General features: G+C 35.1%; 5 protein-coding genes across 12 annotated transcripts in view; 3 read left to right on the top strand and 2 right to left on the bottom strand.

Annotated features, from left to right (window-relative positions):
* Positions 1-486: 486 nt before the first annotated feature.
* Positions 487-11,902, bottom strand: LOC146951355 (RAD3-like DNA-binding helicase protein). 2 transcript variants are annotated; one of them, XM_085747320.1, is made up of 24 exons: positions 11,580-11,902; positions 10,567-10,823; positions 10,059-10,213; positions 9,585-9,666; positions 9,338-9,485; positions 8,957-9,113; positions 8,420-8,703; positions 8,232-8,277; positions 7,463-7,604; positions 7,217-7,371; positions 6,419-6,510; positions 6,250-6,345; positions 6,087-6,155; positions 5,650-5,736; positions 5,390-5,449; positions 5,186-5,301; positions 4,602-4,659; positions 4,426-4,531; positions 3,171-3,244; positions 2,720-3,077; positions 2,485-2,639; positions 2,001-2,146; positions 1,166-1,274; positions 487-913 (listed from the first exon to the last, which is right to left on the bottom strand). In XM_085747320.1, exons 1-23 carry the CDS (start codon positions 11,679-11,681, stop codon positions 1,205-1,207), a joined length of 3,015 nt encoding a protein of 1,004 aa, XP_085603446.1. In that variant the 5' UTR covers positions 11,682-11,902; the 3' UTR covers positions 487-913; positions 1,166-1,204. The 2 variants fall into 2 exon arrangements, with proteins under 2 accessions (XP_085603446.1, XP_085603447.1); XM_085747321.1 differs by having other exon boundaries at positions 719-930; positions 1,215-1,274.
* Positions 11,903-14,150: 2,248 nt separating this feature from the next.
* On the top strand, positions 14,151-19,908 carry LOC146951356 (heat shock 70 kDa protein 15-like). Its single transcript, XM_085747323.1, has 10 exons — positions 14,151-14,338; positions 15,297-16,497; positions 17,213-17,434; positions 17,514-17,609; positions 17,751-17,978; positions 18,305-18,499; positions 18,579-18,725; positions 18,961-19,110; positions 19,194-19,324; positions 19,440-19,908. Exons 2-10 carry the CDS (start codon positions 15,328-15,330, stop codon positions 19,675-19,677), a joined length of 2,577 nt encoding a protein of 858 aa, XP_085603449.1. The 5' UTR covers positions 14,151-14,338; positions 15,297-15,327; the 3' UTR covers positions 19,678-19,908.
* Positions 19,909-23,226: 3,318 nt separating this feature from the next.
* Positions 23,227-26,169, top strand: LOC146951357 (Pentatricopeptide repeat (PPR-like) superfamily protein). The gene is made up of 2 exons (XM_085747324.1): positions 23,227-23,459; positions 24,007-26,169. Exons 1-2 carry the CDS (start codon positions 23,270-23,272, stop codon positions 25,848-25,850), a joined length of 2,034 nt encoding a protein of 677 aa, XP_085603450.1. The 5' UTR covers positions 23,227-23,269; the 3' UTR covers positions 25,851-26,169.
* A 3,035-nt stretch (positions 26,170-29,204) lies between these two features.
* LOC146951358 (uncharacterized) lies at positions 29,205-31,375 on the bottom strand. Its single transcript, XM_085747319.1, has 2 exons — positions 31,252-31,375; positions 29,205-31,150 (listed from the first exon to the last, which is right to left on the bottom strand). The coding sequence occupies exon 2, from the start codon at positions 30,906-30,908 to the stop codon at positions 29,376-29,378; it is 1,533 nt and encodes a 510-aa protein (XP_085603445.1). The 5' UTR covers positions 30,909-31,150; positions 31,252-31,375; the 3' UTR covers positions 29,205-29,375.
* A 19,055-nt stretch (positions 31,376-50,430) lies between these two features.
* The window catches only part of LOC146951359 (FCS-Like Zinc finger 10-like), a 2,816-nt gene continuing 2,359 nt past the window's right edge, over positions 50,431-50,887 (top strand). For 4 of the 7 annotated variants that reach the window (XM_085747328.1, XM_085747332.1, XM_085747326.1 and 1 more), the window contains exon 1: positions 50,431-50,615. The gene's annotated coding sequence lies outside the window, so the exon portion shown is untranslated. Of the gene's footprint in view, positions 50,620-50,887 lie in introns of all 7 variants that reach the window. The other 3 variants (XM_085747329.1, XM_085747327.1, XM_085747331.1) reach the window with 1 other exon arrangement.

The following is a 50,887-nucleotide window of genomic DNA, read 5'->3' on the forward strand; positions in this document are numbered from 1 at the left end:
AATCATTTAATTTAATTACAAGTAAAATACCAACCAACGATTAAATCGGAAAATTCAAAACATATCGTAAGTAGTTAATGGTGTAAGTCTTAACACTACCTAAATATTACGCTGGTATAATATAGAATGGGAGTGAGAGGAAAAAGAATGGCGATAGCTCATAACTTCTGTAGAAATACTGTGTGATAAGCTTCACTTATGCATATGAAGAAAAAGATAGAAGCTATTAAGTTTGTTTGGTATTCCAAAGTACAGTTCATTTTAATTAGTATTGATTGATTATATGTTCATTAAAAACTAACATTAATTTATAATTCAGACTTTCGCATTTTTTATTTTGTTTATTCATCCCTCTAGTTTATTACAGTAGGATATATGCAACTTGGTCATGATAAACAAAAAACGATATGAAGTCTAGTGAAATTGACAGCGAGAGTTGGTACTTGTTATGACACTCCAACGTTCAAGTCACTATTGAAAAATACATTTTCAACATATTGTTTGCATTCCATGTGTTGATGGACTATGTTTCTGATAGATTACAAAGTAAAAACATTTTTTTTTAGGGGACAAAGTAAAACTCAAAACTTATAACATTATTTTATCTATACAATACAATTTTCGCTAGCTGCATATACAATAAAATACAGATAAATGATCTAGATGGATTATTGAACAAAATCGGTTGCCACGGGATACATTTTATATCTCAGCATTTTGCTTAAAAATGGATATAAATGACCAAGGAGCAAGTTTCTGTTCCATAATGATTCGACGCCGGCCAAAGAAATTCCCAGGTCATTCTCTTGATGTATATCGAGTCATTCTGAAGTATACAGTGCTGATTCACTCAAGTCGCAAGGTCAATATTAATTCTCCAGATGACGCTTTCCAACATATGCTTTGGGTGGCACTGCAAAAAAGTATACCGGTTGCAATAAGGTGCCCAAATAATTATTTTTTTGGATTAAATCCCTCAGCCAGACACTATGAGATCATTTTATCTATCAAATAAAAGAGAACACCAAACTCTAATTAACATTGCTTCATCTGTTCCCACATTCCTAGACTTGTTACAACTTGTGTGATGTACTAATATTTAAATATTCATTCCTGTCCACAACACATTATCAACCATAAACTAGGAGAGATGCTAAGACCGCACCTGAGCTTTAGCTGAAAAAGTATCAAGAGCAGGACACTTTCAATCAACCTTTCCTTCAACATATTGTTCATACAAAGAATGATATTTTGCTGGGATGTAATCCTTGAACCTGTTGAGCATAAGATGGCTAAGGTCAAGATGATTTGACATCAGAAATTTCAATTCGATCAAATGCCTGAAATGTATTTCATCTTTTAATCATGCACAAAAGTGACAAGTTGAGTGGAAATCTCAATGGAGGGCAAAGACCCGCTAGACACTTTACAGTTAGCGTATATAATGCCTTTACACATGCAATAATAGTAGCTATAATGAGTTTGCCCATGCAATACAATTATACTGGGCAAGAACGAGATAAGAATAGTAACTAATCTTGAGGACAAATCCAGAATTATCAATAATAACGCACTGCCTATTGATGTACGGAAACAGGGACACCGCTTCATAACCAGAAAGGAACTTAGTTTATTACAACATGCTCGTCTATCCACTTTTCTGTTGCACTTGTAGGTAGAAAAAGAATTATATATTTTTCATTATAAGATTAAAATAAGTTTCTATTGTTTATTTGTTTATTTTTATTTTTTTGAAGGGTTCTATTGTTGTTTATTGTTTATCTTATTGTTGTGGATTGTTCCTATTTCAATGGGATTTAACTAATTTTTTAATTGATAATTTAAATTTAAATAATATTATAATTGATAATTTAAATTTAAATAATATTATAAAAATGGTAAAATGATAAAAGTAATTTAAACGAAGGGGTAAAATTGGAAAGAAAAAATCCCGCGCAAAAGGGTGTATTCCTTTTACATATTGTTATAGATTCACATACCTTTTTAGGAGAGGTAGCCTCTCGGGTCCAGAAAACAATCTAGAAATGCTTAGTAAAACTTCGCTAATCTTCAATGTTTTGGTCTTGAGCGCTTTCATGTAACCCACAAAGTCTATATATTCTGCAGCACTGAGTTTATCTCGGACCTACAGAGCATGATTAAAACAAAGCATCCTCACTCTAAAGTTCTCATCAATGTATTTTCTAAGAAAGGAACTGTCATTTCTGTATAACGATCAGCAAATGAAAAGGAACTAGAAATTTCCAGTTAAACTTGTGTAATCATTTCAAGAACCAATGTCAAAACTCAAAATTAAGACCCTATCTAATCATGTCCTTACAGTTCATGTTCATGTATTTCATAAGATTCTCTAGCAGATTGCCTTCGGTCGTTAATTTATTTTGGTTCCAGTTATTGGCAGTTAATGCATTTCCTACATGTCGTGCAATATGCAGAACTATTTATCACATAAAAGGATTTTACCTGAGCAAGGAATGCTGATCCTTGGGTTCCATCAGAAGTAGGTGCTGAATCAGCAGGAAGATTGTCTTTTTGTCTAAGAAACTCAAGATTTCTACTTTGAGAGGTCACGTTATCTTTACATTGCAGATCTACATCACCTTGAGCATTTTGACTAGCTATATGACAAATCTAATTATTTATCAAGATTGAATTTATTACACTGAAATAAGAGCTGTGTAATTTATGAAAATTCTACCTGACGATGATTGCTCATTAGAATTTCCAATATGTTGCTTTAGGTCATACTCTCCTGCTATAAATCTACGCTTCTTGGTGATACAAGGTGCTATCAGCATATTCTTTGATTTTTCACCCAGTTGAGAACTACCAGCCAAATCAAACCCGCCATGTTCTTGCGACAGCACAGTCCTCCTTTTATGCAAAACTACCTCGCGTGTATCACTTGAACTTTCACTACCTACAAACATCCTATGGTCGGAAGACAAAGATGAGCGATTGGCAGGCAGAACTCCCTGCATGAATGAAGTGTGGCCCTTTTTTGTATCAAACGAAGATGAAGCTTTCAAAGTGCAGTTTGGATCCACTGGTGTAGGCTGCATGTACAATCATTAACAAACTTGAGTACCAAACAAAAGCATCATATGCTTAAAAAAATGTGTCTTTACAGTATACAATCAAGTAGTTACCAGAGGTGACAGAAGTTTTTCCATGTGAAATTTGTCCATAAAGTGCTCTGATGATGGAATTTCTCCCAGATTCCCTGAATGAGGAATGATAATCTAGTTCAATCATATTGCTATATTAGTAGAAAAAAGAAAACAATTATAAACCAAGAGAATCTACTCTTTGCAATTAGCCAGATTTGCATTGATTGAAGACTGCAGAAATGGAACATGAAATACAGTCCAGTTTAGAATTATTATAGGAATTTTTTTACAACTAAAAAAGTTAAGTTAGAGATATGATTGCAATTTTAGACTTTTTCAAAGTTAGAATGTGGTTTTTCTTTTCGGACTATATCCTAAGTTCCCTTTTATTTTTTTCCTGATTGGTGCTTGAATCCAGTTCTTGTATTTCAATGTGTTCTCGGGTGCTGAACCTTTATTGTAATGGGTCGGGGTACCGCTGTACTCCCTTCTTTACTGTTACTCTGTTAATAAAAAAAGTCTAAAAAGGTACATGTTCAAACAAAACACAAACAGTTTATGTTAGTACTTGATAAAACCAGTATGCACCATAAAAACACTGAGAAAATACAATAGTTTTAGGGAATGAGTTAATGATAGGACCCAGAAGAATAAATGGGAATAGGGTTAGAGTTGGTTAGACAGTTAGATCTCTGTTTAGTTAGTGTTGTTGGAGCATATGATTTGTATTGTATGCTGTATATACTTTCTAGTTTCTATACCTTGTAACATACTATACTGTATAGAAGTATAGTAGAGTATAAAAGTATGGTAGCACATGTCCAGTGTCAATTTGTTGCTGTTGCAGTTATACAACTTTCAGTTAGAGTTTGTACCTAACTGAATGTGGTATAAATACATGATTATAACTCTACACACTTTTCTCTCTGAAATACTCTCTCGTATCAACTTCTTTCAGTAAGTTAAATTAGAATCCATCAAGCAGATGGGTAGTTGAGTACAAGAGTTTAAATAGCAGGAGCAAGATAGAAAGTTGTATGAAAGAAAAACAGTTTATTTAAGTCAAATTTGTTCATCTTATTTTCCTCCTTATCCTTCCCTAGTGGAAGGAATTAACCAGGATTTAATAACAATACCCACCCTCTGAAATAACAACGCCCAGCCCGATTTACTACAAATTCAAATGCCTATTCAAGAAACATATTCACAATATTTTAGTGTGACAGTAAAACTAGGGAGAGGCCAGATTTTACAGAACTGAAGCCAACAAAATATAGTTCTAGCAAACACTGACCACCATTTTCAGCTTCTAATAATGACAGCTTTGTAGCACCTCGAGTTCGTCCATCTCGAAAAAATCGAGTCAGAGTAAAAACAACTTCTCCAAATCTTGAGTAACACTGCAAGATCAGAAATCAGTTAGTGCAAAAAATGTTAATCAAAAAGACAAATAACATAACAAACTAGCACCTTGATGTGAGGCTGTATCCATTTTGAGACTTGGGATTGGCGATGAGGTTGTGTAAACCTGTAAATTACTCCAAGACCTTAATAATCCCACGGCATAAGTTGGCAAACCAAAGGCCAAAATAATAATTGCTAAGGTCATAGAATAACAGACTTTTAATTTAATAAGCAATAATTCTAAATAGCATTTTGACATTTTTAGTCAAAAAAAAGTAGCATTTTGACATGTGTATCGGTTGACTTCTGTATTTGCTGATGTTTTTACTGAGATACTTATTTCAGAATATTCAGATAAAAGGAAAGGTTAGTGGTTCATATCAAATATCATGACACTGACTTTCGATATAGAGATGGCGGAAGAGAACATCAGAAAACATCTATTTGTTAGAACCAAAATAAGCCATCGGCTTATCATTTATTTTCAAGATAAAAAACAGCTGGATCAATATCCTTTCCTTTTAAAATGTACCACTTAAAAGACTAAAAAAAGAGAGCGGAGAGCTGCTCATAAAAGTTTCTTACTCTGTCAGCAGTACCAAGCTATATATTTTGGAGAAATTTAGAGCAAAAGATCCAAAAGTTAAAACCTTTCATCGCAGAAAATAATTGCTCCATAGTCATGGCGATGGCGAATTACACGTCCAACAGCTTGATTCACAGCTCTGGAGGCTTGTTGGTTATACCACTCATCTCCAGTTAAAACCTGATTAAGTTCCAGAATCCAGATAAATAAGTACATGTATTGCATAGAGCAGGTGGACAACATTTATGTCAAATGAAAAAATTCTAACCTTGAACGACCCTCCTTGTGCCCCAGATTGTTGATCCAAGTACTCACGTTTTAAACGAACCTGTTAGTGAACGAACCCAATGGCTGAATTTTAATAACATATAGCGCATGTGTATACAAACATATGTAAGTGACATAACTACCAGTAATTGGACTATTTAGTATCAGAATGCTTAATGAATGCAACAACATACAAATTTGCAAGCCAAAACTAAGAATGGTAAGAGATTTTAATAAGAGAATGGAAAAAGATTAGCAAACCTTAGGATCAGTGACTGTGGCATAAGGCAAACCAGTAACTACCACAGCTCTACCTGCATGATCTGCAAAATCTAATCCTTCGCTAACCTGTTAAATAATCATTCACACTAACAAACTTTAGGTTCGGATGCATCAAAGTGAAGCGGTTAGCTATAGGTTTGCATTGCAATACAATTTCTTGGATGATGTTTCATTCATGAACATTTTCCCTGTTAAACATATGATGATTGGTTAATTTATATGATACACATGTTTTTGTATCCTAATTTTCTCCCATATATTGCCGCATCCCTCCCTTCAGCCCTAGTTTTAAGGTTGTGTCATACTAGTAGAGGTACAACTACATACATTAGTATATGTATAACACGTTATAATTTAATAATATGAATGCGTATTAGAACACATGTCATTTCTCGACAGACGGGATCGAGGCATACCTTCCCACGACAAACAGCAAAGAAGACAGCTCCAGATGCAGTGGTATCGTTCAGTTTAGTTAAGTAGTCCTGTCAAAGAAATATACAGATCCATAACGCTATTTTATGCATCCAATGATATTTATGGAAAAATGCTGCTTACTAAGCCACAGAATAATCATACCTTAATTGATGAGGTAAACATTGAAGATTCCCTAGGTTCTATTACAGGTTTTTTGTTTTTGCAAATCCTCTCCCATATTGATGAATTATCATTACTCTGAAAATAAAAAAGCACGAGAAAGGTTAAATTAACCAAGAGCATACAAATTTAACTTTTGATTAGGGCTTACCAAGCTTTTCCAGCACCCAATGCTTTGCTCCAAAAGGTAATAAGATGGGAAGAATACAAGAAGTCCATCCGGAACAATTCGAGTCAAATTTACTGTTAAAAAAGGTGAAATTATAGCAATCAATAACAATCCCATCTGAATCATGAATGTAATTTACATAATATTAACTTCTTGTAATTTGCATTAGTTTTCCTCACTTGCGTTTCAGCATACTATTCAGAAAGTTATTTTTCCTCTCAGGGCTATAAAAGCAAAGCTACACTCATTTGCCTTAAACAACCACATCTGATGTCTTTCTCTCCAAATAAATAGCTAGATAAGGACATAAATTATCAAATTTTCTGACAAGTGACAACTTAAACTCTACTCACTTTACAACCAGTTACACAAATCCATATCTAAACATGAAATATATATCCCATATCTTTCTAGGAATGATTCACAGTTTCACATACTACTGAAAACTAGCAAAGTTCCAATGTTACAATAACATGCAAAATACTACTGGAAACTAGCAAAGTTCCAATGTTACAATAATATGCAAAACTTATGTATGTTAAACTGTCAATCTAAAGCACTCCAAAATCTGAAAAGGCCAAGAAAGCTAGAATATAGATCCAGGATCAAGCCACATCAAGAATGCAATGTTCCAGACCAGACACAAACAAGATTTCAACTATCAAACATAGTGCAACTCCAACATTTTTAACTAGATATGCAATTTTCAGCGTGTTTAGACAGTGCACAAACAAGGCTACATTGTAACATATCCGGTATAGCCATGAGATTGACACATACCGATTGCATTTCCAAGCTCCTGCTTGTACTCCATCGTATCACGAGTGCGGTAAGAGGAGTTAAAAGTACGCCCTAAAGGACCAACAGGTACAACTCCAGCCCATATCTGATTTGGGCCTATTACATGTGGATTTTCCAACCGAATGGGGAAGTCTCTGACACAACCAGAATCAACTCAGTTAGTTAATGACACAAATATCTAATATATTATTAGATGAAAAACAATACACAAGAAAAGGAACTTACAATTTCAGTTCCTCGGCAAAAGAGTCTAAAGGAGATAATGTGCCTGATGTCAATATAATTGATCTAACCCCATCCTTGGCAAATTCTTCCAAAGCTATTCCTGGATTAAAGCACCACCAGCTGAGTGTCCTTGACACCTTGCCTGCAACATTGAAATAAAGAGACATAATAACTGAGAAGGGAAGGGAAATGGATATCTACAGTTACAAAATACTGTATAGGTTCACTGCAAACACTTTAGATAGTCTGTAGAATGAAAGAAATATTTTTCATTTATGAGATGAAATTTCTACATGAAAACTTCCTCCTCAAGGTATGTATTACTTTTACTACACAACCAAACAGTCGCATGTTAAACTTGTAAATCCTTATTCCAATATAGCTGCATGTAAACATCAAACGACACATGACTCAAAGGCCCAAGAGCTTTACCGTGCTTAGGATATAGGAATAAACTCAAGAAAATATAGTCCAAAGTTATCAGAATCAACCTCTTTTTTGTCATGAAAATATCAATTTTCCGGATATATAAAAGCTTAAAATAAATTTAGTCTAACAAAGAAATAAAGCAAAATCGATCAATAATAGGGATAAAAATCATAAACAATAAGCCGAACAAGTGCCACAGAAATGATCAATCATGCCCCAACATATAAGATAAAAGTTTTAAATTTAACTTTCAAACTAAAAGTAAATGTGTGAAAATTGACATAACAACAAAGTTAACAACAAGAGTGTGTATAGTGCATCCAAATAAGTCCAAAACTACCTATAGAACCATTGGCAGCCCAAGCCTCAGCCTCCTTCACATGAACCTGTTTTTTGCAGGGAAATAAAATTTTGAAATAAGATACTATAGAACAAGTAAAGCAGCAAAACTATACAGACAAGAATTGCTGTGAAGCAATAAGACACAAAAACAATCCACTGAAGTGTAAATAAGAGTTCAAAACTTACACGATAGTATTTAGCATGAGACGTTCTTCCATCCCTGAAAATGATGTCAAGAATATCCTTCATAGTTTCCAATCTGCAGATGTTGCTAGTTGATTTCTCCTGACTATCTTCTTCGAGGAGAGTTGAAGCATCAGTGACGATACTCTTAAGCTTGGGAGCAGTCTTGTGTGTGATATTAAGATCAGCCAGCAGTTCAAAAATATAAGGCCCAGGTTTGGTGAACCCCAACTCCTTGGATTCAATATGCACCTCAGCAATACGCTTTTCAAGTTTTAGAAGAAGCGCTGCAATAAATAAAAAATCATCATGTGCCTGATAGCAGGAAATATACTGTACAAGTAAAAAAAAAACAGAGAATGTCTTTTGTATACAGTTGGCTGCCTTGCCAGAAAATCCAGTAAACATTTGAAAACTAAATAAGCTTTTTACTTTAGATAACTTTCCTAAATAATGTTAACAGAGTAAGTAAAAGCGTACATCATGATATTGTCACAGAGAATTGGACCTTATACTAGCATATTATAAGATTTAGCTCACCTTTAAGGATAGCAAAATCATCTGGATTTTGTGACTTGTCATTTGATTTATTTCTTCTTTCTATTAAAAGGTCAACACAACTTTGAGCCTCAGAAATGCAAGCTGTTAGAAGCCAAGAAGGCAGGTCAAAGGAGGCTGCGTCAGCACATATGCTTTCCTGCAGAAGGTAACTGTCATTTAGTGATAACAAGCAAATTTTAATGTCATGAATAAGTATCAATAAGACAACAACACATTGCTAGAGTAGTCAAAAGGACAATGTTAAATAAATAATTGCCAGGTTGACACTGTAAAGAACAATGTTTTATGCATTAAATCTCGTTTGTCAGTAATTTATTAGTAAATCTCGTTTGTCGGTAATTTATTAGTAAATCTTCGTACCAGGTTGTGAGCTTCGTCAAATATGAGTATACTATTGCTCCAAGAAATTTGCAGAGCCTTTCTTTTCCCTCGATCAATAAGATAGTTGTATGGAGCGAATATTATATCAACAGCCTTGTGGAGCTCCTTTGCTAAATGATAAGGACACCTGAAATAAGCAGACACGGTTTGAAGCAGAAGTCTGAGTAATCAACCATTTCACTTGATAAAAAAACAAAAAGGATACAGCGCAGTTGAGAAAACATACGGCCCGGATGTTTTGCCAATATTGACCAAATCCTCGATATCCATAGGCTCTTCTCCAAGATTGGGATTTTGCTTCAAATAGTCTACATAGAATTATGGTAATATTCTCAAATTAGTATGTGTCGTATATGATAACATGCCAAAACTTAAAAATCAAAATGCAATTTTCTTTTTAACTCGGTATCCGGCCCAAGGACCAACTAATCTGAGGGGTCCAATCCCATCGTACACTTGCATGGGGCTCGTTTAAAACCAAAGCAAAGTTTTGTATGAACTAACCCACCGAAATTGACATCAGGGAGAATCAAACATGAGACCTTGAGAGGAGCACACTCCAAGGTCCCAAACCAACACCACTAGGCCAACCCAAGTGGGTTTCAAAATGCAATAATTTGACTGAAGATTTTCACAGTTAATTCATAAATGATTCCAGTAACCTATATTGTATGCAAAGGATAAGGTTTTACAAACTTACCAAGAACTTGATTGAAATGATTACATCGACGCTTTTGCTTCGCACGCCTTCGACAGGCAAATCGACAAGCATTTGTTTGTGTTCTTCCACGAAGTAACTTCACTTCATCGTGAATGCAAAATTGTTCACGAGAACCCAGAACGGTCATTTTAGGTCTGCGTACTAATGAAAACCAGGTGAGCTTAGGCCCGAAACACTTATATCACCATAAAACTGTAAACTACAAAAGTCAGCTCAATTTGGACAAGTCTAGTGAACATTAAATATCAGCCAAGACCAGTGGAAAGTGCCATAATCACTAAGCTGAAGAAAGTAGATACTCGAAAGAAAGTGCCAGTGAATGGTCTCGATTTACATTTTTTAGGTGAGTTAACGGCAATCAACATGACAGACACTATCAATTACTATCAACGCTCACAACATCCAAAAAAATGGTATAGCATCGAAACTATAGATAAGTCATTTTTAAACTTTAGTAGTAAAAGGATCTTTGTGAATATAATTTGACCTGTAAGATGTCCGTTTCAACTCTTGAATTACTTGACGTATCTGACTGTGGGTGCGTGAAGCATATACAATAGTAGGAAACTTTGAGGCCCCAGGCTCTGACTGTGACGATGAAACCTCAGTTTTACCGTTATCACCGGTTTTTATGCTCATACCAGTTGAGAAACTGCCCAAACTCTTCCGCCAGGCTAAAGTAGCACATAGAAGACATAGTGTTTTACCAGTTCCTGTGGGACTCTCCAACAGTGCATTAGATTCCTGCCATACCGAAACACAAAAATACACAACATCAAGAAATATCCATAGCACAGTATGCTAAGAAGGCATTTGGAATAACTAATTTAGGCTTATGTGTTTGTTAGGATTGTCTTATTTGAGCTTATCTCCTGATATAAACACTTGTGAGACTATTTGATAGAGTTTATAAAAAAGCTTATTACATGTTCATAACCTGTTTGCAACTTATTTCCATAAGCTCTTTAGAATAGCTTATGAAAACAGATTATGGTTTATACGAAAAAAATTTGACTTTACTTTATCGTTTGTTAATAGAAATAGCTTATTCATAAACACTTATGCTATAAGTGGCAAATAAAGTTGTTTCTCTGAACAAGACCTATGCCAGTGTTGGATACACTTCTAAAAATAACTGATATCATGTCCGTAATCTATTTTCAATTTATTTCGATAAGTTACTCACTCCTCGTAATAGCTTATAGTTAACTATGAAGCACAGACACTCCTCGTTATCGGACGAGTGTGGATGTCTGACACCGGCGTATATGATTAATTGAATTATATCATTTTCACAAATTATCATCAGTGTAGTCGACGTGTCTGGGTCTAAGTTCGCACTTCATAGATCAGCAAACACAAACATTCTAGAATGACTTGATGAATAAGTTCTTAATTAAGCTATTTACCCTAAAACATCAATCGATTATTAATCTTGTCAATAAAAAAAATTAATCGATTATTAATAAAAATAGCTTAAATAAAAAAGCACGGTGGTACCTCTTGAAGCGATTGCACGACTTTGTCCATGTAAACAAGCTGGGAATCATAGGCTTCATAAGGAAAATCAACGTCGATTCCTCTGATCTTGTACGTCGGCATTTTCTTGATTCGCGATTGAAACCGAACACAGAAATGGATCAATGCTTTTCTCCCAGAGTTTGCATTTGTGTGAACTTTGATTGAAAAAGAAAAATGTATTGAACCCTAATCTTTGCACTGGCTAGTTAGTGGCTAGTGATAGAGGGATATATAATTTTCCCGCCAACGCGCCCGAGTTCAGTCAAACGTCGTCGTAGTTAACATCCCGTTCATTTTGATTTAATTTCTTTTTTGGATGAAGGAAGATAAAAATAGTTGGGTTTTCTTTTTAATGAAAATGTAAAAAACCAAGGAGAATTATTCATATACTTAAAATCAAAATAAGGATCCTCGTGAGCTTAGCTCAGTTGGTTTGGACAATGCATAAAATATGCAAGGTTCGGGGTTCAAACTCCGGCCACTACCAAAAAAAAAAAATAAGGGCTGGTAATGCAGGTTGGTCAGTCTTGTTTAGGTCTTCTCCATTTTTAAATCAAAATGTTAATTTGTCTTTTGGTGGATTAGCGAGTTGGTGGGTCGTCCGTCAAATAAGAGACTTAGGGAAACAGTTGAAGCTCCTCGTTCATAGACTGCAAAGCCTTCACGTGTTCAAGAGCCTAATAATGAGATGACACGTATGCCATCTCCATCGCCACGCACACTCACCGCTGATATCACAACACCAACCACCGCCAAACGACGTTGATATGGTAGTTTGTGGTGGTCCTTCCGATGTGTCACTCTTGCCGATTTTTTGTAAGCATGTTGCAGACGACATTGGGTGGGAAATGTATGTATAAACTTTATCTTTTCTTTACTATTAATATTAATTTTATTTATATATTTCTATTTATGTTTAATTAATTTTTTTTCAAGAATGCAAGAAACCGCTCAAATGCATCAACAATTGAAATATGATAATTGATCTTAATAAATCGTAAAGGAATAAAAAATGTAATAATTAAAGATATTTTTGTGGATGTGCTTGTAGTATTTAAGATAATATCATTTCAGATATTTTAAATGGGTTTATAACCCTTTTTTTTCGAGTGTGGGCTATAAACCATTTTGAGGGCATACACCTCTTTGTAACCGACCTCAACTTTACCTAGGTCAAACCATTCCCTTCTTAGATCGAACAAGGGTGGATGACGTTATCTTCTCCTCATAAGACAATCAATCAGTCATCACGAGGCACACCCATTAAAAGTCATATGCTTGTTATTAAGATGGATCTGATGCTGCCATTAGTCGTGTTTTCCCCATTTTCCAAAGCACGTGCTTGGGCATTATGTAAATGTTGATGACATCTTCATACATTCATCTTCATACATTCTACCTTGGCCATGTGAGAGCAAACTATTTTTCAAATGGACTAAGCATTTAAGGATTACTTGTTACATATCATACGAGAAGAAATGTGAGGGGCAATCTTGGAGACCAACTAGCAAGTCGACCGTGGTTACATTTCTCAGTTTTATCTCTCTTATCCCATGTTGATACCTCTTGCCGAGGGGGATCCATCGAGGATGGCAGATCAAGAGGTTCTTATAGAGCGTGACAATGCAAATGACACTCGGGGTGCTCTACAAGTAGGTAAGAGGGTTAGAAACACAACATTGGATGTAGTGCATAACAACCAGGAATACATATAGCACTCTATACGACAATCTCTAGCATATGGTCATAGAAACAACGTCTGCTACCCAGTACCAGTCGAGGCTTAGATAAAGGAGTTACAGAGAATATGTAGAGCGAGCAACTTAATAGTTAGAGTTTTATTTTCATATTGTTTTTTTAGGGGGAAAACGTTTCACGTTGAACACATACATTTTATCAAAATGATTTTTATGCTTTGTTAGTTTATCAGATAAGGTTTATTAAAATGATTTAATTTTGATGTTTTACCAAACTATTTTGTCATGTCATCAACTAAATTGAACACAAAAACATGCTTTGCTATGTAATTGAATTGTTGTACCATATTGTTTTGTTTTATGTGACCATGTTAATTAGACATTTTCAACTCTTTCAAAATGCGTTCAGGTCCATCAAAGTTATCTATCGATTCTTGACCAAAAAAAGTTATCTACCGATTAGACTAGTTCATAAGTCCTAATTGGACTAGTACGTAACTTTTAACGCTCATGTCTAAGAGTTGATGCCATTTTTTCTATTTTTACGACAATCAAAATTTATCTACCTATGAGAACGTGTCGTAACCTCTGGCCGACATTTTGGAATTTTTGAGGGGTCTATGAGAATTAAAGGGGCCCAAAAAGCAATTTCCTATTATTCTCAAAAAAGACCAAATAAGCCCAACTAGCAGTAGCAGCCTTTTCTTTACTTTTTCGAAAACAGAGATTCATTTAGTAGTAGATGTTTCTAGAAGCAATTCGGATTCTCCAGACATCTCTGGGACCAAAGAAGCACGTCGACAACTCGTTCAAACTGGTTATAAATCAATAAATTCCAAGATCGTATAAAAAGAAAGTGAAAAATAAACCATAAATAAAACAAACCCCGAAATTCCATTCCAGTCCCCAAACTACTCAAAAGTTTCTCCTTCTCATAAGTTCCGTTAGCGTTTCGTAAGCTCTCGCTGTTCCATTTTTCTTCAGATTGTTCCAGAAACCCTTCAAAACCCTCTCTTCCTCTTCTCGATCGCGCTTCGTTAGGTATAATAAACTCTTCTTCTTCCTCTTTTCATTTCCGTTCCGTCTCTGTTCAATTTCATGCGTTTAGTGATAGATCTATGCATTATCGGTGTTGTACAGTATTCAATTTAGAATTCCTCCATATTCTTGTGTTGTATTTGTGTAGTTTTTTGCACTCTATCATTGATGCTTGATTTTGTTTGAAAATCTGTGTAATTATGTTGATTTAGTGTTGAGATGTTTCTGGAAGTGAATTCTATGCTGTTGTTATTAAGTTGTTAGGTTCAATATATTTTAATTACTGTGTAGCTGGTGTTTATGGCATTGTAAGTAGATGACGTTGATTCTTGTTTGGCTGTTATATGTATGGTTGCACGGACTCTTTTCATTAAAGACGTGTTTTGTGTTCGACAAATGTTAGTGTCTGATATATGTGATTACGTGTATGCTTGGTTTTAATTTTGAAGGGTCAAAATTGATCTAGAGTTTGTAGAATTGACTCTATTTGAATGATTGAAAGGAGAATTTTGCTTGTATAATTGATTCTACTTGAAACTAGAATTTGTAGCTTTTGGCTTCTACTCTTATTTTTTTAGCCCTGAATAATGTTAAATCCACTTTTGCATAAATACATTCTCAAACATAAAGCAGTTCAAATTTAACTCACTTTTATTCATAATCAACTTAGCAAAGTCAATTTATGTCATTTGATAATCAAACACAAACTACATTGAAGAATGTCATTATCTCAAATTACTATCTGTGTCAAAGTGACATTGTCCATGCTTCATGGGCTGTTATTGTCGTTTCTTTTTAATCTGTTCTCTGTTGATTATTATGGTGTAATTTGATCTATGTAGCCGATCTCACTTAGTGGGATAAGGCTTGGTTGTTGTATTCTTTGCTTTACCATGAATTGGACTTTGTGATTTACATGTGAAATTGTTGTGATGTTTGTTTCTTTTTTTTTTTCTTCTAGATATTGATTTTGTGTTGGAGATCAACCAAAGATGAGTGTGGTCGGTTTTGATTTCGGTAATGAGAGCTGCATTGTTGCCGTTGCAAGGCAGAGAGGGATTGATGTTGTGCTCAACGATGAGTCCAAGCGTGAAACTCCAGCAATTGTGTGTTTTGGTGACAAACAACGGTTTATTGGGACTGCTGGGGCTGCTTCAACTATGATGAATCCGAAAAATTCAATCTCGCAGATAAAGAGATTGATTGGTAAAAAATTTGCTGATCCGGAACTGCAGAGGGATTTGAAGTCATTGCCTTTTAATGTCACTGAAGGACCTGATGGATATCCATTGATTCATGCACGATATCTGGGCGAATCTAGAGAATTCACAGCTACTCAAGTCTTTGGGATGATGTTGTCGAATCTTAAAGAAATAGCTCAGAAAAATCTGAATGCGGCTGTTGTTGATTGCTGCATTGGAATTCCAGTCTACTTTACCGATCTTCAGAGGAGATCTGTATTGGATGCAGCCACTATTGCAGGTTTGCACCCGCTTCACTTGATTCACGAGACAACAGCAACTGCCTTGGCTTATGGAATTTATAAGACTGATCTTCCGGAAAATGAATGGCTGAATGTTGCCTTCGTTGATGTTGGGCATGCTAGCATGCAAGTTTGCATTGCCGGATTTAAAAAGGGGCAGCTGCAAGTACTGTCCCATTCGTACGATAGGTCCCTGGGTGGTAGGGATTTTGACGAGGCTCTTTTCCATCATTTTGCTGCCAAATTTAAGGAGGAATATAAGATTGATGTTTACCAGAATGCCAGGGCTTGTCTGAGGTTGAGGGCTGCTTGTGAGAAGCTGAAGAAGGTCCTCAGTGCAAATCCAGAGGCACCTCTGAACATCGAGTGCTTAATGGATGAGAAGGATGTGAGGGGATTCATCAAGCGTGATGATTTTGAGCAACTATCTCTTCCAATCTTGGAGCGTGTGAAGGGACCTTTGGAGAAGGCACTTGCAGAAGCAGGTCTTACGGTTGAGAATATCCACATGGTTGAGGTGGTTGGTTCCGGTTCTCGTGTACCAGCTATCAACAAAATATTGACAGAGTTCTTCAAAAAGGAACCTAGGCGGACTATGAATGCTAGCGAGTGTGTTGCCAGGGGTGCTGCATTGCAGTGTGCAATTCTCAGTCCAACCTTTAAAGTACGAGAGTTCCAGGTAAATTTTCTATGCTGTACTCTCAACCAGTATGTTCTGTATTTTTGGCATATGTTTTGTATTTTTTTTTTTTTTTTTGCGGGGGGGGGGGGGGGGGGTTGTTAGTGTTATATGGCATATGTTAGAGAAATCAAAAGTAGTAGATTTACATGAAAATCAATACTCCCTCCGTTTTAAAATGAGTGTCGTTTTAGCCAAAAAAAATTGTTTCAAAATGAATGTCGCTTTCAATTTTCAATGCAATAATAACTTTTTCTTTTCAATTGTACCCTTCAATTAATACTATATACACATAATTCCGTAGTATTATTTTTTCTTTAATGAAAAACAAACCAATAGTTGATTAGGATAATTTGGTAAAATAACATATCTCTTTCTTTTAATTAATGCATTTCTTAATATGTGTGTAAAAACCTTAAACGACATTCATTTTGAAACGGCGGGAGTAATATTTTGACTTTCAAAAAGTCAAATTCATCTCTTTTCACCATTTTCCAATGCAATATTTCTATTTGTATCTTCTTAACCAATGTCATAAGGACACTCTTTAGCATTTCCCTTGTTATATTTACAAATTGACCATTTTTTGCAGAGAATTGTTATGCATTCTATTATAAATAAATTGTCCATTTTTTGCGGAGAGTTGCATGCGTTCTAATGAGTATAATGTATTGCTTAATGTACTAACAACATTTGTTTACTTCATTATGAGAAGGTCAACGAAAGCTTCCCCTTTTCAGTTTCTCTTTCGTGGAAATCTTCTGGTTCAGATGCACCAGACAGCGAATCAGACAATAAGCAAAGTACCATTGTTTTCCCAAAGGGAAATCCCATACCTAGTTCCAAGGTATTGACATTCTTCAGAACAGGAACCTTTTCTGTTGATGTACAATGTCATGATCTCAGTGAAACGCCTACGAAAATCAGCACATATACTGTAAGTCAGTTTTCATGTTCTTGTACGTTTTACAATATTTTTCCCTATTGGCAGTCTTTTGACTCTTGCATTTGTGCAGATTGGCCCTTTCCAAACTAAAAACGGTGACAAGGGAAAGGTTAAAGCAAAAGTTCGTTTGAATCTTCATGGAATTGTGTCTGTTGAGTCGGCAACAGTAAGTTTTTGTATGCTTAGGGACTGTTATGTTTTTTTTTTTTTTATTCTTCCTTCTTTTCTAATTACGCCCATGTGAAATCATTGTGGTAAACTCCAGAGCGTTTGTTATTGAATTGTTCTTTTTTTTTTTTTTGTTAAGCTCTTTGAAGAGGAAGAAACTGAGGTTCCAGTTACCAAAGAATCTGCTGAAGAAAATGCTAAGATGGAAACTGACGAAGCTCCTGCTGATGCTGCTGCACCACCTCCTAGCTCCAATGACAACGATGTTAATATGCAAGATGCTAAGGTAACTGCTGATACCCCTGGGGCTGAAAATGGCATGCCTGAGGCAGGAGATAAGCCTGTGCAAATGGATACAGATACCAAGGTACATTCCAAGGAAAACATTTTTGTGTGCTCAAATAATTTGTTTTCATCCACTTCAATGTGTGCTCAAATAGTTTGTTTTTGACTTGTGTTGTTGCTTTCTTGTATGATTTAATTTTCTTATTTCTATTGTGGAAGGAGAGAGCTTGTTTGGTTTCAAGTTTTCAGACAAACTTATATTTGGTTTTTTTCTTGTTAATTTTATAATAACGCGTAGTTTGCAGATGTTTGTGATTTATAAAGTTCTTGTTGGATATTATGCATCAATAAGCTCTCTGGAATTGTCTATAGCGGGGTTTGTTATTTGACTGGCTATGTTTGTAACAGGTTGAGGCTCCAAAGAAAAAAGTGAAGAAGACCAACATTCCTGTTGCAGAGGTAGTTTATGGTGCAATGGCAACTGTTGATGTTCAGAAGGCTGTAGAGAAGGAGTTTGAAATGGCTCTGCAAGATCGAGTGATGGAGGAAACAAAAGACAAGAAAAATGCAGTTGAGGCTTATGTCTATGACATGAGAAATAAGGTTAGGATTGTATTGTTTTTTCTTGTTTCTTTCAAATGGTAGTATTTGATTATTAATTGATTTCTTGTTATCAATACAGCTTAATGACAAATACCAAGAGTTTGTCGTTGCTTCAGAGAGGGATGAATTTATTACCAAACTTCAGGAGGTGGAAGATTGGCTATACGAGGATGGTGAAGACGAAACCAAAGGTGTATACAATGCCAAGCTGGAAGAGCTCAAAAAGGTGAGGCATTTCGGATGGTCTTTACTCTTAGCTGAACTGGTATAAAAAAGTCTCGATGGTGGTTGTATGTTGTAGAGATTCCTTTGATAGCTATCAACACTTTTCAAAATGACTAGGGGCACCATGCGTACATACTTTCGTTTACTACTTTTGTGTAACAAGCAATATGTGAAGGTCCACTGTAGTTATAATTTTTGCACTCTTAATGAACTTTTTTTTTTTTTAATAATTGTAGCAAGGGGATCCAATTGAAGAGCGCTATAAAGAGTACTCAGACAGGGGTGAAGTAATTGATCAACTGATCTATTGTATAAAAAGTTATAGAGAAGCTGCAATGTCTAATGATCCCAAATTTGATCACATTGACATTGCCGAGAAACAGAAGGTAATCGGTATCCAATACTAACACTTCTAATTCATTTCTGGTTGACTTGTAATCTGAAAGTGTTTTCTATTTAAATTTTTTAGGTCTTGAATGAATGTGTAGAAGCTGAGAATTGGCTCAGAGAGAAGAAGCAACAACAAGACTTGCTTCCAAAATTTGCCAACCCCGTCCTCTTGTCAGCTGATATAAGAAAAAAAGCTGAGGCTGTCGATAGGTATATGTTGTAGCTTTATGGATCGAGACTATTATGGTTCTGGCAAAATAGATTCATGTACTAGTTTATTAATCTTTTTTGTATCTAATAATTCTAATTATGTTATCTACAATAGGTCCTGTAAGCCGATCATGACGAAACCAAAACCGAAGCCGGCCAAGCCAGCTACTCCAGAAACACCACCAACTCCACCTCCTCAGGAAGGTGAGCAGCAGCAACAACCAGAACAGCAACCTCAGGAGGATGCTAATGCCGGTAGTAATGACAATGCAGGGGACAATGGTAATCAAGTCCCACCAGTCTCTGGCGAACCAATGGAGACTGACAAATCAGAGAACACAGGCTCAGCCTAATTTTTTTTGTTTAGTTTGCTATGAAACTCATGATATGTTAGAGCTCTCTGTTGGATTGTCACGCAAGTTTATTTAATATTGTGGTATTTGGGGTCCTGGTTTTCTTCCTTCCAAATCTAGTGTTCTAGGTTGATTATTTGTGTACCATTTTGTACTGGTGGAAGGAATGACAATGTCCTCCTCATTATAATTGAATGCTCCAGTTTTGCTTTTGTGTGGCATTAGAACCAACAATTGTGTTTTGGGGGCGATTTAGTTTTATTGAAGTGTTTTGATGTGGATCATATTATCAGTCCGGTTAGTGGAGTGCTTGTGTTATACGGATCATATGATATTTTCTGGTCAGTGATATCATTTTGCTTCCTTGGAGTGACGAAAGAGTGATAAATGCGGTGGTGTATGAGAAATAACATTTTTTACATTGTGTTATAGAAATCGGTCAAGTTTTGCAGAATTGTTGAAAAGGACATGCGAAAAATGGCATTTATGGAATGGAAGTTCTCTGAATTGTCATTTTCACCCATGCATGCTCACCCATGCATGTTTTTTTTTTTACTCATTTCTTAAGGATTAAAACACCAATTTTGCTCCTAAGAGCATCCTTACAATGGTAGTAGTATACTAATAGAGATTTTTTTTAATGAATTCTACGAGTACGCCTCATTTATTTGATTCTTTAATAAACATTTCTTTAAATAGGTTTTGTTAACTTTACATCATTATACAAAAGTAATTTATTTATTAAATAATAAATTTCTTTTAGGGTCATGTTACATGTTAAGGAACTTAAAAAGAGTAATTTGCATTGAAAAACATGATATTTTAACTTAAAAAAATTTAACTACACAACTTTTGATATGTTTTAAATATCCAATAATTTTTTTTTGCAAAGGAAAGCTCGTCTTTCCTTTGCAGGATGGGGATACCGTAGATTTTCCCATAACAATAGGACTGCACCAAGGGTCAACCCTAAGTCCTTATCTTTTTACTTTAGTTTTGGATGTACTGACGGAACACATCCAAGAGTTAGCACCGAGATGTATGCTTTTTACAGATGATGTAGTCTTGCTTGGTGAGTCGAGGGAGGAGTTAAGCGGGAGGCTAGAGACTTGGAGGCAAGCCTTAGAAGCGTATGGCTTCCGCCTGAGTAGAAGCAAGACAGAGTATATGGAATGTAACTTCAGCAAAAGGAGAAGTGGGTCTACCTTGGAGGTGAAAGTTGGAGATCATATCATACCCCAAGTTACGGAGTTTAGATATCTTGGGTCCATAGTACAAAATGACGGAGAAATAGAAGCTGATGTACATCATCGTATTCAAGCTGGGTGGTTGAAATGGAGAAGAGCCTCAGGTGTTTTGTGCGATAAGAAAGTACCACTTAAGCTGAAAGGAAAGTTCTATCGGACAGCAGTCAGACCGGCAATGTTGTATGGTACGGAGTGTTGGGCGGTTAAGAGCCAACACGAGAGTAAAGTAAGCGTAGCGGAGATGAGGATGTTGCGTTAGACAGGATAGGATTAGGAATGACACCATTAGAGCGAGAGTGGGGGTAGCACCTATAGTAGAAAAGTTGGTAGAAAATAGGCTTAGATGGTTTGGACATGTAGAGAGAAGACCCGTAGATGTCGTTGTAAGAATAGTAGATCAAATGGAGGAGAGTCAGGTTAAAAGAGGTAGAGGAAGACCTAAGAAAACCATTAGAGAAACCATTAGAAAAGATTTAGAGGTCAATGAGTTGGATCCAAATATGGTTTTTGATAGAACACTATGGCGTCATTTGATCCATGTAGCCGACCCCACTTAGTGGGATAAGGCTTGGTTGTTGTTGTTGTTGTTGTTGAAAGCTCGTCTTTCTTTTTGTAATACATGATATTTTAACTTAAAAAAATTTAACTACATAACTTTTGATATGTTTTAAATATCCAATAATTTTTATTTTTTTTTTCAAAGGAAAGCTCGTACACATTCATTTCAATCTGCCCCATCTGTTCCCCTCTTTTGAAACAAGAACTTTAAATTACCTAAGCATTGTACATCGGTTCACAAAAAGTATGTTCAAATTTAAAGGGTATTGCATTTGAATTTGAGATGTTAAGATTTTGTGCAACTTTGATGAATTTAGTTTTGTTAATTATTATGTGGGTCATGTTACCTTGTGCCCTCAGGGCACAAGTTAAGGAGCTTAAAATGGAAATAAAAAATAAGTTTTATATTGAAAGTATAACTTTTGAGACTTTTAAGACATTGAATGCACAATTTTCAAGCAAAAACTTCTACATTTAGTTTCTTAACTTAGGCCTCAAGGGCACAAGTTAACATTTCCCTTATTATGTTATTTTTCAGTCGCAACTTGTAAGTTGTGAGGATAGGAAGACAATCTTGAATCTTGTACCGATTATGTTGGAACATATGAGAATGTCACTTAATTAACATTGAATATGTATTTTGCTTAGTTTTTAGTTCATCGTGGTTTATTATGTCAGTGATCAAATTGATAGCAATTATTTGTTCCCGTGAGTTTAGTTTAAATGGTAAGGACAATGCATAATATATGCAAGATCCGGGGTTCGAATCCTGGACATCACAAATTGATAGCAATTATTTAAATTTACGGAACAAAATGAGAATAAGTGGTAATTGGAGGGATTGATAATTTCTGAATGTATTTACTGTGGTTATGAACGAAGAGATGTTGTGAAAGGTTCTGATTTGGTTTTATAGCTCATTAAGTTTTTGTGGTAATAACATACTCCCTCCATTCCTTTTCTTTTGATGTTTTAGCTCTTGACACAAGTTTTAAGGAGTAATTAAAATATATAAATATTTGTGTGTTTTTTACTTAAATGTCCTTATTTATCATTAAATTCACATGTGATAAACCAAAGGTCACAACTACTTTAATAGTTTATTGTGTTTTCCAACAAGGGTAAACTTGAGAAAACAATAATAAATTCACTAAAACATCAAAAGTTTTGGAATATAGTTGAAGTTCTAAAAATCAAAAGAAAAGGAATGGAGGGAGTATATATCAACATTCTTTAAAAAAGAAAACATTTCAACATATATTGCAAATTTGATAGTAATGTTAAATATCAAATCGATAGTAAGTTGTTGATCACATGCACAAACTTGACACCGACAATATTGGTCAGAAAAAAGGATTTAACTGAAAAAACAGTACTTATAGCGTCAACTGTATTTCGTAATGTTAATGAAGTTTTTACTGTTTGTTTAGTTTTTGTTTAGTTGTTTTTTCCTTTTTTGGGTTTAAAACCCTTTTAAAAAATAGGTTTGATTTTTGGATTAGCCGGTTTTTAGGCCAGAAAATGAGTTTATGTTTAGTTGATTTTTAAATAATTAACTTTTTTTTTTTTCATTAGTTAGTTAATAGAACTGCTAAGTTACTTACACTAAAAACAAAGGAGTAAGTTAGAGAATTGAACAAACAGAACAAAAAGGGTGAAAACAGTGTTTGGTTAGTGAAACGTACGTTTGGGGAGAAAAAGTGTAACGCTATATAGTTTTGTTAAACTGTCAATTGCGAAAACTGAAAACGAAAAATTGCGAATTAGAATGTTTTTGAGATGGAACAATGTCAACGGTTTTTGACGCATACACAAACTACGAAATACGAATCCACTCTTTATTTTTACTCTCACTTTCTCGGAACCAATTTCATAGCTTAAATCCTTATTGGGTATCAACAATGCTCCCTGGATTCATTACTGCCAGGAGATTCATTTCTACTTCGCTTCCTTTCTCTCAGAGATTAAAACAAACAGGTACCAAAATGTCTTTTCCTCTTTATTATTAATTAATTCGAGCCTATCTACTAGCATAAGCTATTTTAAACTGTTTGAGAGAATTTGTGAAATCAGCTTATAACATGTTCTTTAGCTATTTCAGCTTATTTTCATAAGCTCTTCAAGATAGCTTATGAAAACAACTTATAATTTATACGAAAATAGGGCCGTTGTCCTGTTTAGAGATAAGAAGCAATTATAGTATAAGTGATTGCCAAATAGAAGCTTATGTATAAATTACTTTTATAACAAAATGTAATATAAAGTTAAATTGATATAGTGTAAGCTATAATTGTTTTTGTGAGCTATCGTGAAGAGCTTATGGAAACAAGTTGAAAAAAGCTTACGGACATGTCATAAGTTGTTTATCTCTCTCAAACAATATTACAAGTGTTTATGTCAGTAGATAAACTTAAATAAGTCGATCCAAATAGGTTCTTTGTTAACGAAGGGATGGCTTGATTTATTTGATTTGTATATATTGAACTTCATTTGGTATCTAATTGTGTGTGTTTTAAACTAGCAGAAAATGAGATTGTTAAAATGTTTCGGTTGCCTGATTCCCAAGAAGAAAACCATAACCTTCCAATGGAAGGAAGGAGAGTATTGAGGAAGGATCCAAATGCTAGAAAATTGGATGAAAGGTTCATTAGGATTTTGAAAATATTTAAATGGGGGCCTGATGCAGAAAAGGCTTTGGAAGTATTGAAGCTTAAGCTTGATATTCGCTTAGTTCGCGAAGTTTTGAAGATAGATGTTGAGGTCCATGTGAAGATTCAGTTTTTTAAGTGGGCTGGGAAGAAAAGGAATTTTGAACATGATTCGACAACTTATATGGCTTTGATACGATGCTTAGATGAAAATAGGTTGGTTGGTGAATTGTGGAGGACAATACAAGACATGGTTAAGAGTCCATGTGCGATTGGTCCTTCTGAATTGTCTGAAATTGTGAAAATCTTGGGTAGGGTTAAGATGGTTAACAAGGCATTATTCATTTTTTATCAGGTTAAGGGTCGCAAGTGCAGACCTACAGCAGGCACTTACAACTCTGTCATCTTGATGTTGATGCAAGAGGGGCATCATGAAAAAGTTCATGAGTTGTATAATGAAATGTGTAGTGAGGGACATTGTTTCCCTGATACAGTTACATATAGTGCACTTATATCAGCGTTTGGAAAACTAAATCGCGATGATTCTGCCGTCAGATTATTTGATGAGATGAAGGAGAATGGATTACAGCCAACAGCAAAAATTTATACAACTTTAATGAGTATATACTTTAAGTTGGGTAAGGTTGAGGAAGCGTTGAACCTGGTCCACGAGATGAGAATGCGGCGGTGCGTCCCAACGGTCTATACTTATACAGAATTGATAAGGGGATTGGGGAAATCCGGGAGGGTTGAAGATGCATGCGGAGTATACAAGAATATGCTGAAAGATGGTTGCAAACCAGATGTTGTCCTCATGAATAATTTGATTAACATTTTGGGTAGATCAGATCGCTTAAAAGAGGCTGTTGAGCTTTTTGAGGAAATGAATTTGCTTAATTGCACACCTAATGTTGTGACATACAACACCATTATCAAATCTCTATTTGAGGCTAAAGCCCCACCTTCTGAGGCTTCTTCATGGTTAGAGAGAATGAAAAAAGATGGAGTAGTTCCCAGCTCATTTACATATTCAATTCTCATCGATGGTTTCTGCAAAACAAATCGGGTTGAAAAGGCTTTACTGCTTCTTGAGGAGATGGATGAAAAAGGCTTTCCGCCTTGTCCTGCTGCCTACTGCAGCCTGATCAATAGCCTCGGTAAAGCAAAACGTTATGAGGCTGCAAATGAGCTGTTCCAAGAATTGAAAGAGAACTGTGGAAGTTCGAGCGCGCGTGTATATGCTGTCATGATTAAACATTTTGGAAAATGTGGACGATTCAATGAAGCTATGGGTCTTTTCAACGAGATGAAAAAACTTGGATGCATCCCCGATGTTTATGCTTATAATGCTCTCATGACCGGGATGGTAAGGGAAGACATGATGGATGAAGCTTTTTCTTTGTTTCGAACTATGGAAGAAAATGGTTGCAACCCAGATATAAATTCACATAACATCATACTAAATGGCTTGGCTAGGACCGGTGGCCCGAAACGTGCTATGGAAATGTTCGCGAAAATGAAGAGTTCTGCTATCAAGCCAGATGCGGTTTCTTACAACACAGTTCTTGGCTGCCTTAGTCGTGCAGGACTATTTGAAGAGGCTACTAAGCTTATGAAGGAAATGAGTTCAAAGGGATTCGAGTATGATCTAATCACCTACTCTTCAATTCTCGAGGCAGTTGGTAAGGTTGATGAAGATCGTAATATGGCAGAGTCATGAGAACCACCTTGTATTACCTTTTTTTAGTAACCGTGCAATGCGTATAAATCAATGGAAAATGCTTATTGTTACTTGAGAATTCTGACACGAAACACAAGAATCCTATGTGACTTCATGTAACACTTATAAATAACAACCACTCACTTAAGTCACAGAACTTTGGTGCAAATGTTCGAAGTGAACAAGTGATATACACCATTTATTCTGACTTGTACGTCAAATTTAGGAGGGGATTCTAAAAGTTCTATTTATTATGGTATAAGCCTTTGCTCAAATGTTTGCATGAACTTATAAAAATATCACAAGTCTATATTTTTCAGTTGTTACGGTTCAATTTATTTTAATTACTGTTGTATATGATAGCTGGTGTATATGGCATTACAAAGAGATGATGTTGCTACTTATTTTGTTGTTATTTCTGTTGTAGCACTGACACTTCTGATCGAAGACATGTCTTGTGTTCGACGAGTGTTAGTGTCTGACACATGTGATTATGTGTATGATTGGTTTCAATTTTGGAGGGTTCAATGATTTTAGAGGTTGTAGAATCAATTTTATCATGTTTGGATGATTTAAAAGATAATTGATTTTCTTTGTACAATTGATTCTAATAGAAGCTAGAATTTGTAGCTTTTAGCTTCTACACTTGATTTTTTTAGCATTAAATTTATTGTTAAATCAACTTTTGTATAAATACATTCAAACATAACTTTTTCATAAATACATAACTTTTGCTTCAACTTTTGTTTCATTGAAGTGTTTTGGTGCCGATCAGTTTATCAGGCCAGTGAGTGGAGATTATTGCTGGTGTTCTGTTGATTTCTTGTTGTGTCCTCATATTCCGTAGGGAGTGACACTTAAGAGAGGGGTTAGTGTGGTTAACTGGTTATGCATGAAAAATAACACCCTTTACATTGTGTTCTAGAAATGAATTAAATTTTTGTAGAGTTGAAGCAAAGGACATGCAGAAAATTGTATTTCTGGAATGAACAGATCTCTAAAAATTGTCATTTTCACCTTTACTTTACTTTTCTTTTGCTCGGTTTTTTAACTAGTAAACCACCAAATTTGTTTGTAACTTGTAGGATGCCCTCAAACAAATTGCTAAGATTATAAATATTTCATAATCGTCTTTGATTCTTAAATGTTACTTCTATCAACTCTTGCTTTCTGACGCCGTTGCAAGTGGTATGTAGCCAGTTAAATGCCATGTGGATGTCATTGAGTCGGATGCCATGTGGATATCAGGTCTTGTACGATTGTCATTTTAATAATGATTTTTTTTTCTCTTATTAATCAAATTAACATTTGTTTTTCACATATTTTTATAGCGTTGTCCTAAAAATTTATTAATTTTGGTTATAAAAATATCATTACTAAAAAAATATTGAGGAGAAATACTCAACATCGTGCCTCGCTTCATTTGATATTTATATGATGCAATGGTGAGGGAAGATGGAAAAAAATTCCCAATTAAGACTCTTGACAAATGAGTAAGGGTGTCAGTGTTGTCACCATACACCAGTGAAATCAAAGAATCTTTGCAAGTTACGGTCTTTGAAATGCTCCAAATTTAACACTCCATATTATTTAACTATTTTATTCAAAAATATTATTTAACTTTTTTAATAATAAAATATTTTATTGTTATTGTAGTGTCCACCTTTTCCTGGTCTAAAGATGCCCCGTAATTAATAATTCACTCGTAGAAAGAAACAATGTACTTAGACATGTTAAAATTTAAGATTTAACATGATACTCCCTCCGTCCCGGAATAACTGACCTATTTTCTAAAAAAAAGTGTCTCAAAATAACTGACCCATTTCAATTTTCAATACAACTTTCATCATTCCCAATACAATATAACACTAAATAATATTACTTTTATCATTCCCAATACAATATATTTCACTTTCCCCTTTATTTATACATTTTTCTTAATATATGTGAAAAACAAAATTGTGTCAATTAAATTGGGACGGAGGTAGTAATTCTTTTCTTTGCCCCAAATGCACTCTTAAAAAATTAATTAAAGTCTGAAAGGCCATTAGAATCAACTTGTGATGATTACAGTCCAATTAATTTGAATCACTCGTGAGTTTTGTCAATAATGACAGCCTCAGAAGGAGTTTGGTTTTCTTCAAAATCAAGGCAACAACTTGTTTTCAACAAAAGACAAGACTTTGGAATAGGTAAATCACTGAGTTTCCAAACATGCACTAAGTTTTGTCTACATTCATCAATCTACATTCATCAACCTGACAACAAATTTGGACAATGCGATCTATTTATAATGAGATTGTTATTTCTATGAAACTCATTACAAATGAACTGTGATGTGACCAATCAGGCGTTAAATAAACATAAAAAGGAGACCAAAGTTTCAAGTATAATCATCGAAACAATTTACTCATTTTATATTTGCTTTCATGAAAAGTAAATCATAGCATTAAACATTATTCATAAATTTGATATAAGAAAGCATTGAACACAACACAGTTCAAAATATGCCAACAAGGTAATGGAAGTGCAACATGGATTCTGTTATAGCCTGTAGGTTATGTAGCATGAAATAAGTAAGCTAATTCACAAAACAGTATAGTTTCTTTTAAAACATCGAGTCTTGAACCGAAGAAAAAAAAAGCCTTGAAAGCAGAATGCAGAATTACAGATAGTTCTTAATACATCATAAAATACAGAGACATTTATTCATTAATAATCAAAGTATAACAGTATAACATGGTCATAAGGCATAACACAGTAGTAATATGTAAGCAACTTAATTTTGGCTGATCATTGCATAATACATATTGTTCTGGTTAATAATGATGATTAACTTACAAATAAGAGAATTCTCAATTGAACTTTCCATTTTAATGAAAGAAAATTACTTCATAATCCCCTAAAAAATCCTTCAAGAACCCCAAGTTTGATGGTATTTGGAAATATTTAAGTAGTCTATCTAGCCCTAAAAAAGTGTTGTATTCTGAGAATTGAAGCTGATAAAATAATAGGTTGCATCTCAGGATCTTACCTTGTAATACATATTGTCTAATATTCTCTATCACCATTTTATAAACTTTCTACTCATGGGAAAAAACTCATGCTTCCAATTTATGAACACATATTATACTCATTTTATACCTATGAAGCACAGACTCAGACACGGACACAGATACGTCTGCGCCAATAATAATTAGAGAAAATGACATAATTCAATGTAATCATGTGTCGGTGTGCTATCGGTGTCGGACACGATACATATCCGACACCAGGACAGGCCTAATCCGAGGAGAATTTGTGCTTTATAGTTTTAAACTCACTTTCATGAGAAGTAAATCATAACATCTAACATTATTGATAAAATTTGATATAAGAAAGCATTGAACACAGTTCTAAATATGCCAACAAGGTAATGAATAATGATACAACAACTACCTGTCCGGTGTCTACATTCTATGTTACACAACAATGGTAACTACAATGCGTAAGACTTTACATACCAGACTCATCAGAATCAACATTTTAATCATCTCTTTGCTCGATTTTTAAAATCTCACTCTGCAATCTTTCAAAAATCTGTCTCTTTTGTGCTTCCAAATCGTTGAGGAAATCCATCCTCATCTTTTCTAGTTCCATCATCTGCTGCCTTTTATTATTTTCAATCTTCTCATATATCTTACCAAAATTCTGAATGGAATCAGCAAGTAATTTGAAGGAAGAAAACTCATCACTTCCCCTTCCTTTCCTTCTTTTCTTTGGGCAAGGCCCTTCGAAACCTTCTACACGAACCGATTCTGTATTTTCAGGAGGACTATCCTTCATGTCATCCATCTCATTTGCATGATTTACATAAACTCCAGGCTTCATAAAAATACGCTCTCTTGAGTTCGAACGACAAGGGAGTCTTGCTTGTTGTGGTGGAGAAGACATTAGTTTATCCATCTTTTGAAAATAAACCCATTTTCTATCTCCACCACCCATATCTTGAAACTTAATCTTGTCCTTTTTGTATTTTTTCTTCAATGTATCTAAACGATTTCTACACTGAGTACCCGTTCTTTCAACTTTTGAAACCACTGATACCTTTTCTGCAACTTGTTGCCATTCCTCAGATCGAAGACTCTTCCTTCTATGTTGCAGAAACCGATCACCCCAAGCATCAAGAAGAACAAATGTCTCCTTCTCAGTCCATTCAGTAAGGGAATTCCTAACCCCAAAAGATCGTTTAGCAGCTGCAGCTGACGGTGTTGGCACCCGAGCTGCAAATTCATAAGTTGACATCAAACTCTTTAGCTTTTGCTTTTTTGGGTGCCACTCTAATTCATCTTCATTCATCATGGCATAACTTTCCTGCTTATTGTCATTATCACCGTCATTGTCATCAACATTTTCATCCCTATCCCCATCCTCGTCGTCAACATTTTCATCCCTATCCCCATCCTCGTCATTGCTATCTTCTTCATCAGCATGCTTTAGGGAAAGCTGAACATTGTTATTTTGATCAATATCAACATCATCATCATCTTCCTCCACTAACCGCTCTTCATCTTCTTCATCCTCATCCTCATCATTGTTACCTTCATTCCCAAATGGCTGGGAATATGGAGAATTCCTCACAGAATGTTTCAGATAACCATATTCCTCGCTTTGTCGGTCATTGTCATCACCACCCCCATCGGTGTCATCGTCTTCATCCACCTGCTTTAGGGAATGATGATCAACATCATCATCATCATCATCATCATCAACAACAACATCATCATTCCCTCCTATCCGGTCTTCATCAACAACATCATCACCGTTCCCTCCTAACCGGTCTTCATCAACAACATCATCATCATTCCCTCCTAACCGATCTTCATCGTCATTCCCTCCTAACTGATCTTCATCATCGACATGATCATAATCTCGGGTAGATTCATTTGCAGCTGGATGGGAATATGAAGAATTCCTCAAAGGGTGTTTGAGATTGCCATACCCTTGATTGTTAGGATAACCAACACCATATGGGTTAGAGGGATACCTTGCAATTGCATCATCATCAATGTCATCCATTTCAACAATTGCAACTTGCAATGAAACTAAAACTATAGAACCCTAAATTACCAATTCAATCCCTAATTCCTAAAGTGTGGCTCCAAAATTAAATCCCCTAATCTAGATAAAACCCCATTCTCCAATTCAATTCACAAATATCCATTTTTGGCTTCTTGCCATCAATGAAGGGTGAAAAATACAATTTTTCACAATAAAAAAAAAAAAAAAAGATTTTAATTTTTTGGGTGCAAGCAAGAACCCTGAAAATTGTTGGCAAAAAATAAAATGAAATTAGGAAAAATGAAATTGAAATGAAAAAGGTGAAATTGAAATTTAGATGAGATTGAAGGAGTTATGTTACCTGAAAAAACGCAATTTTTGATTTGAAAGGGGATGAGAAAAAAGTATAATAATCACATTCATTCACAAGTTGTTGCAAAGAAAGAGAGAAAGTGTGTGTAACATCATTACTAACGTGAGCCGGGTGGGTGGGTGGGTGTACTCTAACATTTTTAAGGGAAGGTGGGGGAAAATTGTTAACAATATAATAATTGAGGGATCAAACAATATACTATAAAGACCAAAAATGAAATTAAACCAAAATATTAATATATTATAGGGGTACTTTGATAATAAAATTACTTATCAAACGATAAAAATAAATTATTAAAATTATGTTAAAGTTTCTTTTAGGGGAAATTTTACATTTAAGAAATATGATACTTTTTTAATTTTACTAACTGAAAAAAGAAAAAAAATACTCACATGTACCAGCGAGACATATCCTCTAAAATGAGTAAAATATAAAATGAAAAAAAATCAAAAGTTGGTATTGTAACAAATTTATTATTTTTAACAATGTGCCTATAATGGAGGGAGATAGGCTAAGTTTAGCTTGGTGGAAGAGTATGATGGGTATTCGTGATGGTATAAACATGAGTGTGGGGAGCTGGTTCGATGATAATATTCTTAGGGAGGTCGGAGAGGGTAGTAGCACTTTTTCTGGACGGACAAATGGATAGGCAATGTCCCTTTGTGCGTTTGGTTTAGCTGTTTGTTTGACTTGGTCGAAAACCCTTTATGCTCAGTGGTCGAGAAGAATGTTGAAACGTGGAAGTGGAGAAGAATGTTGTTTGTGTGGGAGGAGGATCTTCCTAGGAAATGTTGTTTCTTGCTTCATAACATTGTTTTGCAGGATGGTGTGCTTGATCGATGGAAATGGTTACTGTTCGAACAAAATGTGTTTAACAATGAACCTCAAAGAGTTTTGATGATAACAAGGTATTAAAAATTGTAAATTGGACTAGCTAATATTTGTTCAAAGTGCACATGACCATAGTTAAAGTTACATCATTAATTGGTTCTGAATGAGCAAATAAAGAGCAAATGGAAATGAAGCTTAGACGATTCTGAAGGCAATACGCTCCTGAAAGTGGAAAGCGCTCCTGAAGTCAAGCTGCTCCTGAAGAGAGTAAAACGCGCTCCTGAAGAATAGTGCTCCTGAAGACAAGAGGTCCAGAAGCCACATTATCAGAAGCTGCATCATCAGAAGCAGAAGAAGCTGCATCATCAGAAGCTGCATCATCAGAAGCTGCCTCATCAGAAGTCATTTCACCAGAAGCTGAAGATCAAATGGATTTGCAGAAGATTCAAAGATTGAAGAATCTACATTGCAAAAGCTGTCTATTGGATTCGAAAACACAGCAGAAAATTAGTGGAACATTGCAACGGTCATTTCAAAGGTGTTTGAAGGCATGTGCTTGCAATTTGGACGAAAGCGTTGACATTGTACTTTGTACGAATTGTACAACCACGTTCTCCACTACTCTGTTTTGTGTCCACGCTACAAGACAAGAAAACAGCTTCAGAATATGGCTTCGCCTGCAAAGATGTTCCTTTGGATAAGGAATGGATTTCAAATTTGTTCTTCATAGGACAACAACCAAATCAAGCAAAATATTATTGGTGAAAGATCAAGCTTCAACAACGACTCTTTGGTGTGCTGGCAATTTCACAACGTCTCTTTCACACCTCTATATAAAGGAGTAAAGACCTAGAGATTTGGTAATGCAAGAACGCTGAACGAAAGACTCACAACATTTTTACAAGTGCCAAACCTCTGCTGAAATTGTTCTGAATTCACTTAGAATTTCTGTGTCTCAAAGTCATATCTTAGAAATTCTTAAGTCCATTGAGTTTGTATCTGATTTATATTGTGAGCACCTCTGATTGTATATCAAGTGTTCAACCTTAAACAATTTTATGTGTAATTTTGTTTAGTTAGGAAGTCTCTTGCAGTTGTGCTTGAGCAGGAAGTCTCTTGATTGTGTTCTTGAGAAAAGGAAGTCTCTAGCTTGTGTGCTTGAGCAAAGGAAGTCTCTTGCTTGTGTGCTTGAGCAATTGTAATCAGATATTACTCTTAGTGAAATCTCCTTGGAAGTGCAAGGGGGACTGCACTACTTCCGGATTGTGGAAGGAACCAGTATAATTGCTTTGTGTCGTTCTTCTTCACTCTCTCTGTTTTATTCCGCTGCATTTAGATTCTGACCATCACTTCAGAAGCTGTCTCACTTAGCTTCTGATCAGTGTGTTCAGTTTTAGGAGAATTGAAGAATTTTTCAAAACACAATTCAACCCCCCTTCTTGTGTTTTTCTCACCTTTAATTGGTATCTAGAGCCTTGGTCTGTTGTGTAACACTTAACCGTGTAACAGTCAAAGATCTGAGAAAAACATGTCTACTCCTCCTCCTACTGGTTCTGGTGATACTAGCTATAAAAATGTCTCACATGATTATAGTGATAGTAAGAAATCCAGTGTTGGAAAAGTTCCAAAGTTCAATGGAGATGCTGAAGAGTTCTCTTGGTGGAAGACCAACTTTTACAGTTACATCATGAGCCTAGATGAAGAATTATGGGATATTCTGGAAGATGGTGTTGGTGATTTAGTCCTTGATGAAGAAGGAGCTGCTGTGGATAGAAAGAAACATACTCCAGAACTGAGGAAACTCTACAAGAAGCATCATATTATCAGAGGAGCCCTTGTCACTGCCATACCCAAAGCAGAATACATGAAGATGAGTGACAAATCCACTGCTAAAGCTATGTTTGCTTCTCTCTGTTCAAATTATGAAGGGAGCAAGAAGGTCAAAGAAGCAAAGGCTCTCCTGCTTGTACATCAGTATGAGTTATTCAAGATGAAGGATGATGAAACTATTGAGGAGATGTACTCAAGGTTTCAAACCTTAGTTTCTGGGCTACAGATTCTAAAGAAGAGCTATGTTGCTTCTGATCATGTAAGCAAGATACTCAGAAGCTTACCTGCCAGATGGAGACCAAAAGTGACTGCCATTGAGGAAGCTAAAGATTTAAACACTTTAAGTGTCGAAGATCTTGTTAGTTCTCTCAAAGTTCATGAGTTAAGTCTTAATGAACATGAGTCTACTAAGAAGAGTAAATCAATAGCTCTTCCATCCAAAGGCAAGTCATCAAAAGCTCTCAAAGTGGTTGAATCTGAAGAGGAAGAACAGTCAAGTTCAGATTCTGAACCAGATGCTGCTGAAATGGCCATGCTCTCAAACAGACTTCAATACCTGGCCAAGAAGAACAGGAAGTTTCTCGCCAAAAGGGGTAACTCCAGAAGCTCAAGGAAAGAAGATCAGAAGGGATGCTTCAACTGTAAGAAGCCGGGACACTTCATTGCTGAATGCCCTGATCTTCAAAGAGAAAAGTCAAAGGACAAGTCAAAAAGGTCTACATTCAAACCAAGCAAATTCAAGAAGCAGATTAAGCAGAGTTTAATGGCAACCTGGGATGATTTGGGTAGTGAATCTGGATCTGATAAAGAGGAAGCTGATGAAGATGCAAAGGTAGCTGTTGGATTGGTAGCAACAGCAACTTCAGAAGCTGGATCAGATTCAGACTCAGAAGATGAAAACGAGGTATATTCCAAAATTCCCAGAGATGAACTTGTTGAGTCACTTAAAGAACTTCTTACACATTTTGAAGTAAGAACCAATGAGTTGAAGGGTTTAAAAGAAAAATATGCTGATTTGGTACAACAGCAAAAATCAACTCTATTGGATCTGAAAGCTTCTGAACAAGGACTTAGGGGCTTTGACTTCATGTGTAAAACATATGAAGATCAGCTCAGGTTCTTATGTCAGAAGCTACAAGAAAAGTGTAATGAAAAACCTTTAAGTAACCATGAAATTGCTCTTGAAGATTTTATTATATCTGGCATTGACAGAAGCAGAGTAGCTTCTATGATTTATAGCATTTACAAGAACAATGGCAGAGGAATTGGTTTTAAACAAGTGAAACTTGAGAAAACCAATCTAAAATCTTGTTGTGAATGCATCAAGGAAGGTCTGAAAACCTTCTTTGTACCAGAAGGGGCTGAGTTGGAAACTGTTGTTCAATCAGAACCTGAAGCTTCTAGTTCTAAGGCTAAGATCACTTCAAAGCCAAAGAACTCTAAGTCAAAGGCTATGATCAAATCTGATTCCAAGACTTCAAAGGTTAGGATCCTGAAAAGATCAGAACCTATTCCTCAGAGTCTGGTGAAACCAAAATCTGGGGTTCTGAAGTCTAAGTTTCAGAAGAGGACAGTTACTGCTTCTGAAGTACCAAAACCTAAGGTGATGGTTAATCAGAAGCAACCCAACTTACAGCACAAGGTACAAGAAGTGAAGAGTAAAGCCTTAAGTACTAACCTTCCAGGACCCATAGAACAATGGGTACCTAAATCTAAAAATGTCAATGATGCAGGTATGTCTAAGAGCAGTGCCAAAGCAAAGATCATGGTACCTAGACAGCGGTTGCTCAAGACACATGACAGGAGACAAGTCCATGTTCCTCAGCCTAACAATGAAAGAGGGAGGAAATGTGAAATTTGGAGGCAACCAGTCAGGCAAGATCATAGGTACAGGAACTATTGGTAATTCCTCTACCTCAATTAATAATGTATGGTTGGTAGATGGTCTTGAACATAACCTTTTGAGCATTAGTCAATTTTGTGATAATGGTTATGATGTGCTTTTTGAAAAACCCAACTGTACAGTAATCAACAAGGAAGACAAATCCATTGTGTTCAGAGGAAAGAGAGTTGACAATGTCTATAAAATCATTTTTTCTGAACTGGCTGATCAGAAGGTGATTTGCCTACTATCAGTGAATGATAAGAAATGGATGTGGCACAGAAGGTTGGGACATGCTAACTGGAGGTTAATCTCTAAGTTTAGTAAGTTACAACTTGTGAAAGGGCTACCAGACATTGACTATCATTCAGATGCACTCTGTGGTGCATGTCAGAGAGGGAAAATTGTGAAATCATCTTTTAAAACCAAAGACATTGTTTCAACCTCAAGACCTTTAGAATTACTCCATATTGATTTATTTGGACCAGTGAGTACTGCATCCTTATATGGAAGTAAATATGGATTAGTCATTGTTGATGATTACAGCAGATGGACTTGGGTGAAATTCCTGAAAAGTAAGGATTATGCATATGAGGTATTCAGTAACTTCTGCACACAAATTCAAACTGAAAAAGAGTCAAAAATTTTGAAAATCAGAAGTGATCATGGTGGAGAATTTGAAAATGAGCCATTTGAAGCTTTTTGTGAAAAACATGGAATCATCCATGAATTCTCTTCCCCTAGAACTCCACAACAAAATGGGGTTGTAGAGAGAAAGAATAGAACGTTACAAGAAATGGCCAGAACCATGATCCATGAAAACAATTTGGCTAAACATTTTTGGGCAGAAGCAGTGAATACAGCATGTTATGTTCAAAACAGGATCTATATTAGACCTATTTTGGAGAAAACTGCATATGAACTCTTTAAAGGAAGAAAACCAAATATCTCTTACTTTCATCAATTTGGATGTACATGTTACATTCTGAACAACAAGCTCTACCTAAAGAAATTTGATGTCAAGGCCCAAAGAGGAATCTTTTTAGGTTACTCTGAAAGGTCAAAGGCATACAGAGTGTACAATTCAGAGACACTCTGTGTTGAAGAATCTATGCACGTCAGATTTGATGACAAAGAGCTTGAAGATAAAACTTCAAAGCAAGATGAAAGTTTTGCAGAGATACAGGTTCCTGAAGTTACTCCAGAACCTGATCAGATAGCTGAATCTGAAGATAGTCCAGAAGCTGAACCCACATCAGAAGCACAAGATGAAACTGCTTCTGATGAAGCACAAGATGACTCACATCAAGCAGATCCTCCCAGAAACATATTCAAACATAAGTCTTCACATCCTGAGGAGCTAATCATTGGAAATAAAGATAGTCCAAGAAGAACAAGATCACATTTCAGACAAGTAGAGTCAATGATTGGACTAATCTCAATAATTGAACCTACAACAGTTGATGAAGCACTCTCAGATGATGGATGGATCCTAGCTATGCAAGAAGAGTTGAATCAATTTCAAAGAAATGATGTGTGGGATCTGGTACCCAAACCTCAGCACAAGAACATTATTGGAACAAAATGGGTATTCAGAAACAAGCTGAATGAGCAAGGTGAAGTAACAAGAAACAAAGCCAGGCTTGTTGCACAAGGGTATAGTCAACAAGAAGGCATTGATTACACTGAAACGTTTGCTCCAGTTGCAAGATTGGAAGCAATCAGGTTACTTCTTTCCTATGCAGTTAATCATGGCATAATACTATATCAAATGGATGTCAAGAGTGCATTTCTAAATGGTGTCATAGAAGAAGAAGTGTATGTCAAGCAACCTCCTGGATTTGAGGATATTAAATATCCTGACCATGTTTTTAAACTGAAGAAATCACTATATGGCTTGAAACAAGCTCCCAGAGCTTGGTATGTTAGACTAAATAATTTCTTAATCAAGAATGATTTTAAAAGAGGACAGGTTGATACTACACTCTTCAGAAGGACCCTTGGGAAAGATATTCTTGTTGTGCAAATATATGTTGATGATATAATATTTGGTTCTACGAATGCATCTCTTTGCAAGGAATTTTCTGAGTTAATGCAGGATGAATTTGAAATGAGCATGATGGGAGAGCTGAAGTTCTTCCTTGGCATTCAAATCAATCAATGCAAAGATGGAGTCTATGTTCATCAATCAAAGTACACAAAGGAGCTTCTGAAGAAGTTCAAACTTGAAGATTGTAAAGTGATGAACACTCCAATGCACCCTACGTGCACCTTAAGCAAATAAGATGAAGGAGCTAAAGTAGATCAGAAGCTGTATAGAGGTATGATTGGTTCTTTGTTATACCTTACTGCATCTAGACCAAATATTTTATTCAGTGTATGCTTGTGTGCAAGATTCCAATCAGATCCTAGAGAATCTCATATGACTGCTGTCAAGAGAATCTTCAGGTATTTGAAAGGAACGACCAATCTTGGACTCCTTTATAGGAAATCCTTAGATTATAAGCTAATTGGATTCTGTGATGCTGATTATGCTGGTGATAGGATTGAAAGAAAGTCAACCAGTGGCAATTGTCAATTTCTGGGTGATAATCTTATATCCTGGGCTAGCAAAAGACAAACAACTATTGCTATGTCTACAGCAGAAGCAGAATACATTTCAGCTGCAAGTTGTTGTACACAACTACTTTGGATGAAACATCAGTTGGAAGACTATCAGATAATTGCTAACAGTATTCCCATTTATTGTGATAATACTGCTGCTATTTGTTTGTCTAAAAATCAAATTTTGCATTCAAGAGCTAAGCACATTGAAATCAAACACCATTTTATCAGAGATTATGTTCAAAAAGGAATTTTAGATATACAATTCATTGATACTGAAAATCAATGGGCTGATATATTTACTAAGCCTTTAACTGTTGAAAGATTTGATTTTATAAAGAAAAATTTGAACATGCACTACGTGTCTGATTAAAGTTTGCTTGCTCCTGAATAGGATTTTAGGTTCTGAAGTTAGTTCAGAAGCAATAGTCCATCAGAAGCTCTTTATTGAGGTTCTGAGGAAAACTCGCTTCTGATACTGATGACGTCAGCATCTGAAGTCCAGAAGCTGGATTTATTGCTTTCGAATAGTTGAATTAGTGGAAACGTTGGGAGTTACTTTTTAAAAGTAACTTCTGGCCCACTAACTTGGTAGTTACTCTATGAACTTCTTACGTGGCCTTTATGTGTTGGTGTATAACAAAAAGGGCAATGATGATTTAATAGCTTTGAAAGTACTTTTCACGCGCCCCCAATTTGTCATTAATGTTATGTTTGTTTGTCTCTTTTGAATTGCAAACGTTTTTACTCTTAAACACTTTTTCAATTCACACACTACTCACTCACAACAAACACATTTTGCACTCAAACCTCTTGCGAAGTAAGCGCAAAAACCTTAGAACCCTAAATTCTCTAAATTTTCTTCAATCATCATCAAATGGCATCATCAAGCTCGCAACAAGAAGTTTCAGTATCTACTTCACGGATGGTCCCTGAATATGACTACAAAGGAAGAAGCATGAAATTGGAAGAATGGGATTTACAAGTTCAGATAGAAAATCCGGTGGATTTTGAATCACTCGCCTTCCATGAGTGTTGGATCAGAAGCTACTATGAAAAGCAGGAACTTATGCATTACTTCAAGATGTTGAATGGACCAACATACGAAGCATTGGTCAGACACTTCTGGGTGAGAGCTAAGATTTATGACAAAGCTGCGTCTATAGCTGAAGAAAGTCAAATGGTGTTGATTTATCCCGAACTGGAAGGGAAGACCAGAGAAGTAATGGGACTTGAGCCATTTACAGGTATTGAAATCAGGTCAAGTATTTGTGGTATTCCAGTAAGAATTGCAGAATGGCAGATAGAAGCTGTACTCCGTAGAGAGGCCTCTGGAAAATACTCTGGAATTGATCTCTCAAGTACAGTTGAAGAACGCTTCTGGAAAAAGATAGTAAACTTGGCTCTATGCAACTCAACGCAAGCAGGAAAGTATGCTGATCTGAGCATGGATAAGAAGCTGCTTCTGAAGATACAGAATGAGGACTTACTCCCATGTGGTGGAAGTGAGAAACCCAATTTGGCACAGAAGGTCTTTCTCCAGCACTTCATTAAGAAGGAGAAAGTGAACGTGCCAAAATATATGTTCAAGTACTTGATAGAGTGTCTGAAACAGAGTCAGCTGCAGAATAGAACCTGGGTACCTTATGGAAGACTCTTGTCAGAAATATTATATCAAGGAGGAGTCTTGGATAAGCTAAGCAGTGCTGAAGCCTTCACAGATGAGCTGCTTGATACTAAAACTGGAAAGTTCATAAATGTACAAACCCTCAAGAACATGAAGTTGATCCCTGTTGTCACCAAGCTCCAAACAGATTTGAGTGAATCACTTGTTAAGTCTGATCTTATGAAGGACTTTCCACCCATCTGCAAGAAGGATCCCCTTGAAGTGCAGATGTACTATATCAAGGAACACTTTGAGGCAACCAATGAGAGAATCAGATTGGAAGAAGTACCAGAGGAAATGTATGGTGGTGCTCTGCCACGAGCCAGAGGCAGAAAGTCAAAAAGGAAGATGATTGCAGAGCAATATCTAGAGGTTGAAAAATCTGCTAAAAAGTCTAAAGTCACTTCTGATAAGCTTAACATTGGTGGTTCTGCAATGCCATCAATTGAAGAAGTGGCTGAAGACATCAACTCTAGCGTGGTCCTGAGTATTGGTATTGCTCTTGATCAACCTGCAGTACCAAAGAAGAAGAGGAAGCCAGCATTAAGGAGGACCAAGGACTTTCCTCATGTTTCTAAGAAGAGTGAAGCTTCTACTATTGTGTCAGAAGCTATTGGAAAAGCTATGGAGATTGCTTCTGAACTTCAAGAGAGGGTAATGACAGAAGCATCACAACTTCTTAAAATTCCTGACACTGCTGAAGATGATCAATTAAAGTCAGCTGATTGTTCAGAACCCTCTACAACAGGTAATATCTTCACGCATTCAGAACAAATAGTACATGAGATATCCAGTGACTCTCCTTCACCCTCTTCAAAATCCTCATCATCATCTTCTGATTCTGATGATGATAAACCTATAAGTCTTCTGTTTCGTAAGCCAATAAAAAGCCATTCAACATCAACCAAGACCAACAAAAAGTCCTCTCAGTCAAGCACTTTTAAGCCAGTTGGTCATATAATCAATCAGAAGTTAGAAAAAATGGCTGAGCAGAGAGACAGAGTCATTGATACTATCCTCCACCATCACCCTCAACCTCTTAACATTCAACCCCTCAACATGATTGTACCAGAAAATGTTGAGTCAACCTCAGAGAAAGCCTCTGAGACAACTCCAGAAGCAGCTGCTTCTGATAAAGTTGTTTCAAAAGACCCCCCTCAACAAAAACCTTCACCAGAAAAAGCCTTTTCACCCCCTACAACTTCATCACCCCCAACTGTTCCTGAACCATCTGTTCCTGAACAAGTCACTCCTCAAAAGACCGTTCCTGAACATATTGTTCCTGAACAACCAGTTGCTAAACCCATTCCTGAACCTGCATCTGAAACTGCCGCTCCTGAACACATTGTCCCTGAGCTAACCTCTGCTTCCATAACTCCTTCACCAGTACAAGTTATCAAGATCACTCATCATACTGGTGTATGTGATATGGACACAGACTCTGAGGATGATCAAAATGATCATGCCTCTGATATGGTAGTTGACCCCACTCCTGACCAACCATCAACTAGCCAATCCTTCACCACAAATGACCAATCATCATCAAACCTACCCATTACACACTTAGCCCCTCCAAAACCTTCTAAACAACCTTCACCTCCCACCATTTACCTGGATTCTCAAGTACTAAAAGATGTGTGGGAAGATATTGCTTCTGAAGTTCTCAGACTGATAGCAGGTAGAAATGACTTGGGTCATACAATAAGCTATCAGAAGCAATGGAGAAGGATAAAAGAAAGGGTCGTCAACCTGATTTCAGCTTTGCATGATTTCTGCATTGAGGCTCAAGAGCAAGCCAAGCAGAAGCTGGAAGATTGGTTGAATGGAATAGAAGAGAATACTGGAGATGTTGAAGTTCTTGGTACTTGGGTGAAGAATCCACTCAGTATCAGAGGCAAAGAACCTGATGAATTCCTGCCTAAGGAGCTGCATCTGATTATTCCTTCTGAGATCCTGGAGAAGATTGATGCACCTAACCTGGCTCTAGCTCAGGAGAACAAGGTGCTCAAAGAAGAAAATGACAGGCTTGAAACAGAGCTACTAGAGCAGAAGCTGAAGATATCAAAATTGGAAGCTGATATGCAAGAAGCCAAGATCAGAGAAGACAACTACAGAAAAGATATGGACAAGAAGTATGCTGATGTTCAAGAGCTTCTGAAGAAGATTTTAGAGAAATAAGCCAAACCCATAGTTGCACACTTTTAGCTTATTTTTCTGTTTTTTTAGGCTTTTGATATTCTGTGTTCATTTCTGCTTCTGACTTAGTCTTTCGCTTCTGATATTATATGCTTCTGAATTCTTCCTGCTTCTGAAAATCTTTAACTGTTCATACCTTGTGTGTTATTATTTGCTTTGATAATAATGCTTGCTATGCTTGTTTATTTAATCCTTGAAGATGGTTAATATGCTCTAAAATTATTTGAATTATGCTCTGAACCTTTAATCTTATGTTTTTCTCATCTCTTCTTTTTGTTTATGTCTTTTTGCTAATGACAAAAGGGGGAGTATATGTGATAGTATTTAAAGGCTCTGAGCCCCATTAATAATATTTGAAAATTTTGAAAAAAAATTCTATCCTTTTATTTTACCTTAAAAGGGTGTATCAAAAAGGGTGAAGTATCAAATTTCAAATAAAATTAATTGAACCATTCTTCTTATCTATAAGTCAATTCTTTCAAATTTTTAAGCTCTGATATTATTGTGCGAAAAATGAATTTAATTAACCTGGATAGAACTTAGGGGGAGCTTACAAACCTCACCTTAAAGGCTATCAGACTCAGGGGGAGTTAGAGCTTACAAACCTCAGGAACAACAATTGACCAATTTTTAAATACTATTGTTTGTCATCATCAAAAAGGGGGAGATTGTTGGAACAAAATGTGTTTAACAATGAACCTCAAAGAGTTTTGATGATAACAAGGTATTAAAAATTGTAAATTGGACTAGCTAATATTTGTTCAAAGTGCACAAGACCATAGTTAAAGTTACATCATTAATTGGTTCTGAATGAGCAAATAAAGAGCAAATGGAAATGAAGCTTAGACGATTCTGAAGGCAATACGCTCCTGAAAGTGGAAAGCGCTCCTGAAGTCAAGCTGCTCCTGAAGAGAGTAAAACGCGCTCCTGAAGAATAGTGCTCCTGAAGACAAGAGGTCCAGAAGCCACATTATCAGAAGCTGCATCATCAGAAGCAGAAGAAGCTGCATCATCAGAAGCTGCCTCATCAGAAGTCATTTCACCAGAAGCTGAAGATCAACTGGATTTGCAGAAGATTCACAGATTGAAGAATCTACATTGCAAAAGCTATCTATTGGATTCGAAAGCATAGCAGAAAATTAGTGGAACATTGCAACGGTCATTTCAAAGGTGTTTGAAGGCATGTGCTTGCAATTTGGACGAAAGCGTTGACATTGTACTTTGTACGAATTGTACAACCACGTTCTCCACTACTCTGTTTTGTGTCCACGCTACAAGACAAGAAAACAGCTTCAGAATACGGCTTCGTCTGCAAAGATGTTCCTTTGGATAAGGAATGGATTTCAAATTTGTTCTTCATAGGACAACAACCAAATCAGGCAAAATATCATTGGTGAAAGATCAAGCTTCAACAACGACTCTTTGGTGTGCTGGCAATTTCACAACGTCTCTTTCACACCTCTATATAAAGGAGTAAAGACCTAGAGATTTGGTAATGCAAGAACGCTGAACGAAAGACTCACAACATTTTTACAAGTGCCAAACCTCTGCTGAAATTGTTCTGCATTCACTTAGAATTTCTGTGTCTCAAAGTCATATCTTAGAAATTCTTAAGTCCATTGAGTCTGTATCTGATTTATATTGTGAGCACCTCTGATTGTATATCAAGTGTTCAACCTTAAACAATTTTCTGTGTAATTTTGTTTAGTTAGGAAGTCTCTTGCAGTTGTGCTTGAGCAGGAAGTCTCTTGATTGTGTTCTTGAGCAAAGGAAGTCTCTAGCTTGTGTGCTTGAGCAAAGGAAGTCTCTTGCTTGTGTGCTTGAGCAATTGTAATCAGATAGTACTCTTAGTGAAATCTCCTTGGAAGTGCAAGGGGGACTGGACTACTTCCGGATTGTGGAAGGAACCAGTATAATTGCTTTGTGTCGTTCTTCTTCACTCTCTCTGTTTTATTCCGCTGCATTTAGATTCTGACCATCACTTCAGGAGCTGTCTCACTTAGCTTCTGATCAGTGTGTTCAGTTTTAGGAGAATTGAAGAATTTTTCAAAACACAATTCAACCCCCCTTCTTGTGTTTTTCTCACCTTCAGTTACTTGAGTCAACCAAAGGTTTTTCAGTCAGCAATGTTTACGTTTACAGCTTCAGATCAGAATAACGAGCGGGTCAACATGGTTAGTGTTTGGCACAAACATGTCCCTCTTAAAGTTTCAGTATTCGCGTGGCGCCTTTTCTGCAATCGTCTTCCAACAAAATAGGGGAATTATTAAAGCAGAAGCAAACGTCTGCGTCAGTGGTTGTGAGGTTCAGGAATTAGCGGACCATCTTTTCATTACTTGTCGTCACTTAGGTCAGCTTTGGATGCAAATTCACAGTTGGTTTGGTATCTCTTCTGTCGATACTTCTAGTGCTCACGGCCACTTTCATCCGTTCGGCCACCTAGGTGGGTTCCCTCGACAAACTCACCCGTTCCTTAACCTTATTTGGTTCTCATGCACTTGGATGATCTGGAAAGAAAGAGACAATCAGATCTTCCACAATATATTCCTGAAGTTACATCAATTACTCGATAAAGTCAAATTGCTCTCTTTTACATGGCTCACGGCTACAATGATAAACTTCGCCTACACTTACCATGAGTGGTCGCGACATCCTTTATTTTGCACGGATATTTACTTGTAATTGCTTTCGTGTTTTGCAGCAGCTCTCCTCTGTTTTTGGCTTTGATGTCTTTGTACAAACCCTAAGGGTGTGTTTGTTTATGGGTTACATAATTTATTCCCAGGATTAACTTTCCTAGGAATATAATGATGGGAATCCTTTTCCAAGGAATGTTTAAGAAAAGTGTTTGGATAACAATTTTAGTTCCTGGGAATAATCTTTTTAAAATTTTTATCAATTATAATTATTTTAAATATTTATAAAAATTATGTTTCATCGTGTGTACAAATGGATGTTGATTTTCCTAATTAATTAATATAATATGTATAAAAAAAATAATAATAAGTACATGTAAAAGAAGAAAAAGAAAATGTTACGGCAGTTAAGGTACGGGGTTAGTGGATTAGTGGGGTTAACACATTATTTTGCACAAAATAACCGACGGGAATGAAGTTTCCCATGCTAATCACTCGGGAATAAAAGCACTGTCTTCATGGGAAAAAAGTATTCTTGGGTATCATTTTTTCCTGGGAATGTATATTTTTTCCTTTATAACAAACATGGGTATAATTGTTTCCAACCTCCTATTCCCAGGAATAAGTTTTACAACCCTCAAAGAAACGCACCCTAAGCGACCTTCCTTAGCACACCTTGTGCGGAGGAGGGTCACTTTCGTTGTGTTTATATATATCATTTGCCTTGTTAAAAAAAAAATAATGTGCCTATAATATGTACGTTTAATTTAGTAAATAACGATCAATATTGCACACTTTACACTCTAAAACAGGTTGTTTAATTTGCAGAAGATTGATATGTATGAACATTGTTACTTTCAACTATCCATTAACAAATAGTTGAAATCTCTGTTAATTTTATCTACGAGAGTATCCATTAAGCTACCAACCTACTCATGCTAGATTTTATCCAAGTACTTTTTTTTTCATCCTTAAATATAATCGCAAAAGCTTTTTTTCTTATTTTGAACAAAATCAAACTCTAATAACTAAAAAAGATACAACTTTCAATGTATTATTTTCAAATTAAAAGAAAACTACTTATTTATATTTTTTTACTTTTAATGTAATTTTATATCTTCCTTTTAAAAAATGTAATTTTATTGCTCCAAATTTGTAAGTTTTATTTTGTTGAAACTTTTGGTAGATGATATTCAATTATTAAAAAAATTTAAATCATATTATAGAGTTTTAATCAGACAATACTTCCATCTCCTCAAAAGAAAATTAGACAACAATTCATATACGCAATTTCCTCTTTAATTAAACCTCACCTCCCTTAATACAGATACCGTCTAAAGTTGACAACAACATGGAGAATTGAAGAAATCTATATAATAATAATTCATGCTTCAATCAACTCTTCAAGTGTCTGTATCTTTGGCTTTGGCCACCATGGCTCATATTTCTTGTCACCGTGACCATTTTCTCTTATTTCCTTCCACCAAGATTGAAGTTTTGAGTTCTTCTAAGTGTGTTTGCGGTATGTATCATGTATGATATATGATATGATGCATCTATCCTCATTTTTTTTTTTTTTTGTAAATAGTATCTTCTAACTAGTTGAAAACTATATTTAGACCTTTCTTCTAATCATAGTTAATATTGATGATAAAAGAGGATGTATGCATCATATGATCTTAACAACCTGATATTTAGGTTGATCTAGTAGTTGGTTTGAGACCTTGAAGTGTGTTTTTCTTAATATCTCATGTTCGATTCCTTTTGATGTCAATTTTGGTGGGCAAATTCATACAAAATTTTGTTCTAGATTTAAACGGGGCGCCAAGTAGGTGGTTGGATTAATCCTCTCAGATTAATCGGTCCTTAGATCGAATACCGAATTTTAAATAACAATAATAATAATATTATCTTAATATAATATCGAATAAACAGATATTGGCCTTAATCAACTTAGATAATAGTCAATTTACTATTATTTTACAAAGTACAATTCAGTAACATTTGTATTTGTAATGCTTAAATTCATGTTCAACTCATAGCCACTGCTTAAAGTACAATTCACGACGTGCATCTGTAATGCATAAATTCAAATAAAAAATTATTGTAAACTTAAAGAATGAAATGAATTATTAGGAGTTCAAGCAGTCTTGCAAACTTTAGTTAACTCTTAAAGGATTTTAAGCTCTAATCTCTTGTAGTTGTAGTACTAGACTACTAGTAGGATACCCAAACACATAAAAAATGAGTAAACCAACAAATAATCCCTCACATTATTGGAACACACTTTTAAATAGGTCTATAAATTATATATATTTCAAAAGGTTCTTGACTCCGTCAACTTTTGTTCAAATTACATTATCAAAATATGGTATAGAGACTAAATTGATAGTAAGTGGTTAAAGATATAGACCAAATTGATAGTAAGTTGTTAAAATACAAGGACCTAATTTCAGTGCCAATTTTGCTAGATTAGTTTGACTATTTAAAAAAATATAAAGACCAAATTAATAGTAAGTGGTTAAATTTAGACAATCAATTTGACAATTTAATAGAGTCGATTTTTTTTTTTTTAGAAATATTCATAATCTCATACCTATTTGAAATTGTCTTATAAACTAATAAACTAATTTGAAGGTTTACATTATGTGATATTGAGCAATTTTAGGTAATTTTAATTATGTTTGTAATTTTGAAGGAGTTGAAAATTTACAATATTTATTTTATTATTGTCCTCTTTTTGAAAAAGTTTGGACATGTGTCTTAGATTGGTTGTTGCATAAGTAGTGCAATGTCCAATTATAATTTTGTCATGTAACTTGGTTATTGGTTTGCTTTCTCGAGGTAATGCAAGGAACAAAATCCTTCACACAATTTATTTTCCAATGTAAATCGGGTATCTACAAACTCTTCCTAAATTTTTTGACGTTATTGTTTGTCTAATGTTAGATTCGAATTCGGAATCTTGACTAAATTATAAGAGAGTCTTGCAATCTTATCTAAATATTTTTTTATGTCTGTCTTCACACCATTTAGATTGGGTCAATTTAAAAATATATAAATAATTTAGTTTTTTGACAACCGAAAAAGCAATACGGGTTTCATTTTTGACATACGGTAATTTGTTTTATCAAAGATTTCGCATAACTTTGTGTTTTGTGTATTTTTGTGAGATTTTTCACAAGAATTCTATTGCAAAAGTTTTTAACATAATCTTGATAATTTAGGTTTTATTACTATAATTATTATTTTTTGGTTAATTTCTCTTAAATGAGTCTGCCTCCGATATTTATTAGGATCAGAAGATGACTCAAGATATAAAAAGAGATCTTACATTTTATATAAAAATGGTAATAATATCTAAACTCTAGATCCATTTATTTTCGTTCATAAAAATGGTTTTTGTTAAGAACAAGTTAAAGCTGAAGTAGTTTAGGGTCCATTATTAATAGGACCCACACAAAAATGTGAAGTTGTGGACGTTGTGGACGTTGGTCACCTTTTTCCTTTGTCCTTTTTGTTTTGTGCTGACTCTCTTCCCTCAAATTCTGAACTATGAAAGAACTTATCCAAACCAAATTCAATTCATTTACAAAATTGTTATATTGATATTTTTTAAGTTGTTTATCGGCTAAAAATTCATCTATTAAAATGAATAAATGAAAAATACGACATCCCAATTATACTCACAAACCAAAACAAAAAGAAAAGGTTATCTTTCAAAAAAAAAGAAAAGGTTATTTTTTCATTTAGTTTAATATTAAACCTGTCATGTTTATTATTTTCTTTTAAAAAACTTGTACGGCTATAATTCATTGCATATGGTTGAACTTTTCTATCCAACATTATTACAAATCATTATTAAAATAAATCACTTATGATCTTTCATACACTTTTTAAAAAAGCATAATATTTTATTGACTAGTTTTTTTTAAAAAATTTATATATTAAGATGAACAAGTTTTTGTCGTCTCCGTGAACATAAGTCAATTAGTAGGGAGATTGTATTGGTTTGGTGGTATAAGTTTGAAATTTAAGAGGGTACTCCTCCTTAAGGTCTCATGTTCGATCCTCATCGGTGTCAATTTGGATTGTTAAATTTAATTTCTTAAAAAAAAAAATCAACTAGTAGGGACATTGTATTATGCATGCAGGGGTCAGAGTACAAATTCCGAACTCCATACTTATTCATCTTAAAAATGTGAATATCAAATAATCACTAGATTAATTAAAAAAAAATTTGCTTAAAAAAATAACGAGTTTATTATTTTTATGAAGGAGATTACACATTACACCGATCCTATATGTTAGTGAAAATTTGATTCATGAAAGTTGATTTATTTGTTATAAATTAAGTTCATGCATTAGGATAAGAGATAATATTACTCTACCAACTCTTTTTTACCTGTCACTTTTGTAGAATTTTTTCACTCTTATTCGTTTGTCGATTTCCAAATTCAATGTATCTTTGGAACCAAAAAAAAAAAAATTCAATGTATTTTTAATTGTATTGTTTTCTCAATTTATACTTTTAAATATTTGTTGCAAAAATAAAAATATATAAAATAAAATAATAAATCATTTAAAATATATACTAAAAAACAGATAATTCCATATAAATAACAAAATTTATTAATTTTCTCTTCGAAGTAACTATAAAATGGCAACTTAAAAAAAGTACATAATTTATAATGGGATTTGCTAGAACACACCCACTAGTTTTTATGTGGGAGTGTTTTAGCAAGCTACACCTTAAGGTGTATTTAACTACTTTTTAGTTATAACTTGCTAAAACACACCTTCTAAAAAATAAGTAGGTGTATCCTAGCAAATGCCTATAGGAGTTGCTAACATACACCCACTTATTTTTTAGAAGGTGTGTTTTAGCAACATTCACCTTAAGGTGTATTTAACAACTTTTTAGTTATATCTTTGCTAAAACACACCTTAATAAAAACTAGTGGGTGTATCCTAGCAAACCCCATTTATAATTATCTCTTTAAAAAAGTATCAATTGTTTAATAAACATAGTATTTGTCCAAAAAGATGTAGTCATAATAAACATCAATAATAAATTATATGTTCATAAGTCCTGACTCAACAAACAAACATAAAAATTGTTAGTACTCGTGAACTTAGTTCAGTTGGTTGGACAATGATAAAATATGCACGGTCTAGTCAAACCCTGACCACTACAAAAAAAAAAACCATAAAAATTGTTAAGTTGGACTTAGTTCGAATTGAGAATCTCTCAATTCGGTTTGCAAGGCCTCGATCAACTAATAATGTTGATATAGTTAGATTTAAACATTGTCATGATGTCATCCAGATATCATAGTTGTGTGCGTGAGTTTTATACGATGTTTGTCGGTTTGTTTAAAAAGAATTATGAATACTAGACAAAATACGATGTATATACATTGTACAGTATTATTATACGTATTTGAAGAACTCAATCATGAAAGAGAGATGAGAAAGACAGAAAAAGAGGAGAGAGAGAGAGAGAGAGAGAGAGAAGAAGTACTTCTCAGACTAAGAGGTTCACTGTCTGTCTCTGACTTCGATGCATGCAAGATGAAGAAGAAGATGACGATGATGATGATGCAAATATTCTTCTGATTAAACCAACAATGAAGTTCTGCTATTTGCTACTCATGAATCATCACTGCAACAATTCTGCATTTGGGTTTCTCTCTGATTGAAAAAAGTAGGTAAATAAATTTACTTATTTACACTAAATTTCTCTGCTTTTTTTTGTTTTCCTTTAGTTCTGAAATCAATTTGATGAATTTTTGGATTTTTTATTTCTACTTTGTTTCTTCAAATGTGTGTGATTGTTTTCATAGTTCATCTTAAAGAATGTGTTGTAGTTTTAATTTTCATGAAAAAAAAATATATTTTTTTTCTTTGTAGAAGTAATAATCAGAGACCCTTTTGATGATTTTGTTAGATTGTTCAATCAGATTGTTTTGGATGATG

This window comes from Medicago sativa, chromosome 2, assembly GCF_051527215.1.
Source record: "Medicago sativa cultivar Bolivia chromosome 2, Bolivia_mono, whole genome shotgun sequence".
NCBI classification, from domain to species: domain Eukaryota; kingdom Viridiplantae; phylum Streptophyta; class Magnoliopsida; order Fabales; family Fabaceae; genus Medicago; species Medicago sativa.

What these genes read in the sequence shown, in the direction of transcription:
- LOC146951355 (XM_085747321.1), bottom strand. Translation starts at nt 11,681, where the DNA reads ATGCCGACGTACAAGATCAGAGGAATCGACGTTGATTTTCCTTATGAA. An exon ending in TGTTTACCTCATCAATTAAG is followed by an intron (nt 6,156 to 6,249) that starts GTATGATTATTC and finishes TTTCTTTGACAG; the next exon opens with GACTACTTAACTAAACTGAA. An exon ending in GAACAATATGTTGAAGGAAA is followed by an intron (nt 931 to 1,214) that starts GGTTGATTGAAA and finishes CTTATTGCAACC; the next exon opens with GGTATACTTTTTTGCAGTGC.
- LOC146951356 (XM_085747323.1), top strand. Translation starts at nt 15,328, where the DNA reads ATGAGTGTGGTCGGTTTTGATTTCGGTAATGAGAGCTGCATTGTTGCC. An exon ending in TTAAAGTACGAGAGTTCCAG is followed by an intron (nt 16,498 to 17,212) that starts GTAAATTTTCTA and finishes CATTATGAGAAG; the next exon opens with GTCAACGAAAGCTTCCCCTT. An exon ending in AAATGGATACAGATACCAAG is followed by an intron (nt 17,979 to 18,304) that starts GTACATTCCAAG and finishes TGTTTGTAACAG; the next exon opens with GTTGAGGCTCCAAAGAAAAA.
- LOC146951357 (XM_085747324.1), top strand. Translation starts at nt 23,270, where the DNA reads ATGTCAACGGTTTTTGACGCATACACAAACTACGAAATACGAATCCAC. An exon ending in TCAGAGATTAAAACAAACAG is followed by an intron (nt 23,460 to 24,006) that starts GTACCAAAATGT and finishes TTAAACTAGCAG; the next exon opens with AAAATGAGATTGTTAAAATG.
- LOC146951358 (XM_085747319.1), bottom strand. Translation starts at nt 30,908, where the DNA reads ATGGATGACATTGATGATGATGCAATTGCAAGGTATCCCTCTAACCCA.